At 37.3% G+C, this 60948-nt stretch overlaps 3 protein-coding genes across 3 annotated transcripts; 1 reads left to right on the top strand and 2 right to left on the bottom strand.

Moving 5' to 3' along the window:
- Positions 1-501: 501 nt before the first annotated feature.
- Positions 502-22826, bottom strand: LOC149841288 (lysine-specific demethylase JMJ21-like). Its single transcript, XM_090005235.1, has 16 exons — positions 22675-22826; positions 19785-19899; positions 19474-19528; positions 19187-19329; positions 18056-18253; positions 17765-17964; positions 7389-7488; positions 6655-7209; positions 6335-6457; positions 6092-6172; positions 5625-5953; positions 5218-5520; positions 3388-3463; positions 3054-3279; positions 1027-1207; positions 502-764 (listed from the first exon to the last, which is right to left on the bottom strand). Exons 1-16 carry the CDS (start codon positions 22824-22826, stop codon positions 623-625), a joined length of 2979 nt encoding a protein of 992 aa, XP_089861361.1. The 3' UTR covers positions 502-622.
- Positions 22827-26818: 3992 nt separating this feature from the next.
- On the bottom strand, positions 26819-29357 carry LOC149841287 (ras-related protein Rab11A-like). Its single transcript, XM_090004742.1, has 2 exons — positions 28864-29357; positions 26819-27393 (listed from the first exon to the last, which is right to left on the bottom strand). The coding sequence occupies exons 1-2, from the start codon at positions 29091-29093 to the stop codon at positions 26949-26951; spliced, it is 675 nt and encodes a 224-aa protein (XP_089860868.1). The 5' UTR covers positions 29094-29357; the 3' UTR covers positions 26819-26948.
- Positions 29358-51523: 22166 nt separating this feature from the next.
- On the top strand, positions 51524-58078 carry LOC149841286 (ABC transporter G family member 1-like). Its single transcript, XM_090004741.1, has 8 exons — positions 51524-51941; positions 52123-52202; positions 53769-54233; positions 55507-55593; positions 55683-55811; positions 55908-56102; positions 56205-56291; positions 57148-58078. The coding sequence occupies exons 1-8, from the start codon at positions 51554-51556 to the stop codon at positions 57868-57870; spliced, it is 2154 nt and encodes a 717-aa protein (XP_089860867.1). The 5' UTR covers positions 51524-51553; the 3' UTR covers positions 57871-58078.
- Positions 58079-60948: the final 2870 nt, after the last annotated feature.

The following is a 60948-nucleotide window of genomic DNA, read 5'->3' as shown; positions in this document are numbered from 1 at the left end:
ATTCCCCCATCCACATGAAGGTTAGATCTGGCATGGGCTAACACCAGATTCAGCTGTATCGGCCATCGACCCAAAAATAATAAAAGATTATTACGTGTCAATCATAACGTGACACATGTTAAAATCATTAAAATAATTTTAAAATATTAAAATTTTATTTTTTGGTATTTTTTACATTTATTAAAATTAACCTATTCAGGCTTTCTGCTTATCGATTTTCTGCCGATACGAGATACTGATAACATTGGTTCCACCAACTTATAAAGAAGAAATCGAAACGAACACTACATGTTTCTGCTATCAGTAATCTCCCATATTGGTCACTCGCAACATCCAGACGCAGACCAATGAAAAAACAGCAGTGCACTAAAGAAAATGTCACTCATACAAAAAGGAAAAAGAGGGTACAATATTTTGATAATTTAACAAAGTTACAAGTACCACATACTAAAAAATATTAGGCAAATCAAGGAGTTAGAAGTTATTACTCCACAAAACTGGGTCAAGGGCATTCAGAATTTCAGATGGCTGAAATCACTTGAATCGTGCTACAAGAGTATTTTATCCATGCCAACCCAGAAGCAATGTGTTCTATCCAAAGCTTACAAAACAATGAACGGTGCTATGCAAATAGACTTTGATGATTGTTCAGAATTCCCCAGACAGCTTTCTCAACTTCATCCCATGAGTCACATTTCCTCAACTCCTTCCACATGTTGAATATAACACCCACAATGTTTTCTTCGTGCAAGATACAGTAGCACCTGCATAACAAATATACCTGACATTAACCATAGACCAAGGGTACCTAGTTACTGCAGAGAGGGCACAACTCCTAAAATCCCAGCAAAAGGAACAAGAGTTGTGACCTTTCTGGTGTTAGGGAAGAGCATAGGCTGTGGCATATGGAATCAAAACTTACATAAAAATAAATGGGACTAATTCATGGCATGTGGCGCAAAAAACTTAAAGAACTTACGATAAAAAAAACTTTCACAAGTACATCAGTTATTTAGACACACATACATGGCATGATAGGATAATCGGCTAAACTTCTCTGTATCTTCTTGCAGATCAATATCCATGTTACACTGCACGGTGCATGCCATCAGAGGAAGTCTGTAGCTTTTCAAAAAATGCTCCAGAAGCTCTGAGTTGCCTCTAAAAACATCAAGGTAAATTGGTATTAAATCCAAAAGAGGATCTCCTGAAAAATAAAGGGCACAATAAATAAATTTATCAACAACACAAAGACAGAGACCTGAAGGTTCTTATCTTAACATTTATAAAAGATGTAAAAGATTCATATAGACATCCTGCAAGATCTAAACAGCCAAGCTCCTTGTCGAGCACTATAAACTTGGAATGGAAGTGTGGGGTAAGATGAAAAACTATAGGACAGCTAAGAGAACCCACATGAAGATGATAACAAAAAGCAGTAAGGGTGCAAAATAAAAAAAAATATGGTTGATCCCTTGGGAAGCTAGCCACTTTTGCCAGTCAAGGGTGTGAGGCTGTAAAAACTATACAGATAGCTGTAATGTGCCACAGAGATAACCAAACGACAAAAATAAGACACCATTTGTTCATGGTGGAACTTGAGTACGGCATTTTTTATTCAGATAGGCAAGCTGGGAGATAACCGCCATGGGATTCAAACAAGAACCCTCAATTATGATAGTGTGACCTAACCATCCAACTATTTCGTTTGACCCTAGAAATGAGGCATTTAAAACATGGAAGTTTGATCTTGGATTGCCAGAGTACCACTCCTGTTAAAAGAACCAACACATTAAAAAAGCTCTGAACGTGAACCTCTTAAAATCAACAGATTCTCCAATCAAGCCCAATTTAAACCAACAAATGACAATGGTACAGTCCTGGTGCCTGGGACATTTTAACTTGTATCAGAAACTGAATTATGCTCGATTCATTTTTATTCACAATCTATCTTTTTAAACATTCCTTAACTAATCAACTTTGCTTCTGTTCTTACCATTCGACTTCTGTACATAACAATGCCTCTTCTTTAGCTAAAAAAGTTTGACCAAATTAAAAGCTCCATCAAACGCATAAGAAAAAGAGCTTCCCTCATAGAAAAGAATCCATCCTGAAAACTGGTTCTGTTCCAACACGGTATTGACCATGCCCATCACAGTTTCAACCACATCAACCATGTCATAAAAGGCTCAGCACAAATCTTGTGAACAAAAAAGGGAAAAAAGGACGGCAAATAGGCATGGCAGCATAACACAGGAAGAAACAGACATTTAGGGAAAGAAAGTGAGAACCATCATTCTCATCGTGAATTTCATTACAAAGTTGGATAGAACAGGATCAAATACTAATTGGAGGACCAGTGCTTACCCAAAGAAATCCACTTACAAGTCATGAAACAAACAGACGTCTGGAACATAATCAAGAATTAAAAAGTCTATCTAATGCATTTAAGGCTTGAGTTACAGGCCAGCCTTTTATTAGGTTTATACAATCAGCTTGCTTTGATAGAGCATAATGATGCAATAAAATAGATAATAAAAGCTGAACAGAGTACAAACCAGACGAAAAATGAAAGTATTAAGATGGTCATCTAAGAATAGAGTTCTAAAATATCCACATCATTGAACTAGTGATGGTTAAAAGGAAAAATGAGCCAGAACATAAACGATGGCTATATAACCAGATAGGGCTGCCGGAGTATCTTGTGAAAGAAAACAATTGAGGCCAGATTTTTGCACAAAGTCCTATAGCAGTTCCAAGATTTGTCAACAAGAAAAAGGCTGGATGTGTGATCTTTGAGAAATTTTAAAAAGATATTTGAGGTGATGAAGAATTTTGAGAAGTTTTTTGTTTCACTTTCATTTCTGCCACTAGGGCTTTTTATCTACCTCACAGAAGCATTACATATATTTGGCAATAACAGCTTTCAAGTTTCAAAACTTATTAGCCTAAATATGAAGTTTCTGTCTATCAATAATCTCAGAATAAACAAATAAAGGAATACATGGATATGTTTGATAGTATCTCATAAAACTAACGGTGACAGGCTTTACCAACAGATAGATCACTGAAATCAAGAATGTAGCTCGGTCGCCATCTTCTGAGCTCCTTGACTGCATGGTCCACATTTAATAGACTAGGTTCTCCAAGGTTTGCTTCCAGAGAATTATCATGCAAGTACGGGTTGGATGAGCAGGGTTCCATGTAAATGTTATCATCCATAATATCCATGTGTATCCAGGTCAGAGACTTGCAATATCTTTTAAGTCCAACCTTGACCTACAATGTGTAAGTCAAACCTCCATTCAGTAAGGAAATTAATTTATAAAGTATGAAGTATGAACCAATGAAAGAAGTAAAATAGCTCTGCCATGAGACTTGACATACATCAAGAAGTTGAGCAAAATCATGAGGAAGGTATTCAAGTACTTTATCCACCAATTTACTGGGAATAGGATCGCCCCTGAATTTTTTTCCATCAGATGTCAGAATATTATAGCTGTAATCATTGTTTAAAATGATTCAGCCAACATTAACTATAAATAGTAAAAGCAAACTTTGAGACATCAAAAACAGTTTCTTGGAAGACACAATAGTAATTGAAAGAAACTATACTCGGAAGTCACAATAGTAACTGAAAGAAGCTAAACACCTTATTCTATAATCAAGTATAAACTGGATAAGATCTTTCCAATCTACGAACTATTTTGCATTGGCATGGACAACAATTCCCATTCAAAAAGTCCAAGTACATTCAATATTTGCACACTTTACAATTTGCACTGCAACATAAAGGCACCATCTTCACAGAGTCCTAAAATCAACAAAGTTTTGACAGCTCAACTTGTAGAGTATGTGTGTGCGTGTGTGCATGGGTGCTGTTAATTTCCACAGCCTTTAGCAGAGACTAACGAGCTGACCATTTATTTCCCTTCTTATAATTTGACAATGCTATTGATAGTTACATGCACTAATTGACATCACCAACGGTATCTTTTTCAATTTTCAAAGAAAACAACTAAAGATATCATTAATTCCCAACTAGCCAATAAATGTGACTTTTATCCTCTATGACGTTACTTGGTTACCCTTGGTAGTTATTATTAACAAATAAAGTTGACTGTTGTGCACGAAAGGCTATTGTATGTGTTTGTATGACATTATATATATATATATATATATATATATATATATATATATATATATATATATATATATATATTTCAGTGTTTCACATATCAAAACCTTTACCTATTTAATTGTTTTATCATATAGCAAATCATGTCCACAGAACATAATATCTAGTAGAAACCACCATTTGTTTCATTCTTTGGATTTTTTTGTGGATCAGACCCTACAGATGTGATGTAAATATTTTTTTTGGTAAGAAAAGGTTTTGGATCGTGTGATTGTGACACAGTCAGGTTTTTTAAATGGCTCCGAAAGCATGTCTCACAATGTGCCAAAATTTCAGGATTTGAAAGATCATGTTTTTACATAAAAAAAATGATCCAAGGTGTGATCCCCAGCAAACAAACCATCTTAAACACATTTATAGTCAGATTTCATAGATACAGCTTGCACCCACGATTTCCAGCTAGTAAGAAGTCATTTTGACACAATCAAACTCTCTCTCTCTCTCTCTCTCTCTCTCTCTCTCTCTCTCTCTCTCTCTCTCTCTCTCTCTCTCTGTATATATATATATATATATATATATATGTGTGTGTGTGTGTGTGTGTGATCCCCAGCAAACAAACCATCCTAAACATATTTATAGTCAGATTACATAGATAAAACTTGCACCCACGATTTCCAGCTAGTAAGAACTATATATATATATATATATATATATATATATATATAGAGAGAGAGAGAGAGAGACAATAGGATATATAGATTATGCCATATATTTGTCTCATATGGTGCTCCATGACCCATGAACGACAAACAGTAACAGTTATGCAAGAACAAGTTCATATTTGAACATAGTAAACATTAGAATACAAAAACAGAACAGCTTTTATTCACAAACGTTATTTTTCAAAGGCACAAACAAAGGGGTCAGGATAGGAGATTTTTAAAAGGCACAAACAAAGTGGTCGGGATAGTGAGTGTTTTGAAGTGAGTATTGTTTGTCTCACTACAACTGCTTTGACCCACGTGACCAATTTGTCAGATAATTCATAATCAGAGCATAGGCATATAAGAAACACATACCACTTAGCTAGGCGATCAGAGACAGTCAGTTTTCTTCTGTTCATAGTTTCTACAAACAGCTTCCGCACTTCGAGCACCGAACATGTGCTGTTCACTACTCCCATGTGGCAGCTGACTGAAGGCACAACAGAATTTGTTTCCAGCTCACATTTCTTTGCAAAACCCAACATACTTATAGTTTCTGGTGGATTAGCATCACATGAGTTTGGGAAGGGTGGCAGTGGAATCGTATGAAGATTTTGAACTTGATCACCCAAAAAGGAAGCTAAATTGAACAGTTCATCTCTTGTTAATGAGTCTCGTCTGAAACAGAACAAACAGGATGTCACAAAGATATCATCATGCAAATGAAAATTTTTAAAAGAACAGACAGGTCACAAGTTGATAACATGAATAATCTAGCTTACAAATTGGCAAATAGTTCCCCCTTGCATCGCTTTGTTACCATATAAGGCCACAACTTTATCCCCTTACCAACATCATTTTCTGGCATGTTCTTTCTGGCTGTCCTAAATTCTAATTGTTTCTTGCTCCACAGATCAAATTGAGAATAAGATAGCAAAGAGTCTCCAGTTATTGGAATGAAATTTACAAGTGATTCTGGAATTGTTCTCCCATTCCATGGGACAGTTCTGTAGGCACCATCTTCATAAAAAAGAAAACCACTTGCTAACACATCAGGAACATGGGCATTTAGAGGTGATTGAACTTTGCGAAGCAAATCATAGAACTCAAGCTGCACCAGGAGACACATATTATCCCAAGTGAGTACCAAATGCAAATATATATATATATATATATATATATATATATATATATATATATATATATATATATATATATATATATATATATATAATGTTGCAAAGATTACCTCAGTACCCAAGCTGTTGACTGCAAATTCCAGACCACCTTCGACATATATCTTGATAACATGGTTAGCAGTAAGATAAACCTGTAGAGAAAAGATAAAAGATAAATTCAATCATAACTATTTAGAAATCATGCTGAGAATATCAATTATGTGAATCAGTAACACTACAATTACCAAAAAAAGGAGAAAAATAACATCACTACATTCATTTGGCAGTCAACAGACAGCCATGATTATGCTTACTGGGTTGCTGCCAGTGCCGACAGGAAGCTTTTCATCTTCAGAAGAAAGGGGCAGATTACAAAAAGAACAGATTTCCATCAGGCGCTCAAACCATTTATCAGCATCTAGTGATATACATGCTCCCTAAATAAATAAAAGCAAAACAGCACAACACATGACAACATCAAATAGTCAAACATTTGACTAAAGTAATAAGAAGCATAGTAAGGAGATTGGCATTAAAAGTTTAAGCAGGTTAAAACTTAAAAATGAGAATCAAGGACAACATAAAAAAAGATTAAAAACTGAAGCTTGCAATAAAATATGCACATAACACACACCTTCCATATTAAATCTCGCAGCCCTGGTTTTTCAACCCAAAGCTTATGCAACCATTCTCTAAATTCTCTCTGCCCTATGAAATTACTTGGACACCAAGATGAGTTGTAATGGCCTTTGTTTTCCTCTAGAAAGCTGGATAAATAATCGATAGTATAAGAAAATGACTGCTTCCTGGAATGTACGGAGTTGGTGAAAGTGCCATTCTCACCAAGTTCAGAAACTTTAAGTCTTTTCCCATTCCTCATCGTGCCTGAAAAACTCAGATGCTCAACATCATAGGATTCAACCGTCTTAAGGCCTCTAAAGTCATCTTCATGGATGGCAAGTGTCCCAGCACGAGACACACCCTTGTGATGATAACCAGGAGCCATATCCAAACACACAAATTCGAAATTGGAAGCATTCACAAAATTCTGAGTAACAGCTACTGAGTTCTCAAGATTAAGCACACAATGCCACCAACCACTTGGAATGAATATTGTTTCACCTGGTAGTTGTGTGCATTCCAATGGTTTCTCATGCTCCGCAAGAAGTGGATAAAAATCCAGCCACCACTAGAAATGCATAAAAAGAAAAAATAGGTCAATATAACATAATTTTCCAAAATCATTACAATATCAGACAAAACATTAAAAAAAACTAAAAAGATACAAAATCAGCTAGCATATTGTTGAATGCCAGCAATGAGGAAAAATTGCTAAGAGAATAATGGTAGCATAAGCCAAAATAATACCTGCAATGATGATGGAGTTTCAATATCGACATCACCATCTTCTTCATTTACATGTACTGTGACACCCAAAGGAACCCTACCTGGAGGATATAAAGCCCACCTGCAAGATTAACGACAAAGAAAAATAACAGCTACACTGTTAGTGCATCAGAGGCAAAGAAATAGAAAACATAGAAATGAATGTTTTCACATGCACAAACACACACCACAGATTTCTGAGAGAGAGAGAGTGATGCAGAGCATCCAGATCATCCCAACATATATGAGGAGCTGGAGAATGATCCGTCATTGACAACCCAATATGGAAAAACATACTGAAGAAGATCCAACCAAAATCCGGGTCATTTGGGTTCAAACGGATCTCAAGGGTAAAATCATCATTTGATATATATTTATTTTCTGAGATTTTTGTTTTATTCATATATACATTTTGATAGTTGGTTACACTTGTAATTTTTGAAACCACACATAAAAACATTTGCATTTTTATTTTATTGTGCGACATGGCCTCTTGTGTTTGGGAGCAGTCAACTGGTGCAATGAAAAGACCAAATTCGAATTTGGATCGCTCATTGGCCTCTTGGAAGGTGACCTTCCAATAGTCCAATGAGATCCCATGTGCATTGATGACTCCCCTTTAAAGGGGATACCAAAAATCATGAAAGGGTCTTTAGCCTCTCTACAGAATTTGGGGAAAAATATTGAACCTGGTTTGGCTTTGATCTTCTCCATTGAAGAAGAAATCGGTGAAGCTTGGATTAGTGGAACCTTGAGAAAATCGTGGGTTTGAAGAACCTTGTGAACTTGTGAGCATTGTGAATCTGGTTTGAAATTAGTGAACTTGTGGGTTATGTTTCTTGGAGAGCTCGCACAACGTGGGTTTTGTGAAGCATTGGTGGAGCTGTTTGGGCGTGAACCCCATTCAAACCCTCCTTCTTTGCGGTGAAGCTTGGTGGTCAAACTCGTGAACTCCCTCGTAAAAAGTTGTTGCTGGCATGACTGCAACTGCGGGCTTTTACTATTTGGGCGTGAACAAGGTTGCAACAGCACCTACTCACGTCAAGGGTGCTGTTGATCAAGAGCCTTGCTGGATCGTGGTGGTGATTGACTGACGAGGACGTCACTGCTGCTATTCGTTCCCAGTGTTTGAGATACTTGAAACTGTCGCCTTAGATTTCTGCTGAGCTGAAATTTTGTTAACTATTGTCTTTGATTTCGTAATATCATTGTTGCGTATTTTTATGTTTGAAAATTCCTGTTTAAAAAAAAATCTGTGAATGCTGTTTTAATTTTCCTGTGATTAAAGTCTGTGTATAACTGTTTAGTTATACACTGCCGGTCCCAAGCCCGGATAAAGGAGGAGGGTTGCGGTAGGCCTGTGACAGCCAGCATAAAAGCTTAGTCATACCCTATGAAAATGAACCAATATGAGAATTTCGTTGGGGCGTTCCCTACTGAGCGACGCGTTGTACTCTCTAGGCCCGGAGGCAGTGATAAATGGGCAAGGGTTGCTAGGTCGTCTCCCAAAAGCGACGCGTCACACCGGCGCCCGGGTGTGGTGTCAAATAGGCAAGGGTTCCCTCACTTTGTTGGACGGGTGGGGGTAAAGAAGTTAGTCCAAGACCATAAAATTAGGTTAGCCACTTGGAACATAGGGTCTTTAACTGGTAAGTTGGTAGAGTTAGTAGATGTTATGTGTAGGAGAAAGATTGATATTTTATGTCTACAAGAGACCAAATGGGTAGGGGAGAAAGCAAAAGTGATAGAACCTTGGGGATATAAGATTTGGTATGCAGGAATAAATAGAAATAGGAATGGAGTAGGGATTGTTATGAGTCGTCATTTTATAGTTAATGTAGTTGAGGTCCGTAGGAAGGGTGATAGAATTTTACTTATTAAATTAGTATTAGGTACGGATATTATTAATATTATTAGTGTTTATGCACCTCAAGTAGGTTTAGATGATTCCATTAAGCATCAATTTTGGGAAGATTTAGATGGAGTAGTACAAGGGATATCTTTTGGAGAAAAACTTTTCATCGGTGGTGACCTTAATGGACATGTAGGCATTAGTAGGGATGGTTTTGAGAGTATCCATGGAGGCTATGGTATAGGAGAAAGAAATGAAAGTGGAGAAAGGATTTTAGATTTTTGTTTGTCCTATGATATGATCTTAGCAAACACTTGGTTTAGGAAGAGGGAGTCTCACCTAGTAACATTTAAAAGTGGGGTTAATACGAGTCATATAGATTTTTTCCTACTTAGAAAGAGAGATAGGGGTTGTTGCATCGATTGTAAGGTTATACCGGGAGAAAGTGTAGCTACACAACATAGAGTCTTAATTTTAGATCTTAGAATTAGACAATGCCGCAAAAGGGATAGACATAGGATAGATCCTAGAATTAAGTGGTGGGCACTGAAAGGAGCTAAACAAGAAATGTTTGTAGAGCAGGTAGTTAAGGAAGTTGATTGGTGTCTCGAGGAGGATTCAGAATCAATGTGGAATAAAATAGCGGGTGGCATGAGAAAAGTGGCTAAGGAGGTATTGGGTGAGTCTAAAGGCGGTGCACCACTAGGTAAGGATACATCATGGTGGAACGAGGATGTCAAATTAGCTATTAAGGTTAAAAGAGAGTGTTATAGAAATCTAAGTAAGAGTCGTGATAATGAGAATTTGAAGAAGTATATGATAGCAAAGAAGGAAGCTAAAAAAGTAGTTCGAAACGCGAGGGCTAAGGTATATAAGGAGGTTTATGATAAGTTGGATACCAAAGAAGGCGAGAACGATATTTATAGGCTTGCAAAGATGAGAGATAGGAAATCGAGGGATTTGGGTATGGTTAAATGTATCAAAGATGAAACGCAAAGGGTTTTAGTCAAAGATGAGGAGATTAAGGAGAGATGGAAAAATTATTTTGATAAGCTATTTAATGATAGTCATGCTCAAGATCTTGGAGACTTCTCCATTCCTTTTCATGAGATAAATCGTGACTTCATGCGCAAGATTCAAAAGAAAGAAATTGCAGAGGCTTTGAAGAAAATGAAATCAAGAAGGGCAGTTGGCCCAGGTGGTATACCTATCGAGGCTTGGAAATGCTTGGGAGAGAAAGGTTTAGAATGGTTGACAAATCTTTTTAACTTGATTTGGCGAACAAATAAGATGCCTAATGAGTGGAGGAAGAGTACTTTGGTGCCTTTATATAAGAATAAGGGTGATATACAAGATTGCACAAACTATCGTGGTATAAAACTCATGAGTCATACTATGAAACTTTGGGAGAGGGTGATTGAGTCTAGGTTGAGGAAGGTTGTCATGATATCGGAGAATCAATTTGGTTTTATGCCTGGAAGATCAACTATGGAAGTTATACATCTTCTTAGACAACTTATTGAAAGATATAGAGAGAGGAACAAATATTTGGATATGGTTTTTATTGATTTAGAGAAGGCATACGATAGAGTACCTAGGGACGTTCTCTGGTGGACAATGATGAAGAAAGGTGTTTCTCTCAAGTACATTAGTATAATTAAAGATATGTATGAAGGAGTAGTAACCAATGTCCGCACTTGTGGAGGGGTGACAACCAATTTTCCGATAACGGTTGGGTTACATCAAGGATCTGCTTTAAGCCCTTTCCTATTTACGATAGTGATGGATGAGCTTACGAGATCAATTCAAGAAAATGTACCGTGGTGTATGTTGTTTGCTGATGATATTGTTTTGATTGATGAGTCTAGAGCTGGGGTTAATGCTAAGTTAGAATTATGGAGACAGACATCGGAAGCTAGAGGTTTTAAGTTGAGTGAGAGTAAGACTGAATATATGGAATGTCGGTTTAGTAAGCAACGAAGTAGTGATGGGAGTGTAGTGAAGCTTGGTGAACATGAAATACCGGTGAATGATTATTTGAAATATTTGGGATCCATCATTCAAAAGTATGGAGAAATTGATGGAGATGTAAATCATAGGATAAAGGTTGGGTGGATGAAATGGAAAAGTGCAACTGGAGTGCTGTGCGATCGTAGAATGCCATTGCGGTTGAAGGGAAAGTTTTATAGGACGACTATTAGACCCGCTTTACTATATGGTACGGAATGTTGGGCTGCCAAGAGACATCATATTCAAAAAATGAGTGTAGCTGAGATGCGGATGCTTAGATGGATGTGTGGAAATACAATAAAAGATAAGATTCGGAACGAGGAGATACGTAAGAAGGTAGGTGTTGCACCCATTGAAAATAAGATGCGAGAGAATCGTTTACGGTAGTTTGGACATATTCGACGAAGGCCTAATGATGCTCCAGTTAGAAGGTTGGAGAAATGGGAAAATATATTAGTTAAAAGAGGTCGGGGTAGGCCTAGGAAGACTTGGATGGAGATGATAGGAAAGGATATGAATGCTTTGAACCTCACCGAGGACATGGCATTGGATAGAAATGATTGGAGGAAAAGGATTCATGTGGAAGACCCAAAATGAATTTCTTTTCTGGTTCATATCGCTGACCCCAATTGTTTTGGGATGAAGGCGTAGTTGTTGTTGTTGTTGTATTAAAGTCTGATTCTACCAAAGAAAGTTGTGTTGTTTCTTGAAATCAATTTGTCAAATGATTGTTGTTCGTTTATGCATTTTCTGAATCGTGATTTGAGTTATGTGAAAATCTGCTGAGCATTAGCTGAATTCGATTAAATCAATGTGAATTGATATAATACCTGTTTTCCTGATCAACATCATCCTTTTGCTCGCTGAAGTTTTGTCAAACAAAAAAAGTCGGAATTCATTTGTGTGATCGGTTGCTGAATGCCGTGTACCCAGCCCAACTGACCCACTTCATTGGATCTGGTTTGGCGTCGCCTACTGACATCCACTAGCTCGTGTTGCAAATTTTAAACTGAGTTGACGTATTAACTATCACGTTGTTTGGTTTGTTGGATTATTGTGTCTTGCGTGTTTTACACACACACACACACACACACACACACACACACACACACACACACACACACACACACACATATATATATATATATATATATGTGTGTGTGTGTGTGTGATTCAAATCTTATAGAAGTGCCACTTTTATTGTTTGTGATATTGAAGTTCTGTGGGAGTTGGAGAGTGGAATATTGAAGTGTTCTTATTGCAGGGCTCGTTTATATATATATATATATATATATATATATATATATATATATATATATTAGGCCACGTGTATGCTATCAGATTTGGTCCTATACACCGAATCTGAAGTTGTGTTCCAATCCGCACCTAATTTAAAAACCTAAATCGCTTCCGCATTCGAATTCAAAGTGTAGGTGCGTTCGTGAACCAACCACACGTGGTCGGTTGCATCAGAGAGAGAGAGATCTTTGTTACATTCCACTTATAAATGACAGATTTCTATTTTGAATGTTGATTAAGGGCTTTGTTGTTCTTTTCATTATCTACACAATCTATTCAGATTATAACTCCTTGCACATATTTTGTCTTCTATTTTCTTTTGTTATTCTAAATTAACTGAGAGTTGAAAATTTTACTTCTTTTCTTGAAGGAAAGAAACTTTCAACTAAAAGGTCACAAGGTGTCACCATAAGTACAATAATACAAATATAACTGAAATTGATCATAAAAGAAGCACAGAACACAGCAACACAAAATTAAGACCTGAAATCTGTAAGGAAGCATGCAGCAGCATGAAAACACTAGCCACTTGAAGGCTTTACAAGATTACAAACATATAAGTGCACATGCACAAGTCCTCTATAGGACAATACAAAGATCAATAAGATATGAAAGGTACTCAACAACTACGCCTTCATCCCAAAACAATTGGGGTCGGCGATATGAACCAAAAACGAAAATCATTCTGGGTCTTCCACATGAATCTTTCTCCTCCAATCATTTCTATCCAATGCCATGTCCTCGGTGAGGTTCAAAGCATTCATATCCTTTCCTATCATCTCCATCCAAGTCTTCTTAGGCCTACCCCGACCTCTTTTAACTAATATATTTTTCCATTTCTCCATCCTTCTAATTGGAGCATCATTCTTCGCCGAATATGTCCAAACCACCGTAAACAATTCTCTCCCATCTTATTTTCAATGGATGCAACGCCTACCTTCTTATGTATCTCCTCATTTCAAATCTTATCTTTTATTGTATTTTCACACATCCATCTAAGCATACACATCTCAGCTACACTCATTTTTTGAATATGATGTTCTTGGCAGTCCAACATTTCGTACCATATAGTAAAGCGGGTCTAATTGTCGTCCTATAAAACTTTCCCTTCAACCACAATGACATTCTACGATCGCACAACACTCCAGTTGCACTTTTCCATTTCATCCATCCAACCTTTATCCTATGATTTACATATCCATCAATTTCTCCATACTTTTGAATGATAAATATCAAATATTTGAAACAGTCACCCACTGGTATTTATCGCTCACCAAGCTTCACTACACTCCCATCACTACTTCGTTGCTTACTAAACCGACATTCCATATATTTTGTCTTACTCTTACTCAACTTAAAACCTCTTGCTTCCAATGTTTGTCTCCATAATTCTAACTTAGCATTAACCCCAGCTCTACACTCGTCAATCAAAACAATATCATCAGCAAACAACATACACCACGACACATTTTCTTGAATTGATCTCGTAAGCTCGTCCATCACTATAGCAAATAGGAAAGGGCTTAATACAGATCCTTGATGTAACCCAACCGTTATAGAAAATTTGGTTGTCACCCCTCCACAAGTGCGGACATTGGTTACTACTCCTTCGTACATATCTTTAATTATACTAATATACTTGAGAGAAACACCTTTCTTCATCATTGTCCACCAGAGAACATCCCTAGGTACTCTATTGTATGCCTTCTCTAAATCAATAAAAACCATATGCAAATCTTTGTTCCTCTCTCTATATCTCTCAATAAGTTGTTTAAGAAGATGTATAGCTTTCATAGTTGATCTTCCAGGCATAAAACCAAATTGATTCTCCGATATCATGACAACCTTCCTCAACCTATACTCAATCACCTTCTCCCAAGGTTTCATAATATGACTCATGAGTTTTATACCACGATAGTTTGTGCAATCTTGTATATCACCCTTATTCTTATATAGAGGCACCAAAGTACTCTTCCTCCACTCATTAGGCATCTTATTTGTCCGCCAAATCTTGTTAAAAAGATTTGTCAACCATTTTAAACCTTTCTCACCCAAGCATTTTCAGGCCTCGATAGGTATACCATCTAGGCCAACTGCCCTTCTTGATTTCATTTTCTTCAAAGTCTCTGCAATTTCTTTCTTTTGAATCTTAAGCATGTAATCATGATCCATCTCATGAAAAGGAATGGAGAAGTCTCCAAGATCTTGAGCATGACTATCATTAAATAGCTTATCAAAATAATTTTTCCATCTCTCCTTAATCTCCTCATCTTTGACTAAAACCCTTTGCGTTTCATCTTTGATACATCTAACCATACCCAAATCCCTCGATTTCCTATCTCTCATCTTTGCAAGCCTATAAATATCGTTCTCGCCTTCTTTGGTATCCAACTTGTCATAAACCTCCTTATATACCTTAGCCCTCGTGTTTCGAACTACTTTTTTAGCTTCCTTCTTTGCTATCATATACTTCTCCAAATTCTTATTATCATGACTGTTACTTAGATTTTTATAACACTTTTTTTTAACCTTAATAGCTAATTTGACATCCTCGTTCCACCATGATGTATCCTTACCTAGCGGTGCACCGCCTTTAAACTCACCCAATACCTCCTTAACCACCTTTCTCATGTCACCCGCTATCTTATTCCACATTGATTCTGAATCCTCTTCGAGACACCAATCAACTTCTTTAACTACTTGCTCTACAAACATTCCGTGTTTAGCTCCTTTCAGTGCCCACCACTTAATTCTAGGATCTATCCTATGTCTATCCCTTTTGCGGCATTTTCTAATTCTAAGATCTAAAATTAAGACTCTATGTTGTGTAACTACACTTTCTCCCGATATAACCTTACAATCAATGCAACAACCCCTATCTCTCTTTCTAAGTAGGAAAAAATCTATCTGACTCGTATTAACCCCACTTTTAAATGTTACTAGGTGAGACTCCCTCTTCCTAAACCAAGTGTTTACTAAGATCATATCATAGGACAAACCAAAATCTAAAATCCTTTCTCCACTTTCGTTTCTTTCTCCTATATCATAACCTCCATGGATAATCTAAAATCCATCCATACTAATGCCTACATGTTCATTCAGGTCACCGCCGATTAAAAGCTTTTCTCCGTAAGATATCTCTTGTACTACTCTATCTAAATCTTCCCAAAATTGACGCTTAATGAAACCATCTAAACCTGTTTGAGGTGCATAAACACTAATAATAATAATAATATTTGTACCTAATACTAATTTAATAAGAAAAATCCTATCACCCTTCCTACGGACCTCAACTACATTATCTATAAACTCACGACTAATAACAATCCCTACTCCATTCCTATTCCTATTTATTCCTGTATATCAAATCTTATATCCCCAATGTTCTATCACTTTTGCTTTCTCACATACCCATTTGATCTCTTGTAGACATAAAATATCAATCCTTCTCCTACACATAACATCTACTAACTCTACCAACTTACCAGTTAAAGACCCTATGTTCCAAGTGGCTAACCTAATTTTATGGTCTTGAACTATCTTCTTTACCCCCACCCGTCCAACAAAGTGAGGGAACCCTTGCCTATTTGACACCACACCTAGGCGTCGGTGTGACGCGTCGCTTCTGGGCGACGAACTAGCAACCCTTGCCCATTTATCACTGCATTGGGGCCTATAGAGTACAGTGTGTCGCTCAGTAGGGAACGCCCCCAACGAAATTCTCATATTGGTTCATATTCATAAGGTGTGACTAAGTTTTTATGCTAGCTGTCATTGGCCTACCGCAACCCTCCTCCTTTATCCGAGCTTGGGACTGGCAGTGTATAACTAAACAGTTATACAATGATTCAATTGACACCAGCGGCAGTGATTCAATTAGAAAATAATAGCCTGATTTTGTTAAAATATGATTCATCTCTTTAGCATATTAATACAGTTCGATCAGGTTGAACCAATACCCTAATCTTTTCTAAGGTGCGTTGCAACCTCATCCCTTCTTCAAATTATGATTCTGTAGGGTTTCTTCTTATTTTGAATATCTCAACCCCAGACACATGTAGCAGCGCTTCCTCGGCATATTTCTATCCCTAGAAATGCCAAGTGAAGAAAATGAAACAGCTAATTGAACCCAATCTAACCAAGGATCTGTCCAGAATTTTATTTGACCCATCAACCAAAACAATTTCTAATCTATCTTTGAATTTCTTGAATAATTTCATTCAATCCTTCCACAGTCCAGGACATTCTTTCAAATCCCTAGGTGGATTCCAATTGCTTGGAAAACCTTGAATCCAATATTGGATATCATAATTATACCCACCACTTTTCTTCAGTATGCGACCATCAATGCCTTATTCATCATTTTCAGTTGTGGATTTCTCAGTCCTCCATATTATTGGTTTAGTAGATTGCTGCCAAGAAACCAACTATAGACCCTACACCACTGAAATTCCCTTCAAAAGAAATTTGTTAAAGATTTGATTAATCTTACCTCCACCTTGAATGGAACCTCAAATAAAGAGACTAGATGAGGTGGGATACTAGATAGTACATGTTTCCTTCCAACCAGAGAGAGGTAGCATGCTAACCATTGGTTCTTGAACAAGGGTGCCACCTGAAAAATCAAAAAACAAGAGGGGGTGTGGCAAAATAGAACAAGGTTCAGAAGGTATCAATTCTGTTTCATCACCTGGTCTTTCAAAAACAACCCTTTTGTAGGTTTCAAAATAATCATACTTCTAGGCACCATCATGACCACTCACGGCACAAACTTCACAATCAGCATCGTGACTTTAGTGATATTACAGTAGCAGAATAAGGTACATAGCAAATCCTAGTTAGAAATTTACCTTGCTGGCAGAGTTTGAGATCATATCTAAGCAACAGAAAGGACCATCAAAAAAGAAAATTTATCGAGCAGATTCATATTTGGATTGCATAGTTGATCAGAGGACACTTTCTTATTCAACCGCAGGTCAGTGGCATAAACCTTATTAAAGGAAGTTCTTAATATGACAAAGCCCAGCTGATCAATGTGCGCAGGGACATGAGGTTCAGAAAAAGGAAATCATAGGAACAACCACAACGTGATGTTATACACATCTACAAACCTGCTGGTCTACACTATTGATTCACATTACTAGAATATATCTACAGCATGGAGTGATACATGAAGCAAGTCTGCAGATTATCACACCTTTTGCGTCCACTTAGAAGAGTGTTCCAGGCACTTGTAAGGGCAGGATCTACATGCCATGATGCACCAGATCTTTCCGGTCCTATCACTAGCCATCTGAATGGGGGCCGCTTGTTCTTTTCCAGAACATCAAAAAGATCTTCTTGGAACAGATGAGGTACGCTATAATCTTTTAACAAGCCTGGTGCAACTTCTCCAAACTGCAGTAGGCTAAAGAATAAATGATGAGCATTAAAAAAAGTTCTAGAAAGAACATGACATTGAATGTAAACACTGATTACACAGAATCACCTCATCATCAAATACATAAAGTGGATCCTCATCATGTTGAACTTTCATGTAGGAGACATAGTCCCTGAATTTCATTCTGATTTTTTTTGGACTTCTTTGAGAAATCCTGAAAGCAGCATCTCCATAGTTCTCTGCTAATTGATCAACATCCCATGTATTTCTTGCAGGCCAACTTTGTGATAAGCCAGTCAACAGCACCTGGAAAGAATGTAACAAGTTGAGGACTATTTGATTAGCAAGCAACAGTGTCATAATATGAGAAATTCCCCAGCAAGGAGCGAGTGCAGTTCTATTGCTGTAACAATAAATAGTTAAGTTTAGATATATAATAGGGTAGGGGCAATAATGGATATCAATTAATGTAAGAATATCAGTACAAGGTAATTACTTCTACACGTGTAATAGTGCTTAACCAAAAGACTAAATCCATCAGAGAAGAACAATGGTGCAGAACACCAAACAATGATTAAGTTAAAAAGCAAAAGGAATTTCATATTCACACACCTAGTCAAAAAATATGAAGGCAACATCAGAGGAGCTCATCCAAAGTACGATAGCCACTGATGGTCCACTTAGTCATGTAACGGTTGGAGGTCAAACCGAACTTTATACTACAAGATGAGGCCTAAAATTGCTGTACCACCAGCCAGCCAAATGTTGGTGACTGGTCAGGTTCAAGTTAGGAAAGAACCTGAATGAACCCAGCTCATCAGCAGTGAGCCCAGGGTTGGGTTCACCCCAGTCATATCATGTTTTTCTTGAAGTCATCAGAGAGGATGAAAAAATCCATTTTCCATCAGTTGTTTGAAATAAAAAAACAAAAAGAACAGTTGTTCTTTCTTTTGGGCTTTCCCATGTGTCTACCAACAGGTCTAAAACTTAAGTTTCATGGGAGGAGGTTCTGTATTATATGCTACAAATGTTTGGTACGTGAAGAAAGCATGTTCATGTTCAAGAGGAGAAATGGAATACTAAAGTCAGTCCAACAAGCCCCAGGATCAGGTGGCCCAAAAGTCAAGGATCATTAGTGCTGGCCGTGGGAATCAAGGATAATAGAAGACATTGTCGGTTCAGAGAGAAATACTAGCTCTCCATTGTGCTAAAAATTGGATTATTGCAGACTTATTTTACCGGTTTTTTTCCATCATATTCAGCACAAAATTCTTCTGATGTGAGGTCTGTCCTCCTCTCCACCTTCCCCACGTCTATTGTGAATGCATCTAATGCAGTAAAACACCTATACCATCTTCTATATAGAAACAAAGAATTGAATCCTGCAGAAGCACCCAAAAGAATAATTACAAAAAAAATCATAACAGTTATCAACAAAAATGTATACTCAAACTTATAAATGCGACCAAACTATCATATCCAAACGTACAAAATTCATAGAAGTTCTGAATGAAACAGCTGTATACCATCAAAGTGCATGCGTTTTGCAAAAGAGTTCGAACATCCACGAAAGGAACCATACTGCAAAAACAGAAAAAGGAACATGCTTATTTTGCAAGATTGTTAAAATAATGAGATAAGATAAAAGGTGTGTCAGTTGCTAAGACTTGAAGCATAGGTTTCACTTTTAAGCATCTTGAATCTAAACACAGAGACCATAATGACATTTCACAGCATATTCAGATGAATCAAATCCATATGATCATGTTTTTCATACTATAGAAAGAAACGAGAACCCATTAATACAGAAAGGAATAAACTTTGATGTGACACATACATACTGATACAGTGCTGTTGCTTTCCAAGAGCCATGGTACTGAAGCAAACCTCCTGCACTTCCAAGGCATATACCCATCCATAGTGGTTCTTCATTGCACAATATGAACATGACACTGAGAAGTGAAAGAACAAGACACACACATAAAAGAATTAGGAAGCAATTAAGCTTTTGTTCTTCCTCACAAGATGATCCAAGCACAAAATAAAACAGAAAACCCCAAAATCATTGTCTCATCATGAAAGCCAACAACAAAAATACAGACTCAAAAATATTACTGCTACTGCAAACACAAAAAAGAAATTGTGTTGCTAAAAAACACATGCACCACATACACAAGGTCATCAAACACAACTTAACAAATCCCTCCTATATAAATATGTTTAACAGCTTTTTAAAGATATAGCCATTCACTTCACTGCAAATTGTTGTGTACAGACCACAGTCATCAGGGTATTGAGTTACAGGTCACCAAGTACCCAAAGACTCAAAGACCCTGTTATGTTAAGGAAGGATCACTTTAACCAACAGTAAATCAAGACTGGGAGGTTTTGTGAACTAAACTAGAGAACATCATGCACACACACACACACACACACACACACACACACACACACATATATATATATATATAATCACTCAGTGCACACACAAATTCCCATGGTTCGTGCTGGATATTAAATTATTAACAAGTTGGCAAACTTTTGTGTTGTCCTTGACAAATTTTATAATTCCATGGGGGGTGCCTTGTGGTTTGCATGGGCAACACCAAGGTTATTTGCATAAATCTGAAAAGCAGAATCACATTTTTGAAAGATTTATTCACGAAAGTTGACTACCTTTTTCCTATAATTAACAGGCCATGAATTTCAAACATGGGAGGGAGCCTGCCAACAGCTGGTTTACTTGCCTTACTCAAAAGCAGTATGCAATGCCCAACTTGCTTTCCATTTTGTGACACCTTTTTTTCCTATTCCAAGCTGAGATGCCACCTTCTAAGTGGACCAAGGGAACTAATAGAGCTTTGTTTTTCCCTTCATAAGGTCCTCCATTTCTAATCTCAGAATTGGGAGCAGATCCTTGGTTGTGCCAATGCAAACAAAGCCCCATCACAGGATTTTAGGTTGGTTTCTTTGTGCCTACTGACAAGTGTGATTCATGTACTTGCACATGCATGGCAACACACACACACAGTCCTAATGAACTTCGGGCTCAAAAAGACCTACAAATGTGCAATGCCACAAGGAACCAATAACAGCCACATGAGGTGTGTATATTAAGTTTAACTTATATTTTAAATTAAACAAATGAGCAAGAAAATAAAAGATAAAATGATGAACATAGAAAGATAATTGTAAACTGAGAGTGTTGCACTGCCTCACCTTACTTTCAAGTTCTTACATGCTTAGAAAAAAATACTCTGGAATCACAAATCAGCTTTATACCATTCATTATCAACAACAAAATAGCATTTTTCCAACATGTCCTTACTGCATGAACCATCATCATGTACAAGAACCATTACCCCCGTCTGATCATCACTGGCAGTGGTATAATGTTATGTATCATCTTCTTCATAGTCTTGACCACCATCACTAACTTTAATCATATTGTTCATCTGAATCAGCATATTCAACCATTTTCATAGGTAATTTGGACCAGCATCATCAGTTTAGGTACATCATCAACTATAGCCATTATGAAATCATCAGTTTCATTGACGCCAAATCACCATGATGCAAATTGGTTTCTGAACATTTGAAACTTTCAGCATCCATCACAACCACCACCATCATCTCTTTACCAACTTGAATAAGCCCGCACCCAAAACAGGCAGAATATACATCTGCACTAATCAACATGTAGCCGTTTCCAAGGATATGAATCCTCATGCTGACATTCACATAAAAATGAACCTGATAAGGATATAATACTCCAATGGCTCATGCAAACACTCATTAGGTCTGCGAAATGAGATGAGCTGTTTGTGCTCATCTAGCAAAAAGCTTGTTTGAGCTTGTAAAATAAGCTTGGCAAGCTGAACATGAACAATAGTTGCTCGGCTTGGCTTTATTTATATAGTCTCATGAACTAATTAATTGATGATTTTTAAATATCTTTTATATAGTAAGTGTAAAAAAACGGTTGAAGTGTTTAGGTTGCAAACAATAGATTTAGACTTCAAATTCTGTTCCTAGCTCTGATTCCTACGAAACAAAGTGTTTTTTTCGTAAACATGCCAGCTTAAGTTCGGCTCAATTAGCCTATAGTTCAAATCCTATTGCTTTCAACTTTGAAACATATTTTTTCTCTGTTGTTTTTTTCAAATGAGCCATTAGAGCTCAGCTCATTCTGCTTGGACTCGTCATGAATTCAAGCTGTGGCTCATCTCGCCACAAGAATGAGCGGAGCTTGAACACCTCAAGCCCGACTTGCTCAGCTCATTTAGCAGCACTAGCATAGTAATACACAACTTGTCATCAGCGCATAGTACTCCTAACAATGTCGAACGCCCGGAACTCCCTGCTCAGAATATGAAATCGAAAAAAGACGGCGCACTTCTGTAAATGTATATATGCATGTTCCCTAGCTAGATAGACAAAAACAGAGGCCGCAAACAATGTAGCATCAATTTCCTAAGCATGAACAACATTTAATCGAAAGCCTAAAGCGAGGAAAGGACGGATGCTAAAAGAAAAAGAATTCTTGTACTTCAGGGTACCATAGCTTGATTAAGCGACCACATAAAAAGCCGAAAATCCTTTAGATCGGCTCGCAGCGAAAGAGAGAACAAACGAAAACAATTGCCAGAATGAAATCAAAGCCAATCCCATCATCATTCATTGAATACTAAACAATACGCCGAGAGAGAGATAGAGAGAAAAGGAACCTGCTAACGCAGGCGAGGCGGCCGATATCGGGAGGGGACAACGACTCGAGGATGGCGCAGAGCAGCTCGTCGGGAAGGACCCGAAGGTCTCCGACGGCCTCCGCCCTCCGATCTTTGGGCGGTGTAGGAACAACAACGCCCGACGAACCCATCTTCTTCTTCCTCCTCTTCCTGCCTGTCCGAGCGATCGAGCACTCGTTGGTTCCTTTGCGTGGGGTCAAACCGTTATATGCGCGCGTGCGTAACTCCTACGCCGTGCGCGCGTAAGGAGCACCCCAGGTGCATCGGAAGGTTTGGACCGTATCTTTTAATATGAATCATTTAATTGGATCGGATTCATATAGGTCCATGATAGTGACCGGGGGTCCCTTTAACGAATCCCATGCAACCATGGGCGGATCCAGGGGGGTGAGGAGGAGCCCGTCTTAAAGTTTTTATTATTTTATTATAAAAATTTATATTGCCTTCCTTTATATTTTAGTTTTATATTTTATTTTATTATAAATTTTTTCTCCATTTAAACAAAATCCTGAATATATTTTAGTTTTAGATTTTATTTTATTATAAAAAATTTTTGCCTTCCTTTAAGAAATCTTTGAAAATTTTCATTATTTTATTATAAAAATTTATATTGCCCCCTTTATATTTTATTTTATTATAAAAAAATTTGCCCCTCTTTAAGCAAAATCTTGAATATATTTTAGTTTTATATTTTATTTTATTATAAAAAATGTTTGCCCCCTTAAAGCAAAATCCTGAATCCCCGCCACTGCATGCAACTAAGCGAGTAGATCATGGATCTCATGTATCGTGCCTCAAGGCACTTTAGTACTAAAATACAGTTGGTGTTAAGATAATTTATTCTTTATCTACTTGAACAAATTCTGATTTTTTTTTTTATCGATTACACTTCTTAATGGGTTAGGGGGCGTTTGTATCATGCAAGAGGAGTCCGCCCCCAAGGGGAACCATTACCGTGGAAAGGGGTTAGAACGTTGAAAAAGAACTCTTACAGCAAAAATGCACGGAGTTGTGTACTTTTTTTTTTTTCAAAAAAACTTTCATCAAAATCCTACCCTCCATCCCTGCACGGGTTTTGATTCTAACCTCCATCCCCGTTTCATGTCCTCCATCTCCGGTCCAAACGGGGCAAGGTGGGGCAGAGTCACATTTTCCTTCAGTCCACTGCCCTCTGTAAAGAAGGATTGGAGACGGGGCGGGGGTAGGGGAGGTGAGGATGAGGACGGGATGGGGTGAAAGAAAGTGTAAGTCCATCCTCGCACGGGTTTTAAATGGGTGCGAAGCGGGGTCCAGAATGAGTTATTTATTTATTTTGTCATTTTTTCATAAAATTAATCTTACAAGTGTGATCTATGGTTTGATTAGCGGGAGTTGACTCTCAAATCATCTAATTATAACATTTAGGCTTGTTTTCTTTAGCATTGGAAAATCAATGACATGCAATGCGCGATATTTTTTTTACTTCATAAAAGTGGTGTTTTTTCATAAAAAAAAAAAAGATTCAAGAGCCGGTTCTTAACATTTGGAATATACTGACTCTATTGTGAGGTTCAATGGGGCGGATAATGCTCACCCCTGAGATTTTCTTAGATCCTTACGATGGGATGGTAGCTTAGATCTATGTCAAGGTTTCAGAAAGAAAGGAAGTATGATATTTATATTTATTTAAATATCATTTACTAACCAATCATTCTAAAGTTATGTTTTCAATAATTAAATACCATTATATATATATATATATAGAGAGAGAGAGAGAGAGACATGCATTTTCAGCCCCATTCTTAAAAAAGATTTGTACCACCATGAAGAGTTGAAATAATAACATACAACCAATATTTTTAAATTTTAACTATTATCAAAGAAGGTAATACCATGCATTTATGTCCAAATGAGCAAATATTAATCTTTTTTCAATTATGCCAAAAAACTAAGCGTCAGTTTTCATGACAGGGACAGAGAATCCAACGTGAGATCCAAGATTGAACCGGATCCAAAACCAGACCCACAATTCAAAATTCTGATTTAGCATCATGTATAAATTCATACAATAAATCAAATTAACAATCTACAATTGCTATTCTTCATCAATAAAAAATAACACTTGGTGCAGAGGTTCATATATATATATATATATATATATATATATATATATATATATATATATATATATATATATATATATATATATATATATATATATATATATATATATAAAGTGGACTTGGTTAGGGTTAACTGAATTTACTTTTGAACAAAAATGAACCTCAGTGTGTTTGACTTCACATGACACAAAGAAAGCCCTGTTCAGACGCATGTATGGTGCCCTGTTAGAAGAGTCCGTGTTACATAGTTGATGTATCTTGCCTAGTGTTAGTTGATAGTTGTGGGTTACCTGCCTTCACTTCTGCAGCAGACAGTTCTCCAAGGACATTCAACGTCAATTGGAAGATGAATTTTTGAAGTCCCTTGATGTTGAGGTGGTGGAGATAGTTCAACTCTATTTGTTTTGTTTTTCATTGTTGTTAGATACAACACTAGGTTGATTGACTGCATTCAAATGCATCTTTCTTCTTAGCAGTATGAAGGTGAGAATGTGGAAGCTGGTATTAGGCCTTTGCCTTGGTACCCAGAAAAACTTGCTTGGCAGGTTAACTACTCACGCATGCAGCTAAGGAAAAAACAAACCCTTGAGAGGTATCTGTCTTCCTGGTTTTAACTTTTATTTTTGTCATAATGGATTTGTGTGATAAGCTTACAATTTATTGCTAATTTTACATACTATGTTACTAGAAATGTGCTGGTGCACTGCACCAAACAAAACACACACACACAGCAACAACTCATGCTTTCCAAATTACTTCAATGGTAAAAAAAAAGGTTCAAAATAACATGCATGTAACCATAACACGTATGGTAAATGACAAGATAAAGAAGAAAGAAAAACACTTTTTCTTTTCGTCTAAGGCTCGAAATGCATTGGGTTAGTAAAGGATTAGTATCTTTTTTGGATTAAGTAAAAGAAGTAAATATGTGCTTGCAGTCTCAGTGTTCATTTCTTTGGTTTTGTGATAGTCATACCACCCATATAATATGAGAACTTATAAATATATATTCTAGACAAGAACGTGTTGGCTTACAAAGCGTACCTTTATCCTTATTTCCTTAACTTTCTTCTCCACCATTCAGAACATTGTTTGTCTCTCTAAATCATCAAGCTTTCAGGTTGTTTAATTACAGCCTTTTGCTGCTTGGAATATCGAAAATACAGTTTACCCTAACCAAGTCCAGTTTTATCTATATTATATAGTTAATATTTTGTGTTACTGAAGGCACAAAACTATTGAGCTGAAAATCATAGCTCGAAGCTTTATTAACTCAATCTGAGAATATAGATGTGTTCCGCATGATGTGTTTACTAAGGATCAAACCTTGGATCATGTACCAACAGGGGGCTCTGTTTGTCTGGTAGGAGCATCTTGTGCATGTCACCTTGTGATGCGACGTTACAGGTTCAAAACCCAATAGTATAGTTGTATAATTGATATGGGTCTGCCTAACCCCAGCTTGCCTTTCAAAAAAAAAAACTTGGAGCATTGTAGGTCATTGGTTTTCAAAGCCCTTAAACAAAACCTGCTTACATGTCACAATCACATGATTTAAAACTCATTTTTTACTAAATAGGCCTTATAGATCACATTCATTGTGATGCATTGGGTTATAGCACCTATAGCAAATTGTTCAAATCGAAAGTATAAAGTGTGTTTGGATGCCATTCGTGAAGCAAGCAAGTGATTCTTTTTCCATTTGGTTAATAAGCACGAGAGTTCTCGAGACCTCTAGATGACAATTTCAAAGAGGTCATGTTTTTTGAACTGGTAATTTTTGCTTTGAGCTGATACCACGGGTAAGAGTTGAAGATTTTAAGGCTGTTGATAGATTGGGTTCTGGCAAGATGAGGCAGTCTTAATCCAAGCTGAAGTGATCCCAGATTTGGGGATCAGATTCAGGCCAAGATTTGATTGATGCATCTTACGGCTGGATCAGAATCTGAAGCTGATCGTTTGGATCTGAGTTTGATCAATATAATGAGACCAAACTCTTGTTGTTCCAACATTTTCCCTCTCAGTTCAGATCGATGCCTCGACAAACATTAAGAAATAGAAATATACATCGAATACATGAATCACAAATCCTCTAATGAACGTTGCTGCAAAACTGAAGAAGAACCACATCAAAAAGGGAAAAGAGAGGAATTATGACCTACAACACATCTTGCTCTTGACGGGGATCTCTTGTGCTGGGCCGGGGATGACAATCTTCTTTCCAGCGAGCGATGAATGATTGCCATTTGCTTGATCTTCTCCAGCAGCCAAGCTTTTCTTGTTTAAGATTTTGAAAATCTCAGTCAGCACGGTTAAGAAAGCAGGCTCTACATTTGTTGCATCCAGTGCAGAGGCTTCTAGAAAGAATAGGCCTTCCCTCTGTGCAAATTCTTTTGCATCTTCTGCAGGCACAACCCTCTGATCTTCCAGATCGCATTTGTTGCCAATGAGAATTATAACAATGTTCTTGTCGGCATGGCTTCTCAGTTCTTCCAGCCATCTTGGTATGTGATCAAAAGTTTGGCGCTTGGTTATGTCATAAACTAGCATGGCTCCAAGAGCACCCCTGTAATATGCACTTGTGACCGCTCGGTATCTGAAAGAGTAAGGTGGACCATCAGAGGTGCACAGCGTGCTTGACATAGATTTATCTAAGATGAAATTTTTTTGCTTGATTAGGCCACCGCATGATTAAAACCAAGAAGCAAGTGAAACTATGATGTTACGAGCTTTTGTTTCAGCAAGCATCTGTTTGATAGTCAAACAAAAATACACCCTCACAGTCTAAAAGTCATTACTTAGTTGATGCATGCAAAGCTGAGTATGACAGGTATGCTTTCTATTTTTCTTGCGGTGTGCATTCCGTATGAGAAATAAGAGGTCATTAAGCTAAACCTATCAGAGAATTACGGGAATTCTTGAACATTACATACTTGATTACATGTTACAACTGATTATTCTTGTTTTATCTATGTAATCGAGTAGGCAAAATACATAGAAAGTGCAAATGCCCTCTAAAGTACATACTGGCATCAAATTTCTGAATGATCAATGCAGTGTAAGTGCTGTCCAGAGAATAGACAATAAATCACCAAAGAAACCCTAAAAGCACGCTTCCCTGTTCAATTTCTTTAAAATCCTCTTGTCTAGTAGGTGTTCAAACATATCATGTGAAGAAAAACGAGTAAGAGACCTCTATGCATCTGCAAATGTTAAAAAAATTATACATATAAACAATGTAAGATCCCAAACTTATGAGATAACTGAACCACAACTTTTTTTTTCGCGGGGGGGGGGGGGGGTGCACATTTCAAATCCACATGCTAGTCGGGCTAAAGGAACAAAAATTCATAACTCATGCATCTTAATTCAGTCAAAAATAGGTCAGTAATGAATGAACTCAGAAGTGCAGTTTACAATTAAATCCAAATCCTAAACACAACTTGAGCAGATTATTTAGTAAAGAGAACATCTCTTATGCAATACTCACAGCAGTCTTCTAACGAACCATCCATCTCAAGGAGCAAGGAACAATGTACGCTAAAAAAAGCGTATTTCAAATTTATAACAAAGATATACGTAATAGAACTCCAGCAAATATACTATTAGAAACAGAGGCTCGACTCTATCATCGTTGCAATAATTTTACTTCGTCAATGCAATGCAAGCAAAATCATTTGCAATCTCAACTACTAGATCTATCATCACTAATTTCACTACTAAACATCCAGTAAAGCAGAAAATATTGCACGAATCATGTTTGCATCACACAAAATGCTCCAAACGTGCAATTACAAGCATCATTTCTTCACATCCTCCACTCATTGACTCAGAGAACAAGCTCAAAGATCTCTTTTAAGCATAAACAACTACAAACAAGGGAGGGAAACACAAAACAAGTCGGATCAAACAAATGCTATCAATAAACCAAAATGATGAGAAAAAAAAGATCGGAAAACCGGGGGAAAACGCCAGATCTGAGCTTCAGCCCAGCATTTCTCCACTCTAGAGCTCGAGCATAAAGAAAAAAAAAAAGAAGCTAAAGAGAAAGAAAGAGGAACACTACCTCTCCTGGCCAGCGGTATCCCAGATTTGCGCCTTGACGCTCTTGTGCTGAATAACGAGCGTCCTTGTCTGGAATTCAACGCCGATGGTGGCCTTGGACTCGAGGTTGAACTCGTCCCGGGCGAACCGAGACAGGATCTGCGATTTTCCGACGGCCGAGTCGCCGATGAGGACGATCTTGAAGACGTAGTCGATCTTCTGGCCGGCTTCTCCGTAGCCGTTTCTCGACATCTCTTTACACACCGTATCAGCGGTAGTACTTGTAGTAACAGTAGTAGTAGTAGTAAAAGAAGAAGAAGAAGAAGAGATGAGAAAAGGAAGGCCTTCTGTGGTTAGAAGACAACAAAACAAAATAGTGTCCTAAGATTTAGGGATTGGGGGCGATTGAAGGGCCGGTTGTTGCAGAGTGAGCGAGACGAAAGAAAGAGAGGAGAAAGAAACGGAGCCGTCGTCTCGTCTCTCGGATGATCACCGTAGGAGAAAGAAGACGCATCTCAATCATTGTACCGCTAAAGCCTGATCCTTATATTATATAATATATTAAAAAAAGAACAACTGTAAAATTGTTCTGTATGAACAATTCACAGTAGCTAGTAGCTGAGACAATCAATTGGGTCGGGTTTGACCCGGATCCGACACGTATCAAACACGTTTGGTGATAAAGAAAAGGAGGTCCGATTAGACTTCAGCTGAGACCTAAAGGGTCCGATTAATATATGGAGCCCGGTATAATTTGTGAAATTTCATAGGCCAGACTTTCGATTAAAATCGGTGATTTTTATAATAAAAAAAAGATTTAAAATTATTATTTTATTGAGTATGGTTTGGGTCTGGTTTACGTAATCCTTATATGTTACGGGTATATACCAGACTGATCAGATCTGGGTCTGAACCTGGTACCCCCACCTCAAAGTCAGACTCGGGTTCTGACTCGCTGTCAACCTGTGATGCTTAGTGACAAAAGTTAAAAACAGCAAAATATCAGCAGTCAAAAAACTTGGGAGATTTTGAAAATTTTCATAAATCTTGCGCTTTTTTATGGCAAAATCTTGGCAATAAAAAATAAATTAAAAATATAAAAAATATTTTTATAAGAAAATATAAATAAAATACATTAAAAAAAAATCTCAAGGGTTTTCACGATAAATATATGTTAAAAATATAAAGATTGCGCTTTGAAAATCTAACGAGAAATTGCCGTTTTAAACTTTCAAGCAATTTCTCATGATATTATAGCGAGATTTTTTATAAATCTCACAATATTTGTCACAGAGGATGGTATGACAGTAAAATGAGGGTGCCAAACGTGTTAAACTTCCCTGGGGAAAGGCTCGACTCCTGTAAACCGATGTTTGGAAGCCGCGAGTTGGTGGGTGTTGGAGTTGATTCACCCTGTCTCCAACACTTATCACTGTTTGGGAGCCTGGATATGACAAATTTGTGGACATGGGATGGGACTTTTACAGACCCAAGTTCCTCTCATTTCTTAAACCCAGTTGCGAGTTCAGAGCCGAACTTGAAGTGTTCAAGCTTATTTCATTCTTGTGGTGAGCTGACTCAAGCATGAGTTAATATCGATCCATGCTAAACAAGCGCAACTTGAATCAGCTTGTTTAGAGGAAAAAAACATTGTTTCAAAACTGAAAATAATAGGATTACAAAAAAATATATTATTGTAAAGAAATCAATAAGATTTTATCTCCAAATGTATAGCTTGCAAACCAAATGCTATGATCAGTTGCGAAATATGTAAACTAGTATGAATCGAGATTTTTATAGGTTTTTTGCAAATCTAACCTTGCAGTTGCATTCGGGGTGGTTCATTTATTTGGAATCGGCTATTGAATCATCGTAATAGGATCAAGAAATGTAATTTTATATGATTAAATATTTACTAAAATTTTGAGCAGTTGATTTTCAGGCCTTAAAAGATCCTTCTTATACATCATAATTGGATGATCTAAGAGTCCACTTCTATAAAACCAAGCATCTAAATCGCATTTGTATGGTGAACTTTTACAAAAAAAAAAAAAAAACTATAAAAATTTTCATGCATACCATTTTACATATTTTTGCTAGTTTACATATTTCAATTACCCATGTAACATGTATCTAAAATATGTTTATTACTACTTAACCAGTTTATAAGAGCCAAATCATGCTGAATCAGCTTCCCGAGCTTATTTTACCAGTTTAAAGAAGCTCCTTACAACTTGTCACAGGCCGAGCCACCTGTACATCAACTTGCTTCCCAGCCTAATTGCAATCTTATTGAGGACTAAATTGGCAACTCTAATGCTGATACTCTTGTGCCCTGTTTCGAAACTCGACGTCGAAAGTTACCAGATTGGAAAGTGTGGAATACCCATTGCCAAAATCGTTTGCGATGGATGCAGTTGTAGGAAAATGATGGAACTGGGATGGTATTTGACAGCTTCAGTTCCATATTTCACTTCCCACCTACATGAGGTGGTAGTTGCCAAATGCTACACCAGTTCCCGCACTGGTAACTACTCCTCAATGCTCTTCCAGTTAATTTCAACTTTTCAGTTGCAATACAAACAGTGTGAAAGTGGTAAATCCTTTTCTGAACAGTTCCACTTGTCCCAAACAACCATGTAGATTTGCTAAAACCACAAATTTTGGGGATTTTATAGCTGCATCCTTAGCTACCACTAACTGTTTGGAGATTCCAAACAGTGCCTTATCTCTTTTCTCATCTCACTTCCTATCTCCTTTTCAGTTGTAAATAGCTGTTTGGGAGCTAGTAGTTGTCAAGGAAATGCTAGCTGGATGCCAGCTACTAAACAGTGGTAGGCATTAACAAATACCAATGCTCCCAAATTCTGGATTTGAGATACCCACGATTTGGCATTTGGCTGCATGTTCCTAGTCACATTCTCGGACACGGTGACTCCGACGTGTATGCCATTATTTTAATATTTTTAAATAATATTTTATTACATCATTTTAGTTTTATTTCAATAAAAACTATTTTTAATACTTAAATATTCAAAAAAAAGTTTCTTATCGATTAAAAAATCAAACAATTCTATGTCCTCGTGTCCCATTTTTTGAAAAAAAATTCCAAACTTTCAAGTCCTCAAGTCCACGAATCATTGTGACATCTCTTGAAGGATAGTTGCATCTCTGTTGGAAATTGGTATTATGGTCTCTTTGCATTTTTTTTTAATCCAAGACTCGAAGGTAAGGTAGTGAAGCTCTGCAGATTCATTACTGTTTCATATACAGTCACAAATATTGATATCACAATGACATTTGTGATCTTTTATTTTTTTTTTCGGCCGAGTTAATTTAACAATAAAAAGTTTTCTCTCATAACTGTTCCAAAATTTGCAGTTCTTTTAAGAACAAAAATATTAAAGCAATAAAAGAATAAAAACTAAAAACTGTTTTGGTTTTAAATATATGGGGTCTACCCTGATATCGGTGTCCATTGGCCTAAAACCTCAAATCTCCTTTGCCCACCTGGAAGTACACCCAGCTCTAGCCTTGCGGCAAGAGACACACACTCCTGGTTTCTAACTCATGACTAGGGGTGTCAATGGGTCGGGTTTGACCCAGACCCGACCTGTACCAGACCCTATAAGGTCAGGGGTAGGTGACAAATAAAAAGGTCTGATTAGAATCTGGGTCAGACTCAAATGGTTCGATTAATAAATGGAGCCGGGTTATCGTTTGTGAAATTTCACATCAGACATGGGCCCGACCCGATCTCTGACTAAGATCTATAAATTTTTAATTTAAAACAGATAAAAAAATTATTATTTTACCAGGTATGAACTGGTTCATGTAATTCTTATAGGATCCTGATATGGTTTCTTATAGAAATTGTGGGTCACTCACTCCAACTCAAAAGAGGTTTGGTGAAGTTGGTTCACCCCCACTGTACTGTAGCGCAGTACAAGTGGGAGCCACAGGGGTGGGGTTTGGGGTTATAAACGCTGCTAATCTCAGCCAGTGTTTGACAGGATACGCTCTTTTCTTCAACGTTGAACGTAATTCTCTCCTAGCTCAGCATCCAGGCCCCACAGATATATATGAATTCAGATGAAACTATTAGCGAGGTTCGTAACCAGCTCTCGAGACCAGAATCAGGGATCGCGTCCCCTCTGAAGTGGTCGAATATGGATCCGGACCTGATCCCAGATCCCATGTAAAAATGTAAATATTGGTTTTCTTTCAATAAACGGGTAGGGGTCTTCATAACCCCAGCTTTCTTTGTCAAAAAAAAAAAAATAGTTTGGTGGGTCAATTTAGAGAGAGGAGATATTGGATTTAGTACCTTGCAAGGTGCTTGGATACTGCAGTAATATTCTTGTACCCATATATATATATATATATATATATATATATATATATATATATATATATATATATACATACTAGAATATGAGAACTAGAATACAAGAATTAGACATACGGGATTTTCAACACTTTTTTTGCAAATCCAACCATGTGGATATGCTTGGCACGGTGAATTTGCTAGGAATCAACCATTGGATCATGTATTTTTGATGAAAAATGTGATTCTTGAATGCTTGAATATTTATAAATATTATGAGCCATTGATTTTAAAACCTTAAAAAAACATGTTTATGCATCAAAATGGGATGATTCAAGAGTGGGTTATTACAAATTCAAGCATCTAGATCACATCTCTATGGTTAGATTCAAGAAAAAAAATAAAAAGTCCATAAAAATAGTGGTTCACACATTAGTTCTCATATTTTCATTTCTCATATTCTAGTGATTATATATGTATATATATATATATAGGAAAACTGGAATGTGTTTATCAACCAAATATGTTTGCTAGTATGAATTTAGATTTTTATAGGTTTTTTTTGCAAATTTAACTCTAGAGATGCATTCGGCATGGTTCATTTGCTAGGAATTAACTCTTGGATTATCGTAATGGGATCAAGAAATGTGATTTTTTATGCTTGAATATTCATGAAAATTTTAAGCCATTGATTTTCAACCTTTAAAAGATCTTTCTTATAGATCGTAATTGCTTGATCCAAGAGTTTCTGTAAAACTGGGTGAAATTTTCAGATAAAAAAGTAAAAAAACTTATGAAAATCTTAGTTCATATTAGTAAATATATTTGGTTAGTAAACATATTTCAGTTACCATATATATATATATATATATATATATATATATTGCAAGACCTGTCATATCATAGTCTAGTGGCATGATGAGCTAAAGGGAACTTTATAAGTTTAACGGTCTAACATATTACAAAATTATGTTCAGCGTATGAGTTTTTAACATCATATCATGACTTTTTGGAATAACATTTTAATTATTTTATTTTTTTTAAATGACCAAATACCACTTTTTAGTTGTATTATAGTTAAGGCCGAATAAATAACTTTAGCAAGTTTAGTTGACTCTTTAAAATGACATTGTATAGTTAAGGTTAAGGGTAGGTTTCTTCGTGATACACTAGAAAGTGAATCTCATTTAAACATTACCTAAAAAACAAATAAACATATAAAAAAAATAGTATGAAATCTTAAAAGCAAACTCATAAAAAGTGAGTTGGCAAGTAAACCCAAAAGTGGATTTAAAACTCATAAGGTCTCATGAGATTAAGTTTTTGAAAAATCTCTTTTGAAGATTTCTTTTACTTTCCAAAAACACAAACAAACCCTCCATCTATAACTTTAGCAAGAAAAGTGATAAAGGCAGTCATGAGCAGGAGGTGCCTGTTCAAAAAGTTTTGAAACACAAGCAGGTAAAAGTAATTTTATAGTAGGTTAGGCAGTCAAAGTAAAAAAATTTGAGCCTTGCCATAACAATTAGGGTACGTTTGGAGATTAATTTCCTCGTACACTTTAGAAAGTGAATCTCATTAGCTTTTTTTTTTTTGCAAAAATAAGCAAACTTAAAAAGAACCCCTATGAGAAAGTGAATCTCATTTGCCTTTGTAAACTAAAGTCATTTAGAAAGTAAATCACATTTGTGTGACAACCTCATGAGATTCAATTTCCCGTGAGATTTAAAAAGCTAATCTCATTTGCACTGTACCCACAAGCAACCAAACATACCCTTAATATTTTAAGTGCAAACCATACCTAAAGTGGGCTTGGCTTGCCTGGCTCAAAAAGCCAAGTTGGTCCCTTGAAGCAAGGACCAATGCTTAATAAGATAGACACGGTGATAAGTCCACATATACTATTATGATGGTGACAAATACAATAATATTTTTGAAAATATCCTAAAAAGTTTGAAATTGCATGAGTGATAAAAACTTTGATAAAATCATGACACATTGATAAGCTAAAATTTTTATCGTTGAAACATGTATGTTATTTCATCTTTAACTTTATAAGCAATTTCTCATGAAAAACAAAAAACACTTAATGTGTCTTTAATCTATTTTTTGCTTTTATTTCTCTTTTAATTTGTTAATTTATGATGTTATTTTCTCAATAAAATGTACTAAAAATAAAAAATTGAAAATCACAGGAAAGGAACATGAATGGTAAAAAGGATGTTTAAAACTTCTCTCTCTTTCTTTATATATATATATATATATATATATATATATATATATATATATATATATATATATATATATATATAATTAAATTTAATCTAATTGTTATGTATCATAACCACACCTTTGGATGTTTGAGTAGGGAGGTTAATGGTCCATATCCAATTAACTATATCATTATTGCATATAATTCGGTTGTTGTAACACCCCGATCTGGAACTTCTGTAGTCTGGGTTCTTGGATATCATTTTTCAGAGAAAAATACCAAAATAACACACTGAAAATATGGTACCAATTTTTTTTTTTAAATAAGAACATTAATTAAATTCAAATAAAGCAAATCCTATGAAAGCCATAAAGGTTACATCAACCAAATGAGGCCTCTTAAGTTTAATAAACAAAGAAAAAAAAAGAAGAATAGCTTTGCTGAAAGACGATACCACCTACGTCCTGAAGAAGGCTCACAACATCCTAACACCAAGTCATGTCTCTCAAGTCACCTGGAATCTACAGTTGCAATAATTAAAAGGGGTAAGTCTACAACTCAGTAAAAAATAAATTATATACAGAAATAAACTCAAATTGCAACTGTAGTTGGTTCTAAGCTCCCAATATTATTTTAGTTTTCGATCACATATCACACACAAGTTTGTGTCTTTTAATTTTCCCCAGTTTCTTACTCAATTTTTACAAGTTAGCATCATCTCAATACTAACTACTATCTATTTTGGTTATACTGATAATAGCCTATTGTGGGCGTAGCAACTCGTGTAGAATACCCCAATTCTACAGTATTGGTCAGACTATAAACCACTCTCACTTAGTCCGCTATAGTGTAGGACTCTTCGATAGTGGATCGGCAAGTTAGAAGTCTAGAGCTATATTTGCTCCAAGGTTTTTGTGGTTCATACTACATCTTAATCTACTCTAGAGTATCAAATTCTCTCAGTGAAACCCTAAAATTCCCTGGGACATATGCATCTCATGCATTCACATGAACTTTCACTCGAGTTCATTTCTACTATCTCCTGACAATGTTCTCAAGGGATATTATCATTCAAGTATTCTCAAGGGACACGTCCTAGGATTCTTAGGTTCACTAATTTTCAAAATATGAAGAGTTGTAGTCTCTCTACATCTATAAATCCCAAGAACCCCAACAGTGGTGGCTTATACGCTAACGTCCATTTCCACCATCTTCCTCAGTAATTTATGGGGTTCTAAGCATGCCAGAGTATTTCAAGTACAATAGCACCTATGTAATTATTATGAGACTGAAATTTCATCTCAAGAACTATGTTATCATGCATGTATTTATAAGTTCTTCACAAACTCAAGTATACATTTCATCTAACGTACAATAATTCAATATATGCAACTCATGCTGAAATATCATATATACATGAAATCATTTATGGCATTCAGGATTAATTCACATGCATTTATTTTGTAATCACAAGGAAATTGTATTTCTATCCTGCAGTTGCAAACTTTTTCACTTAGCTAAGGCATTTTGGTCTAAGCCTTTATTGATGATTCACCATGCCATTCAGTCAGATATTTTTCACTTAGCTAAGGCATTTTGGTCTGGATTGGGGCAACACCATCTGGGCCCTTTTTTTGCTTTTATAAATTGCTAACGTATTTTCTAGCAGTTTTTTGCTTTTTTCTGCTTTCTAACTATAGGCTAAAGTTGGTCGATTTCTCATTGTCCTCTTCGCCATATTTATCATTTACTAAATAAATTTTCCTTCACTCTATAAAAGGTAACTTTCTCTAAGCACCTGCATGGACAGGTCAGTGATTTACACATTTCTTATAGCTCACCCCTCCTCTTGGAGCAACGGTGTTCAAAACACTCGAGAAAAAAAAAACTAAAAAGATTGGTGCCACAGGCTAATTTTTTGTGAGCCCGTGCAACACCTGGCAAATCCAACCCTGCCAGCCTAATGGCCCTAGGCTTCACACATCACCCAATGTGCGATTGTCAAAACGATCATTGGCATTGAACATTTTTTCATGTGTAGCTACTTAGAAGGATGTTTGACCCTACACATCACCTCTTGTGCAACAACCTAGCTTAACCCATGGTTATGCTCATCACCTTATCCGTGACACTGAATGTATGAAAGCAATTATCATTAGAGTTTAGAAGAGAGGTTAAAGTCTCTAGTTTTAAATTGTGTGTGATATAATGGTAAAAAAAGGTTGTTGTGGAGGAACTGATTTGAATGACAAGCCTCAATTTTTAAATTCTTTTTGTCCAACGTTCCCTTAATTTGAAATCAATTTGTTAGGTTCGAGTTCGACACACTTATTTTTGACCTAAGAATCTTGACTGGATTCAGTCCAGATCCAATGGGCATGACCAAGTCAAAGATGTGAATCTCAATCCAACCTGATATTACATATAGAGTGTATCTTATTAATTAGCTAATCAGATTAGGATTCTGGATTCAATATTATTTTTTCTCTTTCCTACTATTATGAATTGAAATTGGATTAGGCAGGATCCAATAAATTTGAATTCAATAATGCGTAGATCCTACTTGAGTCCAACCCGTTTGCCTCCCCACATATGACCCAAGTATTGAACACTACACCAACGAGTACAACATCCCAAGGGGTGCAATTATTGAAACGAATTTCACCCCTTTTCATACGAAAATTCCACCCTGGCAGCTGCGAGGCCTAGATTTTCACTTGTGTTACCTTCTCCCAAGGGAATGTGTTTAAAGACAAATGACATGTTGGCTTAATTTTCTAGAAGAGCACGTCTTTCACAATTTTCCCAAGGAAAAGGTGAATGGAATTTCATGGAGAACATGGAAAAATCTATAGCCCAAAGTTGCGAGTGTGGGTTTTCATATGAAAAAGGGGTGTATTTCCCCTACTTGCAACCAACAGGTTGTACGTTACAAGCAATTACTTACCTTGCTTGTATTTTTTGTGGGTTCGTAATCCCAGACCATTCTCATTTCTGGCAGATAGATCTACTAATTCTTTTATTCCAGTTAAGTTAGTAAGAGGGATCTTCAACTAAGAAATAGACCCTAAAAGCTAAAAAAGAGTGTCCTAAGCAATTGCAATAATTAGGTTCATTGATATTCCTGGTATAGTAGATGTTGTTACACATACAATCATAACCAATTTGATGGAATTGTTTGATTTTAAAGAAGATCTTTTACAATTTTGCGTGTTTTGACAGATTAAAAAAATCTGAATGGGTGACATTTAGACAGACTTAAGAAAAAAGAGGAAGATGGCATCTTTGTACTTTTGTGGATTCTCTATGTGCATTGCATCAAACAACTATGGTGTTTGCTTTCATTTCAGCCGTCCATTCATTGCACTACGGATGCGATCAATTGATTGAAAAACTTTTGTGGGGGGCCATCTAAGACATAAGCTATCTCTTATCTTATTTGTTTGATGTCGTTCATCGCTATGCATCTGAGGATACATCAACCATTGGTCTCTATGTCATGATTCACTCTTTTTGTGGGTTCTTTCAGTTCAGTTCACATCACATGCGAGCCCTGATTTTAGTTCCTTGCACATTCCCAATAATGGAGTTGTCATAGGGACACACCATTTTATTGGCATGTCTCTAGCGATACGATTGGACATGCTCAGACATGATGAAATAAACATCGGTACATATAAATAATATTTTAATATTTTTTATTTTTTTAATAAAATGTAACTAATGCTACATTTGTTTGCATTAGAATTAATTAAGGTTGCAAACGGTTTGGATATGGGATGGTGATTTTGTTAGAAACCGATCCTAGGGAGAAACGAATTATAAAAAAGGTTGAGGGGCAACATGAGGGCACATCTAAAACACAAATAGTTAAAGAAAAGGGAGGATCGACTGGTCGGGGCATAAATTTCAAGGCAAGGGGCCTGTAGGGTAGGAGGGAGAAACTCAATCCTGCCTATTCTGCGAGCTACGTTGAGATGTGTGGAGGGAGACTCTCAATCCCTCAAGATGTAAACCAAGATCAAGAACAAAGAATAAAAAACTCTCGATAATCTTTATTGATTCTAATCAAGATCAAAAGTACATATTTATCGAACACAACCAAGAAGTCTAAAGAAATCAAGTGTTCTAAACCAAAAATCCTAACCCAAAAAAGTCGGGAGTCTTAATTCAAGAAAATCAAAAAACCAAAAGAAAATAACACTTCTAATTAAAGAACTTTAAGAAACCAAGAATCTAGAAGCTCGATAAGGTTGAACGTCCTCTAGGGTCTGACTAGAGCTCTTGGGGTTAGGTTTAGATTCAAATCAGGTCAGATATGAGGCAGTTCATAATAATCCACCCCTCAAACTCGTCTTGCCAAGGCGAGAACTTCGAGTATTGCTGTAACAATTCATCATTAACCTTGAGATGCATGCAGTAGATGAACTTTATTGCTCCTCTTCAGACCCGGTGCACAACTCGACCTTGAGTATGGTGCACTTTTGTTTCATCCAGTTTTGCTTGACTTCTAAGTGCCACGAAGAAAGCACAATCTCTAATGGATGCTGATCAATCAAACATTGATTTAGAGAAGCTGACAATGGGAGGATGCAATTTGTTGATGATTCAAATAGAGAAAGTAGCTGGTGCAAAACAACTCCATATCAATTCACTTATAATTTATGATCCAAAGTAAAAAAATCCAACTGTAATAACTTTTGGATCCAATTTAAGTAATGGAGAGGTGAATCCAAGTCCAAAATCGGTAGCAACATATTCGGGGTCTGAGAACCAGTAACAACCGATCTGGGCCACCATGTAACTGTTCAGGAATGGGTCTGAATCGGTTCTGGATGAGTATAAACCAGGATTTTGGTTCCCATTTGAAAAGAATTGATTTCAATTGGAATTGCTTCTCTCTCTCCCCCATCGCAAGGTGTCACACTCGATTGCGAAGAGGAAGAAGAGAGAGAGAGAGAGGAGGTGGTGCCTCTCACCAACTCACCTAAATCTCAGGGGTTGATCGATAGGGGAGCCATCGTTTGACCAGGTCTGACTGGTGGAATGACACCAGACAGGTGTAGGCTGGATGCACCAACAATCGACCCCTGGTTCACCATTAAAATAAAAGAAAAGGAAGGCAAAGAAAAGGTGTTGGGCGGGCTTTGTCCGTTTGATGGAGGGAGGGAGAATGAGATCGAGTAATGGCGACAATAGGGGGTTGAGAGGGAAAGGGGCCCTCTGATAAGAACCTTTGCAATGCTTGTTCTATTCTATCGAACCCTTCATCTATAGTGTTCATGAGATGATCCATGTTACTCTTAAGATTGTGGAAGGACTTGTTAAAATTTTCTATTGCTTGAATGAATTTCAGACTCCTCAACGTTTCGATCAATATAATGTTAGGAAACTGAACAAATTTAAGAAGGGCAATAATACTTGCTATTGCGAAAAAAGATTTTGATTTGCCTTCAATAATGCAGATTCTCGTTCTTGATCTTATGGAAAGTTTCACTCTGATACCACTGTTAGAACTTGGCCCTAGGGAGAAATAAATTCTACAAAAGGGGCCAAGTGAAAACAAGAAGGCATGTCTAAAACACAAATAGTTAAAGAAAAAGGAGGATCGACTGACCTAGGGGATAAATCACAAGGGAGGGCACCTGCATGGTTGGAGGAATCAATTGATTACTACCTATTCTGTGAGCTATGTTGAGACGTGTGTAGGAAGACTCTCAAACCCTCAAGCTGTAAACCAAGACCAAAAATGAAGAATAGAGAAACTCTCAATAATCTTCATTAATTCTATTCAAGATCAAAAGTATACATTTATAGAACATAACCAAAAAGTTTAAAGAAATCAAGAGTCCTAAACCAAAAATCCTAACCCAAAAAAGCCAAGCGTCCTAATTCAAGAAAGCCAAGAAATCTAAAGAAAGTAACACTTCTAATTAAAGAACTTCAAGAAACCAAGGATCTAGAAGTTGGATAAGGTTGGATGTCCCTGAGTGTTGGTCGGATGGGGCTCTTTGGGTCGGGTTTAGATTTAGATTAGGTTGGATGTGGGGTGGTTCGTAATAGATTTCACAAATTTTGGTTGTCTCATATCCAAACTGAGTTGACTCCCATTGTATTTAATGATCTGAAATTTGAACCTTTTGTAACCCTAATTAAAATATCAAAAAAATAAATTTATATTCATATAAAATTTTAAAATCCATGCCTTCATGCTCTTTTTTAAAGTACAAATTTGTGTGTCATACACATGTCACATTTCAAGTCTATGCATGTGACATAGTAATGAAGTTTGTATCAATCTTACAAAATCAATTTTCAATTAAGATTCAAAAAATTGGCTAAGTCAAGCTCAGATAATCTCATATAGAGTCAAGCTGAATCAGTCGGTTTAATGCTTTTAAAAAAATTAAATCAAATATTGCAAAACACAAAAAATAAAAATAAAGAAAAGATAATCAATTCTGATTCAGCGTTAAATTGGCCATTTTTTTTTATAGTCAAGCTGAGGTTAGGCAGAATCCTACCAGTTCATTAATCAGTTAAGAAGTAAACTGTGTACAAAAAAATCATCCTTTGAAGGGGTGATATTTTCATGTGTCACTCAACCCCCCTCTAGCTAACATAGCTAAAGTTTTTACCAAAAAATGAGCTTTACAGTTAGTATATATAACTTTAATCATCTCAAAACTGTATTAGCAACTCTGTTGGAATCTTCCTCCTAGATCTTCTTCCTTCCAAAACTTGTGACAATCTGTGGACAATGTGCATTCTACTTGTTTCTATAATTATATTTCCTGCCACTACCACATTTTGTAAGATATGGTTTCATACTTGCCACTCCCTTTCTTCCATTGTCCTAGCTTGGGTGAAACAACCCACTTCTAATATGTAGCTATTGTGATTGCATACGGTGTACCCGATATGCCATCTCTCTCAAAAAATACTTTAGATGGTCAGTTTTGTCCAACCCATTGGTCGGGGATCCTAATATCTCAAATATCTCCATCTTATTGGCATTGAGTGCTTTGATTGCTTAAGAATGCACATCACCTACTCTTGAACTACCTGCAACATCTCCTTTGTTGTTTGTTGCGGGGTTTTGTTGATTCTTTGAAATATCATCTCATTCCTTTCCTTCCATATCATTCATGTCACTATATGATAGGTTGTGTCCCAGATAACTAGGATTTTTTTTTTTGAACATTTTGCTTGTCCATCTGACCAGGTTCTCTTTTACATTAGTGCCTACTTTCCAATTTTTTTCAAACAGATTGGAGATTGATTTTCATATGCAGGAGGCCCAAGGAATCTTAAGAATAGACGGCTGTTTGTTTCTTCCTTTTTACAAAACTGACACCTACTAGGCATTTGAAACTGTAAAGTCCACGATTTTTCTGATTTTTTTAAGAAAATAATAAGGGATTATCCCGAGTATTTCTACGAGTAATTCATCAACACTTAAATTATCAATGAGATTTTTAGATTTTTTATCAAATTAATTAACTGATTGCGAACTATTTCCACACCATAGGATCTGGATCTTGATGGGGGTCCACAAGGACTGACCCCCATGAAACCCAATTCAAAATACGCAATTGAGATGCCTAGGATCCACTAGATCTTCTAGTTAAATGAGTTTGGATACAAAGAGTGATCGAAATTTGTAAAAAAACAGTAAGAATTTGAATCCATTTACTGGACCCGGTCCAAGTATAGAATGGTTTCGAGTTGGATCTCGAAAAAGATCCGGACTTCTCAAAAACCTAAAGACTTAATTAGGTGGGACCCAACCTCAAAACAAGTTGGGTCCAAGAGAAATCCGAATAGTTGTTCTAAACAGGTCTAGAATCATATCCAAATAGAGGAACCAACTTTAAAATAGTCAGTCTAATGTATATATATATATATATATATATATATATATATATATATATATATATATATATATATAATACATGATATATATATATATGAAAGAATGTCAATTTGGATCCAATATCCAAATAAGATCCAAAGTGAGTCTTATTTTGATATAACATAAGGATTGGATACATTGGGACTCAACCCGATAGAGCCTATTACTTTAATATTTAAAAATACATTGAAATTGGATTGGATCCAAAATGGACCCAATCCAATCTCAATCCAAATCCATATATCTTGGATTTAGATTTGTGAATGCGGTATTGGATTTTAAATCCAAATCAAAATCACAATATATATATATATATATATATATATATACATAGTGGGTAATGGATTGAGTTGGGTCCAAATGGACCCAACCCAATCCAACGACCCAACACTTTTAAGTGTTTTAGGTTTTGGGTTGGATCCAACCCAAACACCCTAACCGACTTCACGAGGGGGTTATAAAACCCCATCTCTCACAATCGGTTTTCAAGAAACTGACTCCCCCCCCCCCCCCAACCTTCGTCTTCCTCTCTCACTCGGCTGGGTACCGAACCCAGCTAAGTTCAGTAAGCCCCCTTTTTTTTCTCACTACTACTATCAGGGAGGCCGACCGAAGGGGCTGACTGAGGATGCCCTCCGTCATCGCCCTCCTCTCCTCCTTCTGTTCTTAGGGCTGCCCACGGTAGCCACGACATCAACAACCCTACTGTTGTTGCCCGCGACTACCTCCAGCAGTGGTCCAACCACCTGTCATGCGACAACCCAACTCAGTTTCTTAGGATAGGTCTAACCTAGCCGGCTCAGTCAAACACCACCACCCCTTTTTTGTTGCCTTTGTAGTCGAGCCTGGCTCGGTTAGATCTAAATTGAGCCTTGACTCGGTTAGATCAAAACCGAGCCTCGGCTTGGTTAATGCTCCTTCTGGAACCAAAGGTAGTGGGCTTGGCTTGAGCTCAACCAAGCCTAGCTCGATTGAGCCTTAGTCGAGCCACACCCCTTGCTTTTCTTGGTTTAAGCCCAAGCCTAGCTTTGCTTAACCAAGTCGAAATCGGTTCAGTTAACTCAACTAAGCCACACTTTATTTTTAGCTTGGATCGAGCTCAACCGAGCCAACTCAGCTCGTTTCAAACAGAGCCACCTCGGGTTAGCCACAACATGTCTAACTCAGTCCTGTCAACTTAAATAGGGTTCGACACTAGTGATGCGATAGTCAACTCTTCCACCAAAAATAGATTTTTACACAAAAAAATCTTTTGAGCACTTTAAATTCGTGCAAACTATGAAATTCGTACCTTCAACATGAATAACAAGGTGAGCAAGCTATCACTTATGCTTGGAATCGGCAAAAGATCATACTTCTTTGAGGTAGGGAAAAATACATGTGATGACAATAGTTGTGCACTTCTAATATATGTATTTATATTTACATCAAATATATATATATATATATATGTGACTTATTTAAAGTATGCAGTTTTGCATATACTTCTGCTTCATTTACTTTGACTTTTTGACTAACACCATTTTATTATGTGTAAATATATACACATATATATACACGACTTATTTAAGGTATGCAATTTTGTGATATTCATGCTTTATTTAAATTATACATGCATTTATTAAAAGTACGCAATTTTGCATACTTCTGCTTCATTTACGATAGCCTTTTGGCAGACACTATTTTATTATATGTGTAAATATATACACATATATACATATGATTTATTTAAAGTATGCAGTTTTGTGATACTCATGTTTTATCTAAATTATGCATACATTTATTTAAAATATGCAGCTTTGCGTACTCATGCTTTCTTTAACTTACGAGACCATTTATTTAAAATACATAGTTTTGCATAATTTTGCTTTAATTCATTTTCAAAAAGCTTACATATGAGACTTTAAGGTTGCATGCCCTCAATACTCCTACAAAACAAACAAGTGATTTCTGTCTATTCTCATGCAAGACTTTTCGTCAGCATGCTTAAGATGTTTTGCAAATTAAACAAGAGTTTTACGTCTGCGCGCATGTGATATTTGGTGATCGCATACACTGCCTATCCTACAAATAAAATATGACTCTCGTGGTTGTGTCCATCAAAGATCTTACGTCTGCATGCATCAAACATCCACCAATTATCAGAATTTTTCTTCAAAACACTATTCGTATGGGGTTCAAACTTTAAAAAGTTATTCGAAGTATAAGACCATTATGATTCAGAAATATGCAATTGAGTTTATTCTTTGGACAAGCAAATGTAAGACTTCATTTACGTAGACTTCGATCGCACTTACGTCAAGTCTTTCCAATTTGTATATGGGAATAACCTGGATTTGCCCGACCTGAGGTTTGAAAAATCATAAATTGCACGATTACTCTAGTTGGTTTTCTTTCTAAAAAAAATCTTCAGGTTGATTATCATCATGATGGTACTATCAGACATGCGAGATATGCTCATACTCTCATGAATGATTTAAGGTTTATGACAAACCTCTTTGTGTAACAATGCACAATATTATGAAAATATCACATGCAAATTTAGGGATCACCTTCACATGCAAGATGTTTGATTCAATTCAAAAGACTAGAGCATAGTGAATGGGTTGCTTTAATAAATAAAGTCGGAAGCCTACCTATAACAGGTAGATGATGCCTACAAGTAAGGTATATATGAATATGTAATTCTTCTTAATAAAAAAAAAACTGGTAAACTCATTCATCCTCGACTTTTATCAAGAGAGAAGATATGAGATATAAGCTCTGATGAATAATATTGTTAACAAATATACTCCTCGAGTGGCAATGACACGACATTCTTGGTTATTGGAGTTACTAGATAGGGCTACCAATTATTATCTTAAGTGGTAGATCTCACAACTTTTACAAAAGTTAGGATGCATCCTCGCTTATTTTTTGCTTCTGAAGAATTCTCTCTTGATTGCTATACCATCCCATTTGGATCATAATCAAATAGTCATTCGGGTTATCAATTTACATAAAATAATAAACTCTTAAATGATCTCAGTTGTTTCTACGATTTCATCTTATAAGTACTCATAGATAGGTAAATATCGAAACAAAGATATGATGTACACACTGCTTATTTGAAATGAAAATGATACTCCGCTTATACAAATTTGTGGATCATTCAGTTGCATGTGATGTAATATTTTGAACCATGATTAATACTTGTACTAGTTATATAAAACTGCGTAACATCATTGTATCTACTAGACTTTCATGAGTCTGACCATTTTCATCGGATTCAGGTGATGAGTAGATTGCTGCTACAGGCGATGCCATGATAATACAACGATGTTCACTCTTTTTATTGTTCACTCCTGAACACATTTTGGAATTTTGTATAAGGACTTTTATATAAACTATTTTTATATAAATCCTTGGTTTGAATTTTTATGGTTTTGAATAGTTGTGTGAAAATGCGGGCCCAAATTTAAGACATTTGGAGAGCCACTCCATTTGCTAGAGATTTCGCTTGTAACCTGCCCAGGGTTCACTAACTTAGTATTTTCAAACTACTATTTCGTTGAACTGTCATTTTAATTATAAAAAATGATTAACTACAAAATTTAAGTTTTTTTTTCTAAATTTTACATGTAAAAATTTTTGGAACTTTACAGAAATCCCAATATTTGTAAGCCATTTTGAATTGTATGGTACAATACATGTGAACTAATTGGCAACTGAAGAATAAGGTGGTCCCATGGTGGAACTAAAATTCTGTTGATCTCATGTTTCCAACAATCTAACACCTTGTAACAAAGCCAAGGCACCAATTCCAACTCCTTTCCATGCAATTTTTTAGTAAGGCCTGACTCAGGACAATTCGATTTAATTCTGATAACATTAGTTTTACCTCTCAGGGAGGCAGAAATGACCCTGTTCTTCAAGGCAAGCTGGGGTTAGGCAGACCCCCACCAGTTATTATTCAACGTACCACTGGGATTTGAACATGCAGCGTCCCACCACAAGGAAACATGCAATGACAGCTCCTACCAACCACGCTGAGCCCCTGTTGGTAAGTGACCCAGTTCTTGGTGAGGGTTCCTTCATTACAAAAAAAAAAAAAAAGGTCATAAACGCGAAAGAAGTTCCTTTTCCTACGCTTACAAAACACTCAATCAAGCTACTCTTAAGACTTTGCAAATTAGGTAATGAATATGAAAGTGGTGCCTCTTTCCCCTTCCAAGAGGTCGACTTCATGACTTATATCGCATTATTCGCACACTGATGTAGACCTTTCATATTGTTTTGAAGGTCCTCAGCTAGAAAATTTGGTTATATCGTAAGGCCTATGAGGTGGGCTTTCCTTTCACGCATGGCCTTCTCGCTTCAAAACAATGGGGCAGATTTGAACGTGATGGTTTCGTGTTTATCTGAACTTCAAAGCATCTGTTGCAGCTGTTCATGCAAGGGTATAGTTTGGTGCAAAAACCTATTTGCTTTATGCCTTTATAAGAAATCTTAAAAATGATGTAAAAAACCCTTTTGAGTGTCGAACCTAGCTATATAAGCCCAACTGTGCCAAGCTTTCCATGTTCGTGCTCTGCTCATTTGCCTAAACCAGCTGACTTGTAGCTCAGCTCATCGAGCCAAGCCGAGCCGAACAGCAAGCTGCTCATCTTTTTTTCCTAGCCCCCCTAGCAATGTTGTCAGTATCGGCCCATACGTATTGTATCGCCCAAAAATCGATACGATACTCATCTGAATCGGCTATTTTTTAATAAATATAAAATAGCTTAAAATTAAATTTTTTTAATATTATTTTAATAGTTTGAACATGTGTCACGTTCTGATTGACATGTAATATTTTTTAATTATTTTTTGACGGGAATTCGGAATGATACACTTGAGTATCAGTATCGGTTGATACACTTGAATAGTTGGCCAAAAGATGCAGTTCTGCTTTTTTCTTTGGATTAGGCATATCTTCCCACTGTAAGGAATGTTACATTAAATATGGAAAGGGAAATCCTACACACAATCTAGTTGGAAAATCAAAACTGCAGATTATTTTAACTGAATGTAGTGCCATAGACGTGTTCAGCACGGTGGATTTGTTAGGAACTGACCTTTAGATTGTGTTTTTTTTTTTTTTTGACAAAATATATTTTTTAAGTCAACAAATTTTGGTGGGTTTACAATTGTTGATTTTTGAATTTGCATACACATCTATATGGTCAGATTTGGAAAAGAAAAAAGTAATTAGAAATTTTAACAATATTTTATTTTTGAAAGGCAATCTAGGGTTAGGCAGGCAGACCCCACCAGTTACTATTCAACGTACTACTGGGGTTTGAACCTGCAACGTCCTACCATAAGGAGATGTGCCCTGACAGCTCCTACTAACCAAGCGGAGCCCCCATAAAAAAAATTAACATTTTTTTTTAAAAGTCCAGCTGGGGTTAGGCAGACCACTAACATGAAAAACAATCACATGGCACAAAATTTGTACATTAAGCACCTGATTGCCCTCCGTCATGCTTTGGACCCCCACAGCTGATAGGCCCTATCTCTAAGATGGAGGGTCATTAGGTGCTTAATGCACAAATATTTGTACAATCATATTGCACCTGATCTTTTCACAATGTAGGCTACATAAAAACGACAAAATTAGGGTGGGTTGGTAATCAACATTTTTTCTCCTAATTGACTTCTAATACAAATCCTTCACAAAGAAGCAAAGAGATATCTGGTAGGGGTATGCCTAACCCCAGCTTGCCTTTCAAAAAGAAACAAAAAAAAGAAAAGATCAGGTGCAATATGATTGCACAAATATGTATGCATTAAGCACCTGATCACCCTCCACCACGAGGACAGGGCACGTCGATTGTGAGGCCTAGGCCTGATGGAGGGTGTTTAATGCACCATGTGATTGCACCCGGACTCTAAGTTGAGGACATGACCAACTAACCTTTTGTGCCTCAACCATGATAAAGCAATAGCAATCCCCATGCACAAGCGGTTTTTAATCCTAGGCCTTCGTGCCAAGATCAGGTGCCATCACATGGCACACTTTGAGTGTGCCTCTGCACTTGCGCTCCATCTGATTTTGGGCCCACAACTGAGCACCGAAACGAGTTCCAAATCTGACCGGTGGGACTGTTTGATCCTAAAACTGAAGCATATGGAACCAAAGTGGGCCCAGGTTTGATCACACCGGGGCTAGAATCAGAATTAGACGTTGTATCCATCCTGAGCACCGAAACGAGTTCCATATCTGACCTGTGGGACTATTTGATCCTAAAAGGGAGAAGCATATGGAACCAAAGTGGGCCCAAGTTCGATCACAGCAGGCCCAGAGATCCGACCCATTGGCAACCCCCAATGTCGCATCACATCAGAGTTAAAGGATAACTTGTTCCATTTCCATTTAGGATGCGGTTGGCCAGTTGTCGCTCAACAGTCCAGGACGTGTTGTCCTAGACAAAAGAGTCGCGCTTCTAGAAGTGTGACTCTTTTATAGGGCTGATAAATGGGTTTGACTTTTTTTTTTAAAGCCAAGCTGGGGTTAGGCAGACCCCACCAGTTATTATTCAACTTACCACTGGGTTTTGAACCTGCAACGTCCCACAGCAAGGAGACTTGCACTCTCTGTGCCTGAAAGTTTAAAACCCTAATTTCTCATGAGATTTTCAAACCATGACAAATATCGTGATATTTATATTTTTAAAAAATATTTATCATGAAAATCCCAGAGAATTTTATTTTTAAATGTATTTTATTTATATTTTCTTATAAAATTTATTTTTTATATTTTAAAATTTATTTTTTTATTCCCAAAATTTTGCAAAAAAAAAAAGGCAGATTTATGAAAATTTTCAAAATCTCCTGAGTTTTTTCCCTGCCGAGATTTTGCCGTTTTTGTCACTATGCTTGCACTAACAGCTCCTGCCAACCACGCGAAGCCCCCGTTGGTAGGTTTTGACTTATTTATCAGTTGACTGATCTGTGCTCATATATACCTGAATGAGATGATCTGGCTTGAGTAAAAACATTTACATATTCACCCAGCATGAGGTCCTACGATAGAGGTAAAATAGTAATTTTGAAAGGTGAGTTAGTGCTTAACCAACAATACATTTGATTAAGTCACAAACCTTTGGTGAGACCAAAAAGTTTTGTAGGCATTTGAAAATTTCCCTAATACATATATTACAAATGAAAGAATATATATTTTATCTATAAGATCAGTTCACTCAAGCCAAGTAAAACACCTTTTAACTTGTTTAATTAAGCTAAACGAGCTGCTCATAGCTCAGCTCGCCGGCTATAGAAATCAATCAAGAACAAGCCAAGTCACAAGCTGCTCTGTTCATTTACCAAGTCCAAAAGATTATTATGGGCATCCATTTTTTTTTTAAAGGCAAGTTAGGTACCAGATATCTCATAAGCCCCATGTGGCAGGGGGATTCGAACCTAGGCCTTCAGCTTGGCACATTACCCGGCCCGCTTACCATCTGTGCTCCCCATTTTTGCTTTCACCATGGGCCCACAGGAAAACGGGCTCAACAGTCCATGCGTCTCCCAATTCAAACATGCTCCCGAAAGAAAAGGGTTTCCACAGAGAAACTAATGGGCAATGTTTTCAGTATCGGTATGGGCCGATACCAATACTCAAGTGAATCGTTCTGAATTGCCCAAAAATAATTAAAAAATATTATGTGTCAATCAGAACGTGACACATGCTAAAGCCATTAAAATAATATTAAAAAATAATTTTAAATATTTTTTATATTTATTAAAAAAATAACCGGATTCAGAAGTGAAGTGTATCGATTTTCTGCCGATACGATACGTATACGCACCTGACAACATTGCTAATGAGCACTTTGAATGGAAGTATATGAACCCTGGCAGGCCAACACCTCTACACTCGGTCATACTTTGAAGAAGAAAGTTGGTAATGATATGTTTACGGCACGCATGCTTGCACTTTTCAAACAAATATGCTAATGGAATCACAATCAAATGTGAAAACGAGAATGTATTTGATTCTACAAAACAACGTGGATGCTTCTAGGCTTCCGTCACCTCTACTTCTAGCTTTGGTTGCTTTGAATTCTTCCAGCCAGAGTTTGAGTGGAATCCCACGGAATAATATGGATACCAAAATCAGTGTCCCTCGATGGACACCGAGACCAGAGAGTTCTTCTCGAGTCGAACACATCAACGTCAAGGCGGAGGCCAATATGGACTATAATTGCTTTGTGCCTCCATTTAGGCACAACACTATGCAGGAATCAATGTATGCCTCTGATTCAGACGACGAAATGCCACCAGCATCGGCTGCGGCTCATGTGGAGCAGAGCAGTCCAGTTGCTGATCAAACGATGATCGTTTGGGCAACTTCGGAGATCAGGAGAGTGGAGGAAGCAGAAATGGTGGTTTGCAGAGATGAAGAAGTTGGACAAGGGAAGTGGGAGGGTGGTGCTCTAGTGGGAGAGGAGAGGGCTGGCGTGTATCTGACTTGGAAGGATTTGTGGGTCACTGCTTCAAACGGGAAAGGCGAGACTCGAGCCATACTGCAGGGGCTGACTGGGTACGCTCAGCCCGGTGAGGTTCTGGCCATCATGGGCCCTTCTGGCTCCGGCAAATCCACTCTTCTTGATGCATTAGCAGGTAAAACAAATGCCAAGAACCTCTCTCTCTCTCTCTCTCTCAAACCCAATTTGTTCCTTTCTGCTCTATAAATCCAATATATAATCTCTCTTTTGTCTACCCACCTTAGGTCTTTCTCTCTCTAAACCTACATTTCTTCTGTCATGTAATATAATCTCACTTTTGTCTACCCACCTTGCAGGGAGATTGGATTCCAACGCGAGACAAACAGGAGAGATTCTTGTAAACGGGAGAAGGCAAGCTCTGGGATACGGGACCTCGGTGAGTTTCATTATTATGCAGCATCTTGGCTTGCTTTCTTATTTCAAGCTTACAAGGGCTCCTCCTATAAGCACGGATCCCATCATTTGAAATAGGATGGGTCCTAGCCATCCCATCAATGGGTTAGATGGTTCTGTTGGATGGTTAGAATTTAATGTATGATGAAACTTGGTGGAATCCCTGGGGGGCAAATTGTGAGCATCACCAAGCTGATTGGACATCACCCAGTTCCAAACCCACTGAGGGTACTCTCCCTTGGTCAAAGTGTTAGATGTAAGAAGGAAGGAAGAGAAAATTCAAAGGAGAAACTTGGTTGTGTTGGAAAAGGTGGTTTTGATGACGTGGAATAGTCCCACATTGATTGTGCTTGAGTTTTTTTGTAGGCTTTATAAGCCACATGTAAACTCATACACGTGTTCTTGAGAACAAGATGGTGAGATGACCACCACACATGCACGTGCGTGCGCCCGCCCGTCGTGTTGTGTCGGGCCGGGTTCGGGTAATTGGCCTTTTAGGGTCATATTCATTCAAGACCAAAGTATCTTTTTAACCAAAGTTTATGTGGATACGGGTTATGAGAAATTTCAATAACGGGTCCCTTCCATGCTTTGTAACCGTTCGTAGGTTAAAAAAGCATGGTCAGGGCTAGGGTTACGAAAATGTTGAGACAGACTCTCTGGTTTCTGAAGTTTTGCGAGTTTTCTCTTTTCCTTGTTGCTCTCTTTCTCTCCTGAGTTATCCCGAAAGGGGTTGTTCTGCAACATTAGTTCGAAGAGGCTGTTTTCGAAGAACGATCCATTGGAGTACACTGTTCTGATCGTCGTGGCTATTGTATCTTGGGGGAAGGACGCCGGACTCTGTCTTGCACTATATGTGGGGGTGAATCTTCTCTAAGGAGAGTACATTCGTACGCCTTAGCCTATTATATAATCTAAACATGTTTCTGTTGTTTTCTTTATGTTCTTTGCATCTGTTTGTACGTATGCTGTCGTCTGGATTTTGGTTGTTTGCGGAAACCGACATGCCTGCTCCCTGTTGTTGTTTCGATCGTCTGTTCATCATGTTGTTTACACTATTGTATTTTCTGTTTTATATCATAATGACGATTGTGAAACTGTGTGATCCGAAAATTGATCCAACACAAAGTTGGGTGTACTCTCCCGTCGGTAAAAAGACGTCAATGGTTTTACCAACGGGCGATTGATGATGAAGGGGATTTTTCATTCACTCTTATTTCAAATTGCATTGAAGAGTGCTGCCCGAGTTTCACCGCCATCGGTCGGCAAAGAAATTTTAATTAACCAGTTTAAATCAAAATTTGTGCTGGCTTTCATGGTTCATTTGTACAAGGGGTGGGTGTGGCTTAACTAAGTGCATATATAGGTTAGTATCCCTAGCAGATGCAATAGGCTTTGCTTGTTCTAGGCTGGATTGAGCTGGGTTTGGCCTAGTTGACTCACTTCCATCCATACTTCCTGGCACAAACATAGGTCTGTTGCTAGTGTTATGATCGATCTTTATCTTTGAGCTAATATGGCCATGCATGTTTGGTTGATTTGATTATAGGCTTATGTGACCCAAGATGATACACTCATGAGCACATTGACTGTCAAAGAAGCAGTGCATTACTCAGCTCAACTCCAGCTACCAGACTCAATGTCAAAGGCAGAGAAGAGGGAAAGAGCCGAGACCACCATTAGAGAGATGGGCCTGCAGGATGCCATGAACACAAGGATTGGAGGTTGGGGTGTGAAAGGGATCAGTGGAGGTCAAAAGAGGAGGGTCAGCATCTGCATCGAGATCTTGACACGGCCAAAGCTTCTCTTCTTGGACGAACCCACAAGTGGGCTCGACAGTGCTGCGTCGTACCATGTGATGACCAGGATCGTGGGCATAGCCAAGCATGATGGGAGGACCGTGATAGCGTCTATCCATCAACCTGGCAGTGAAGTCTTTGAGCTCTTCCACAACCTCTGCCTCCTCTCATCAGGAAAAACTGTCTACTTTGGGCAGGCTTCAGGCGCAACTGAGGTAATGATCAATGACGCGATGCAAGAAGTTTGGTAAGGTGCAAAATACTCGGGTCACACGAAACAAAGAAATTCGCCGAGTCTACAACACAACGCAGAAAATCGCTGGGTAGAATCATTAGGGGTGCCCATGGATAGGGTTTGACCCGAACCCAATCCGTACCAAACCCTATAGGGTTGGACCTAATTAGAATCCGGGTCAGACCTGAGCTGGGTATGATTTGTGAAATTTCATACGAGGCCCGAGCCCGACCAAAGTTCCAATTAAGATCTGCAATTTTTCAATATAAAAATGCTAACAAATATTATTTTAGCAGGTATGGTCCGGGTCATGTAATCTTTATAGGAACCTGGTATGATTTCTCTTATGATGAGTCCGATTAGACCTGAGTCTCTATCCGGTAGCATCATCTCAAATCTGGTTTGGGTCTGATTTCACCTGAATCTGAACCAAACCTGACCCGTTGATACCCCCAACTTGTGGGATAGGGAGTTTACTAGTTTAGGCAGCATTGACTTCATGGTGTTTCTTAGAAAGCACAGATCCATCCTATGTTGATCCTAGCCGTTGGATAAATTGCTTTGTGTTGGTTTAAAAAATGGGTGGTGGTGGTGGTGGTGGTGGCCCAAGAAACCCTCTTATAAAGTAACCCATTTAAGAATTACGTCAAATAGAAAATTTTCATTTGGGGTCCTACCTTTTATCTGATATTGCAGGAGGAGACTCATGTTTTCTTAGAAAACATTTCAGGACCCATCCTTTTACAGCAACTATTAAATAGATACCCGGAGTTAATTTCACGGTTAAGAGCCATGTAAATGTCATTTTTAACCTTTGGTTTGAAAATATGGGTTTTTACCTATTTTATTATGAAATAGTGACAGATTAGTAATTTAATGAAACTCAACACAATTATTCCTGAAATGTCTTATTGAGAAAACAATGGTTTCTCTGGGGAATATTGGGCCTCCTAATTGAATTTCATCGTCTGTATGGGGTTACTTTTTTCATATGGTTTTATAACCCGAAAAAACCGCACCCGGCACGAAGACCTTGGTTTTATAACCCGAAGAAACCGCACCCGGCACGAAGGCCTGGCCACCTTGGCTCAGCCTGCCATACCTACAGTCTGTATGCCTTTCTTAGTAAACCTAATATATTAGAACTTTTTATCAAGGATGAACTCAGCCTCAAATGGGTAGCTCTGACAACATCACCATCCTCTGTCTTTCAAATAATTATAACAATGAAACCCTTTTTCTTTTCATCACAGTTTTTTGCAGTAAATGGCTTCCCTTGCCCATTTTTGAGGAATCCATCGGATCACTATCTTAGAACCATCAACTCTGATTTTGATCAGGTGAAGAACATTCTCTTTACTTTGATTTTCACCATCATCTTAGATGCAGAAACTTCATATAAACCATACCTTATTACTCCTCACTTCAGGATATAGAGCAAGGGAGAGATGCAAAGGTAATTACAACAACAGAAGCAATCAAGACTCTTGTTACTTCCTATAGTTCATCTCATATAAAGCAGCAAATGTCAAAAAGAGTTGCAGAGATCAATAAAAGAGTAAGGGCAGAAGTGCACAGTATACACAATCATGCTCTTTGCTATTGGATCTTTTTTCATAAAAGATTAAATAAAGAATGATTGTGAACATTTTAGGAGGGTGTACAACTACAGAAGAAAGGAAGTCAAGCAAGTTTCTATACACAAGCTATGGTTCTGACAAAGAGATCCTTTGTGAACATGTATAGGGATTTGGGTTACTACTGGCTGCGTCTAGCTATATATATTGCACTCTGTTTGTGTGTGGGCACCATCTTCTACAATGTTGGACACACATTTGGATCCATTCAGGTATATTGCTCGACAAAGCTGATCCCCAACATTTAACTTTATGTTATGCCATCCATATCCATTACTAGAGCTGAAACTTGTTATGTCAATTAAAATTTACAGGCTAGAGGATCTATGCTCATGTTTGTGGCAGCATTCTTGACTTTCATGGCTATTGGTGGATTCCCTTCATTTGTTGAGGACATGAAGGTTTGTTACTGATCACTGTTGTGTCCTTACTCATAAAAACTCTTTCTCTCTCTCTCTGTGTGTATATATATATAGAGAGAGAGAGAGAGAGAATATGAGAACGAATGTGTGATCTGCAATTTTCATGACTTTTTTATTCTTTTCTTTTGAATCTAACCATACGGATGTGATGTATATGCATGGTTTTATAAGAACCCACTATTGAATCATCCGATTTTGATGCAAAAAACGAGATTTTTTTAAGGCTTTAAAATCAATGGCTCATAATCTTCATAAATAAACATTCAAAAATTGCATTTTTTTCATTTAAAATACATGACCCAATGGTTGATTCCTGGCAAATTCACCATGCCAAGCACATTCACATGGTTGGATTTGCAAAAAAAGTGTTGAAAAATCCCGTATTTCTGGTTCTCATATTTCAATTCTCATATTCTAGTGATTCATGTATATATATTTATGAACTACTAAATAAGGAATCGACGTACGGCCTGAGTATTTCTGGCACTTTTTACAAAAATATAACACCGAGTCATGTCCATTTGTTAGGAGTCGATGTTTGAATTGTGTTTTTTCTACAAAAAAAAATAGATTTTCTGAAGCTTGAAAATTTTGGACCATTATTTTCAAACCTTATAAAAATCTACTCACATGTCAGAATTGGACGATCTAAGAGCCAATATCTATAAGACTTCATATTCAGATTTCAAAAGGAAAAAAAAAAGACCTTCAAAAATCCTAGTTCATACAGAATATAGGATTTCGATTCATTGGATTGCATCTCTCTCTCTCTCTTTACATATATATATATATATATATATTCATCCCTAACTAGCTAAGCTTGTGGTTGTTCTAGATATTTGAACGTGAGAGGCTGAATGGGCACTATGGAGTCACTGCATTTGTGATAGGGAATACATTCTCATCAATCCCTTACCTCCTTTTGATCTCTGTGATCCCGGGAGCCATTGCTTACTACCTTGTTGGTCTGCAGACAGGGATGGAACACTTTATCTGTTTTGCACTGGTTTTGTTTGTTTGCTTGATGCTTGTAGAGAGCCTGATGATGATTGTGGCCAGCATTGTTCCAGATTTCTTGATGGGCATTATCACTGGAGCAGGGATACAAGGAGTGATGATGCTAAATGGCGGGTTCTTTAGGTTGCCTGGAGACCTCCCTAAACCATTCTGGAGGTACCCCATGTATTACATAGCCTTCCATAAGTATGCCAACCAAGGGTTCTACAAGAATGAGTTTGAAGGGCTGATCTTCCCCAACAACCTATTAGGAGGCCCACCCACCATCACTGGTGAGGAGATACTGAGGAACACGTGGCAAGTAGAGATGGGTTACTCCAAATGGGTGGATCTTGCCATTCTTTTTGGAATGGTCATCCTTTATAGGGCCATGTTCTTGGCCATAATCAAGCTCACAGAGAAGATGAAGCCATTTATCACAGCCTTTCTAGCTCGCTCATCCGAGCAAGCCACCCAAGTCAAGCAGGGATCCCAGGGAGCGGCTATGTGCCATAGCCAATCACATGACAGCATTTCAATGGCACTTAGCCATGTCACTTAACCGCTCCTTTGATCTCAACTCACTCAAGTTTGCACACACTGCCTCCAAACTCAAGTCCTTGAGTTGCAAGCATCCATTTAGTTGGTTCCTGCAATTAGTAGTTGCTGTATATATCTTTGAAGAGACTTCAATTTTGATTGAATGTGAACTTTGTTAGGTTTTAGACATTGCAGTTTGAATTAATGAAAGCTCGTATATTGCATAGTTATCAAAATGCTCTTTTTGTTGGACATTTCGGATCCAGTCCCACGGGAGGTGACCCGGTTTGACACAAGGCATATTAAATGATAATCATAAGTGGGGAGGGGGTTTCGTGAATGTGAATACTTCACATTCAATATGGGCATGTGAAGGGTTCACATGCATTAATGTGATGCATATAACCCCCACTCATTCTCCCTTATATAAAGAGAGACATGGTCACTTGATGAGTGCAACCAAGGAGCTTTCTCTCTCATTTGGGTTCAAGGTCCTTCTCACATTTTGACCTGACGGCTTAAGATCATTGTGGGTATCGATAGGCTATGGAGAGCACCTACGTCTATGCAAGCTTCATCCAGATGGTAGCTTCCAGTATGTTTTTGTTCTTCATGTTGGTTTTTGCCGACACTTTTATGATGGAAAGTGTCATGCTTCCCATGAAAAGTGAGAAGCGTGGGGAAACTTGCTTCTAATTTGTTGGAAGCATAATTCTTACTTGCTCCTCGAGTGATTTTTTAGATTTTTTTTCTCACATGACAATCACTTCTTGCTTCCAATTGATTTTCCTTTGCTTCCCTTTTGTGTCCTCTTTTTTTTTTTTTGCTTTGCCAAGGAAAAACCCCGGCCCTCAATCACTGACTGCATATTGGCATTTCGTATGTTTTCAGTATTAGAAGATATTGGGATTCAAAATTCTTGGATCACCCCCCGGATTGGTTCCTTGATAAGGGTTTTGTTTAGTCAATTGTAACAATTTTTCAAACTTTAATTGAATCTCGTAGGGGTCTGCCTAACCCCAGCTTGCCTTTCAAAAAAAATATATATATATATATATATATTATATTTTACTATAACAAGTTTTATTTGCACTCATTGATTTTGCATTGTTTCTTATTTGTTTTCATGTTTTTCCTACTTGTTTCATGTCTGCTTCCTATACATTTCCTGCTGCTCATTCGCTTTAGGCATTTTTTAACTAGTACCAACGGGGGGCTCCAGTTGTCTGGCAGGAGCAGTTAGTGCATGTCACCTTGTGTTGGGACGTTGCAAGTTCGAATCCTTTGGTATATGGCTGTATAACTGGTAGGGGTATGCCTAACCCCACCTTTCTGATCTGTCGAAAAAAATTGCTTCCAAAATGTATTTCAATTCACACTTTATACTACTTTTTAACACCTTTTCTCACATTTATTTTGTATCCTGATAACTACCAGATGCCCAGCATCTGTGTAGAGAAGCCTATGTATGAATTGCTCTTGTGTGATGTACTTAGTGTTTCACACATAAGTTAATATACAAGAAAACACTTTAGTAATTATTATTTTTAAGCTTTGATACCAATATGAAATGCTTCAAAAAATTTAACTTGAAAAAATTTAAAATTTTGCAATTGAATTTTTAAAATAAAAAATAGCTTTAATTAATCAAAATTAGCAAAACATTGAGTTTACCAATAACATAGGACTGGATCTACTTTTTATTTGGACTTGGATTCAAATCCATCATAATAAATCTAAATTTATGAATCAAATTCCAAATTATACAGAAAAAAAAACATTCATCTCATAATCCAACCTTCCACTCATCTAGTGGCCAAAATAGCTATTGGGCTCGACAACTTTAGTTTTATTCACGCCTATACGGACTAACAACTCAATTGAAAATGAAATGTTCACATCAATGAATAAATGAAGTCCCTTCTTTCTACGTACTCGTATGTGTAAAAATGTAACAGTACAAAGTTTCATGTTTGACTTGATGCTTCACTGGATTCAGTCCAGAGCCGATGGGCTTGACTAAGTCAAACACACTTCGTGCATAGCTCTGACCTGGCCTGCACCAACACAAGCACAACTCACATGACTCCAACTTGGACCGGATCCGATCAACCTAGTGGATGATATAGGATTATGTCCATAGTGCCTCACAAAGTCGATCCGACTGCGTCTACAACCAAGAATTGGGGTGAAAAATAATGCATTGGATCCAGTTGAATTAGGGTGAAAAAGTAATGCATTCAAAATTATTTATGACATGAGTTGTGGGGGTGGGGGAGATGCTCATTCTCATTTTTGGACTGGACCCAGATCCATATGACTAGATTCTATTGAATGAAACCAGATTCAGAGTATTGTTTTGATTCACATCTAAATGGATATGGTTCAGATCCATTAAGTGGCGAAGAAATCTTGCCCTTAAGCACTATTGTCTGGCTTGGTCATTGTATATATGGGTGTAACCAGGTCGGGTTCGGTTCTGCTCATATTAAACTCGATTCTGAATCAGGTATAAAATTAAGACCTAAACCCGGCGCAATCTAATTCGAGTTCGTGTACAACTAGAAATTGTAAACCCATATGCGTTAATGGGTTCGGGTTTGTATCAGGTTGAGCACAATTGGGCTGGGTCTTTAATAGACCCGTTTTGAGTTCAGGTTTGGGTATGGATGGAAAAAAGCAAACCCATATGGTTTAACGGATTTGGGTTTTAGCTCAGGCCTTGATATGATTGGTATTGTAGACCTAATGTTTTATACGACAAGAAACCCAGAACGAGAACTGGTCACATAATCACCCATTAATTGATTATATAACATAATGTTTACCAGTTATTCTAGTTATTTCCTGGTACTATCAATTATAAAACGGGTTTGGGTACATAATCTGTTTCAGTTTGGATACATTCGAGTACAAAGTGGGTTCGGGTCAGTTTGGTTTTACAATATGGAAAACCATTTGGGTCGGGTATAAAAAGTGGGTTGGGGTCTTCATTTGCAATACCCAAGACTTGACCTGTTTTCATTACAGGTCGATATTTTGGATCTAACCCGAACCCATGGATCCACCAAAATTCGGTTGAGTCGGGTATAATTGGTTT

This window comes from Nuphar pumila, chromosome 4 (assembly GCF_984573655.1).
Source record: "Nuphar pumila chromosome 4, dmNupPumi1.hap1.1, whole genome shotgun sequence".
NCBI lineage: Eukaryota > Viridiplantae > Streptophyta > Magnoliopsida > Nymphaeales > Nymphaeaceae > Nuphar > Nuphar pumila.
Note: the sequence above shows the minus strand (reverse complement) of the source record. Positions and strands in the feature narration are given on the sequence as shown.

Bases quoted from the DNA above. Each gene is read 5' to 3' on its own strand.
- LOC149841288 (XM_090005235.1), bottom strand. From the start codon at position 22,826: ATGGGTTCGTCGGGCGTTGTTGTTCCTACACCGCCCAAAGATCGGAGG. The intron at 19,900-22,674 runs GTTCCTTTTCTC...TTCACTTCTCAG, and splicing joins CGCCTCGCCTGCGTTAGCAG to TGTCATGTTCATATTGTGCA. The intron at 19,529-19,784 runs GTATGTGTCACA...CTGTTTTTGCAG, and splicing joins CAACAGCACTGTATCAGTAT to TATGGTTCCTTTCGTGGATG.
- LOC149841287 (XM_090004742.1), bottom strand. From the start codon at position 29,093: ATGTCGAGAAACGGCTACGGAGAAGCCGGCCAGAAGATCGACTACGTC. The intron at 27,394-28,863 runs GTAGTGTTCCTC...TTACTCTTTCAG, and splicing joins GATACCGCTGGCCAGGAGAG to ATACCGAGCGGTCACAAGTG.
- LOC149841286 (XM_090004741.1), top strand. From the start codon at position 51,554: ATGCAGGAATCAATGTATGCCTCTGATTCAGACGACGAAATGCCACCA. The intron at 54,234-55,506 runs GTAATGATCAAT...TTTTCATCACAG, and splicing joins AGGCTTCAGGCGCAACTGAG to TTTTTTGCAGTAAATGGCTT. The intron at 55,812-55,907 runs GTAAGGGCAGAA...TGAACATTTTAG, and splicing joins TTGCAGAGATCAATAAAAGA to GAGGGTGTACAACTACAGAA.